A 65,508-nucleotide genomic window follows, 5' to 3' on the forward strand; every position below is an offset into this window, starting at 1 on the left:
AGGGTATATTAAGGCTCTACGGTGGGGTACATCTAATGAAAATCTGAGAAAAAAATGATTTTGGCACAGTTCGCCTTATCGCCTTCCGTACTACGCCCACATCCTTGAAGCGCGAGCCGCAGTCGACATCTCAACCTCCAGACCCGGACATCATCGTTGTCGGCGGCGGCCTCGCGGGCGTATGCGCCGCGATTGCAGCTGCCGAGAAAGGCGCCCGTGTTCTCATACTCGACCGCGCATTTGGCGGCGGAGCCAGTGCCATATCCGGCGGTGTTGTCTACATCGGCGGCGGCACCAAGTACCAGCAAGAGGCCGGGTATGAAGACACGCCGGAGAACTTCCTCGCGTACGTGCGTCAGGAGGTTGGCGACGCCGTCGACGAAGACACGCTGAAGCGCTTCTGTGAGAAGAGCGTTGAATGCCTGGAGTGGATGGAGAAACACGGTGCGCGTTTCGAGTCGTCCTTGTGCCCACACAAGACGAGCTATCCAACCGACGCATATTACCTTTATTATTCGGGGAACGAGAAGGCATATCCGTTTGCACAGATCGCAAAGCCGGCTCCAAGGGGACATCGTCAGATAGGTCGGGGCTTCTCAGGCAATGTCCTATGGAAGGCAATTTTCGACTCGGCCATCAGGCTGGGCATTGAGTTCCAGCCCGCAAGCAAAGTGGATAAGATCTTGCTGGACGAGAAAGGTGCAGCGCAGGGCGTTCAGTATCTTCAGCTCGTTTCAACGAGTTCCGCAGCTGCGAAGTATAAGCGCCTACTTACACGCGGGCAGAAGTTCCAGATGGGCATGGTCCCCGTGGCTCGCTGGTTCTATCGTCGAGCAAACGCAGTCTTTGAAAAGGGGGCCGTGGTCCAGACCGTCCATGCAAAGGCAGTGATCCTCGCCGCAGGCGGTTACTCTATGAACGAAAGCTTGACGAAGGAGCATATGCCCGAGTTCTCAAAACTTTCACCCCTTGGCACGATTGGAGACGATGGTACCGGTATTGAACTTGGCACAGAAGCCGGGGGATGCACGTCACACATGGATAGATGGTCGGCATGGTAGGCAACTTCTCGAGTTCATTTTCATCTACGGCGGTCACGCTTCGAGTACTGGGGACAAAGATCCAGCTCGGATCTAGATGGTTACCCTGAAATCTCTCTGTTACAGCTTCTGTCCTACTCTTCCACTGTCTTTGTAAGGGCATCACTAACTGCAAATTATAGGCGGATGCTCTATCCCCCGGTAGCATTCCTGGAAGGCATTATGGTATCTCAGCAGGGCGAACGTATTGCAGCTGAAGACCTTTACGGAGCAACATTCAGTGAAATATTGATTCGGCGCTTTGGTGGTACCGGCTACATGATTCTCGATGCGACGCAATGGAAGAAGATCAAGTCTCAGGTGAAAGAACAGGCAGGCGTCATGAAACCGTTGACAGACTACATTCTTTACTGGGCTCACAAGAAAGCAACATCCTTGAATGCTTTAGCCAAGAAGACTGGAATTCCATCTAATGACCTAGCCAGAACCATCGCGGCATACAACGATGCCATCGCATCCGGTCAAGAAGACCCGGTAAAGAAGAGCAATGATTATCGGTCTCCAATAGTTCAAGCACCTTTCTACTCTGTCGACTTTTCTGTCAAGGTGACAGGCGTTAGGCTGGTTCCTGCCTTCACCCTTGGCGGCTTACGTGTCGATGGAAACACCGGTTTGTTACAAAATAATGGGGGTGGTTTAATACCAGGGTTGTATGCAGCAGGTCGCAATGCCGTCGGCCTCTGCTCCAACAGCTACGTTAGTGGATTGTCTTTGGCAGACTGTGTCTTTTCGGGGAGGAGGGCTGGTGAACACGCGGCGACAAGCGTAGAGAGATCATGATTTATACAGTCCGCAAATAAACTACAACCGCCTCAAGCTTTCGTAGTTCGCATTTTATGCTAAGTCCAGAGAGATATGATAGGCGCAAACTCTTGAGTAGCGTATTTAATTCATGGCTTGGTCTCAATTTCCGATGACTCAATGCAGAAATGGAAGTTTCAACCGCTACCTTCCTTTGCAAGCCGAATTTCACTTTAGAAACTCTTTCTAATCCTGCCTGCAATTGTGATTCTGAACGAGAATGGGATTTGGTCTATCACTTGAAACCAAGCGTGATTGCACTGCTGTCGTTTATAGTGTCATCACGAACTCGAAAATATTTCGAACGACCGAGATGCATCAACTGCAAGTCTCGATTACGAGACGGCGGTCCTGACGTGTGGAACGATGATTGGTCCAGCCACTCATCCAGGCCTTGCTGCAAGCGGTCTTCAGCTGAGCCAGCATCACTCAATAAGCATTTTCTATGCGGCCATTTCATCTTGAACATTCCAATTCTGAGGAAATGGTCCTTGAGATATTAAAATACAAACCAATCTTTGCATGGTATTCCCATCACTTACATTACCACGATGCTACCGCTTGGACCGCGGTTTCCCCGACTGCCGCCTCGGGGCTGGAGGCCCCAACTGTATGAGATGCCTGTAGGTTTTACGACAGCTAATCAGATCCAAGAAAACATGTGATAATGAATCTGACCTCTGTAAAAGAATCGTTCAGACCCTGGTGCGACGACAAATCTTGCAGAAGATCAGGTCGGATTTGGGAATAAATCGGTGAGCTCGGGAGCTTAGATGAGATTGCATATCTTCAATACATCTCTTAGTTGACAAACTCATGTAGAGTTACCCCAACTTCCCTGATGTGCCACCACTACCTCCTCTCCCGCCGAGAGGATTACCTCCGCCCCCTGACTTTTATCTTCACGAACAACCTGCCATAATTGTTGATCTAAATGATCAGTTCTTCAGGGGTCCTGTGAGCCAGAAAGATCAGAAAGGAATAGCACCGTACACATCAGTGTCAATCTTGGATCCATGTATTACCATCGAGCGACATGGTGGTAGGCTTCACATTGCCGCACGCTTCAATATCGAGACGACAATTCTGCAGTATCACTCAAAGAAAAGCGATGGTAATGAGCTGTTCTTTCATGACATAGTTCTCCAATATTTGAACGACTCAGACAATGCACTGAGGGAGACCTTTGTAACCTGGCCAGAGTCTGATCCTTCAAGATCTTTTGCGGTCACCCGGAGTACAAACTCAGAGGTTTCGGGAGATATCGGCTTGTCAGGATCTGGAACTCCATCGGCCAATGTATCGTTGGGTCTATCAAGGTCCACAGAGTTGACAGTGGAATACTCAGTAGGAAGCTGGAGTGTCAGTGCCCACAGAGTTGTCAACAATGGCACATACACCCCATCACCGGCAGCTTCCGTCAAATTACCTCAGCATCAGTGGTATTGGGCAGGGACTCATGAGGAGACCAGACACTTAACGGCTGACCTGAAACACACTGTTAAACGTCATGTGGTCATTAAGCGCATCATTAATTTCTCAGACTTTCTGTCGCCAACACATATAGCGAGCCTAGAAAAAGCCAATACCAACAAGCCAGAGGTCAACTATCATCGTGAGCGAAGAAAATCCACTAGAATACCGGGACACAGAAACTCGCATTCAAAACCGGACACCAAACTGTCATATCGGCCATCTACTAGACCTGATCATGTATATGACGACACAATCGACTTAATACAAGTGACGTCGACTCTGACGCAGCCATTGCTTTCACAGGATGTCTTACATATGGCGCTGAAGCAACTTTTAACTTTCAATTTCCATGCAGAGGTATCATCATTACAAGAGCTGATCTTATCACGTGAAAAGGCTGACGTTGATCAGATTAGAGTGAAACGCCGACACGGAAGGTTCCATCGTATCGTACTACTGAGCAGCAACACAATCAAGGCGAAATTCCTTAAGCCTATCTATGAGCTTGATTTCGGGCTCATGGCATCCGATGATGTGGTGAAGGATCTAATAGTCGAGGGGTGTCAGCTAACTAGAAGCAGTATGCCTCTGTCAACACCACTGGCATCGGAACTGTCCGTCCATTCTTCATTTGATGAGAGAGATAATGAGACCCAAGCGAAAGTCAACGAGGAAGAGGTGAGATCTGAGAAGGCCACAAGGAAAACAAGCAAGAGCATCAAGCATCAAGACAATTATACTACAGAAGACGGCAAGGAAAACATTCAACCGATCTTGGAACATCAAAATTCCGATAAAAATGATGTTGAATCTTCAGATGATCAGAAAAGATCCGCCGCATATGATCAAAGGGGTACTGGCGGTGCAAGAACATCTAACGCTATCAACAAAGAACAGTCAAACATTAAGAATGGCATTCCCCGAGACCCGGAGAATGATGCTGATACAGCGTCACAAATCAGAAGGCAGCCATTTGATTTGGGAAAAGAAGTTGAAACGCTTCCAAGGCGCATGTTTGAATTTCCGCTTCAGGAAACAGTTAATCTTTCTGATATGCTAAACGAAATAAAGGAACAGGTACGAAATTACCTTTTCAATCCACTTACACAACATTTTGAATGTTTCTAACCATAGTTGGATTAAGAATCGCGGAAAATGGGACAGACTTCAAGGAAAGGACCTAAGGACGGAACTAGGGCATGCAGCAGTGGTAACATTACATCAATTGCAACAGGATAGGAAGCTTCGTGAGGCTCATATCATTCTTAGAAATCGGGAGGATGAGAAAATTAAACTGATGAAAGAGAGGGAGAGGAATGTCTCAAAAGAGCTACAAAATATTCAAAAGTATAGGGACCGAGAGCCGCCTATAAATATGTCTCGCGACATGACAAGAGGGCCGCCTATACCAACTCCAATCTGGAGGGAACCATCACTCAGGTTCCAAAGCTACGGAATGCCTCCGGAGCAGACTAGAATGATTCACCAAGATGGGCCTCAATTCCCGAGACCGAGACCAACACAGATAGAAGATGACAATGAGAGTGGTAATGGTCATGATAGTCACCACAAGAGTGGTAGTCAGGATAATAATTGAAGATTGTCAAGAAGCAATTTCCATTCTCGAATTTCATCTTGGCTGTTCATAGTGGATTTATGGAGTTGTATATGTTGCCTATCAAGTATGGGCAAATTTCCATCACCATGTAGATGAGATGGAACACTTAACCCAGTATTTTCTTTATCCTTTAGTGCATGCTACAAAATTGTTGCCGCTAGCTCCGGTATGTGTAATTAAAGCATCAAAATTGCCCTTGGAGTCAAAGATGACTCGATCTGCCCCTGGAGAGCCACCGCTGTACACAGTGTAGCTAGACAAGATCGGGAATTCATACCAAGGCGCAGCTGTTGGAAAGCTAAAACCTTCGTAGTTATTATACTGATGAGGATAGCTGCCAGACCCTGAAGTACCTGTGAGTGGACAATATTACATGAGATCCTATCAGTGGTTCTTACCAAGAGTAGACCCAGACTTATAAAGAGAATATCCTTTTGCCAGTGCCTCGTCAATGTCCTCTTGCCAATAGCAAACTGACCCACAATGATAGACACAGACAGCTCTCTTCTCCTCTACATCTGCTACATCGACAGGCGCGGCGCTCACGGTCGTTGCCGCAAGCACTGCGAAGAATAGCGTTTTGAAAAGCTGCATCTTTTTAAGTGACTGATCCTACTCATGCTAGCATGATATGGCCTTACCATCTTTGCGTCTTAGGCGATGTCACTAAAGGGATAAAAAGCGAGTTTGAGCTTAGAGGCGCTTCAGGCTGATCAGTAGGTCGAGGCACAACTGTAGAGCTTTTTGATAATTGAACAGCGGTTCAGCGAGGAATATAAATATTTGCGTCGGTTAGGAATAGAGTGAATGATCCCCTGATATTGTATACAAATGACAGGCGCAACAGGCTCCACAGCCAAAGCAACGCCAGGTCTGCCCTGAATATGCACAGCTCGATCGATTTTCTCCTGCATCCTTGACAAATGTTACCGATCTCAATCTTATCAGCATCCCACGTGAAGATCTGGGTGGTGTAAATGTTTCCTTATCGCGCACTGTCCTAGCGAAAGGCCTACTCCTGCAATCTCACCTTCTTGTTCCATCCAAGTCGACCGAAGCCAACTTCTCTTACCGGATTGGCTTACCGATGCGGCGTCGCTAGTTCAGTGGGCGTTACATACTGTTAACACGAGAAGACACTCGTCGCGGTGATTGGCAAAGCAAGTAGGTTTAGCGTCGGCAGATCTGCAGTGCATTTTGGATCGTTCCGCCTATAGCTGCACGACACTCGGCTTCTTATAGGAATGCCGACCGGCACCCCTCTTTCACCCCAGGAACTGGCGCTTGGTTTCGAGACGAGATGGCATGGAATGCAAACACTGCTTCCAATACGGTGCAACACATTGGCAGCCATGTAAGGTGCCAAGGTGAGTAGTAGTACGTTCACTAACGCATGCCTCTGTGTCTCTCGCATCAGCTTGACGTGCATGTTTAGAAACCATGCTGCTCCGTGCTACCTTCCGGATAAGGGCCAGTATGAGACCGGCACCGGCCGTTGTCGGATGGCTCACGATCGGTATCGACCGAATTACGCTTAATATTCATACTCATTGTCTTTTGATTGTTCATTACGATCTGAAATGTAGATGCGATCTCACAACACCAAACCTCGTTGAACCTTGGACGGTGCGAAGATCTTGAGTTTGCTGTCGGCGTTGAATTCTGAATTCGGCAACTCAGCAATAGCGGAAAATATTTCTATCTTGGTTCAATTGATCCCACTCGATCTGGGCAATTATGTCGCTCTGACACCCAAGCACATGCCCAATCTTCCAGCTCACCTGTCTTGCAACACCGCACTCACTGCAGAACTTTTTGCAGAAGAGCTTGATGCGTCGGTACGAGAACGTTAGGATCTATTTGTCCGGCAAATTTGGCATTCCTTAGGTCTCTTTAACCGTAATAAGCATATTTCCATCCAAGCCTGTCAAACTTCATTGTTCTGACAATCGCCTCGCAAGTTGGGAAGCAATATGTAGTCAATGGCAGGCATAGCATTAAACAAGTCTGTTAACTTCTGTGTCTTCGTTCGTGTGTCGTCCAGTGTAGCTCTCTTAGCACGACGTTAACAAAACTTTGGTTCCGAGGTCCAATGCGCGCGGGATCTTAGTGGCCCCTTGCCCCTGATCAGCCAAAACCCGCCCTTCTCTAACACAGGCCACTGCTGCCTCTTCCGTTTCCAAGAAGTTCTTGACGCAGCGCATCATGCAAGGCTTACTGGATTACGCCTTTGGGGGCCTTGTTCTTCGTCCCTTGTGTCAGTACACAGTATGATCGCCATGGATCAAAATCTTTCCATTTTGCCGTGTAATTCGTTACCAGCACATCCAACTATATAATCGACAATGACCCAACGATCCAATTGTATTTGCGGCCTCGCGCAGTATAGCATCGACTCTCCTTTCGCCTTTCTCTCGTTCTGACCGACCGGCTCGATCTTTCGATTCTCTCGTTGTCACTGGTGACCTTCTTTCTATTAAACAACTACGATTTTTAATCTATTATACCCTTTTCATCGCCAACTTCAAGATGCATTCTAAGTTGTTCATCGTTGCTGCCATTGCAGCACTCACCGAGGCGCGTTTCGGGCAGGAGGGTCTTGTTCAGAACGTCATTTCAGCTCTGAGTGACTTTGGCAACCCTGGCGCCGCTGCTACTCTGGCCGGACAGTCCCCAGGTGTTCTCCTAGCTGGAGCAAACGCCTGTGCGAAGGTAAACCTATAAACTAATACACCTCTGAGTTGATTGCTGATATCATGATAGCTCTCGCTAGCTGACGACATCGTCTCCCAACTCGGGAACGATGCTCAGGTCATTGCCGCCGCGGCCCAGCTGGTTGCTGCTGAGAAGAACTTCAACCCCTTCGCTCAGGATATCCCTACCCTCTGCAGCGACGCTACGCTCCCAGCCACTGCCGAGCTCCGCGGCATCTTGCCTCTGATTGACCCTGATGTTGTTGGTGCTGATGTTGCCAACCAGCTATCTGCTCAATCTCTCACCACGCCATTCAATGCTGACGGCCTCAGCATTGCTGATCTTTCTGATGCACAAGGCTTCAGCAACTTCACCGCCCAAGCTAACGCCTAGGTCTCTACTCTGGCACAACAAGCTTTTGGATTTTAGCGTGGCGTGAAAGGATGGCAGCATGGGCACGGCATGATTATACTATATTCTGTATCATAACCAGTGTCGTACAAAACATAAGCATTTTTTGCTATAACTGCTCCTTGACTCACTTCAGTAATGTAAGCACTATGTGAACCCTTAAAGTGTGCAACAGAGATATAAGCAGCGTTTCATTATATCAAGAGATACCATGCAATTCACCCAGTGACATTGAAGTAATTACCGGCAATAGGGCTTCCAAGCGCCGCATCTGCTGCAAATGAGACAATGTCAAATCCTAGCTTCTGTTGCACAGCCGCCCGCTGAGTTGCTGGCACGGCAAAGTTTGGCGGTTGCACATATAATAGCTCAACATAGCGGTGCGGATGTGGAGGATTTTCTGCAGGAGGCGCAGGTGCCATATATGAGGCTGGACCTGTGGCTGACGATGTCAACGTGTTCACCCCTGATTCTGTGGTCTTTCCACTAGGCTTGAAGTCCGAGATCAAGGCATGAAGGTTGGTCCTTCGAGGTCCAGAGTTCGGATTCGTGAATGACGACGGCCTATACAACCAAGTAAGTGAATGTTAACACCATTTTGTGAGCAGTGGCAAGACTTACACATCAAGGTCTATCAATTGCATCGCGAATTGTCAATTCGTAGTCCCCGTGTGAATGGACTAGCACACAATACAACTCACCAATCATAAAAAGGATATAGGTAGCGTTCAACGCTGTCGTAGTCCCAATTGTCGGTTGCGTAGCCGTATCTTAATGCTTCGTCAATCGATGCCTTGAATTTAACAAGATTTTGTGAGAAATCACGAACCTGCCTTGGTGAGCGCCGACCCGGGTGACACGATTTTACTGCCGAAAACAACGTCGAGGTGAGCCGACACGCTGGGACTAAACCCGTCGGGCGTCTGTGCAGCTACGAAAGCTGCGAAACCAAGGATATGTGACAAGATGCCGAACCGCATTGTGCAAATACTGCCTGAGGATCACTTTACCGCCTTCTTGTAGAAGAGTCTACTTTTCGAAGAGGACACGGGTCTAGCCGTTTGCTTTGTAGTCCGGATCGCCCTTCACCCCGACTTCATGATTATGTATGAACATTGCTAGGTATGCTGTATATAAAACCTCAAATATCCCTACAACCAGAACCTCGGCAGTGAGGCTAAAGGGAAAACTTGCTATATGATGCGCCTGAGATGGTTCGCCCGCTGCAAATCACCCGGCTTGAGCAATCAAAAATCCAAGTGAGAGTTTATGCACCCCGCAATTGCAACACAAATTAAATTGAGGCAGCGCATATATTTCGCGGTACCGGCAGGGGAGGGCGATGATACTTGCGAGCAATAGTCTCTCGATAGATAGAAAGCAAAGAAACTCATCAAATACCATCCGAATGTTATTCATTATGATTAAAAGTTTCTGTGACACAAGACTCCTTGGTTGTCATTTTGCAAGATCGTAGGTCAAGGTTGTAGGTGAAACAAGTAGGTAAATATCTGTTATTGATTAGATTTAGGGAGGTACATAGAGAACCTTGGAGAGCCAAGCCAGCACAAGCCGTCCAATCCAGTGTTTCCCTTTGTTTCCTGCCCTTTTTGTTATTATCTTGACCCATTTACAGCTTGCTACCTTTTATTGATTCAGGCTTCTGTTTCTGACAAATAGCTTATCTTAGCCGTGTATGTTACGATACCGAACATGACTAAACTACAAAATTGACGCAAATTTCATTCTTTGAAAGACAGCTAGATTCCAAGAGACTCATCAATTGACTTGGGTATAAGGTGAAACTTTCATAGGCATGCATATGCTGTTCTCCTCTGCGGTCATACAAGCTTAAAAGAGGCTAGGTTGAGAAGACATCATTCTTTCAGCCACTGCCTGAACCAATCCACAGCAGCATTCTTGCCTCTCACCAGGGCCTCTCGCTCTCCTTTGACATCTGGATATCCACGGGAGAAGCAACCGTGGACAACTTTGGGAAAGTGTTGGTAACTGAAGGGAATCTCCAATTCCTGCAATTTGTTGAAGGTGTGAGTTTTCAACTCCTTGGTATAGACCGTGTCTATTTCCGGCGCAAGGACTTGTACCGGCACGGCGACTTCGTCAATATCTTGTTTAGTAAGCCAAGTTGGATGTCCGGCTGTAATGCAGTCGACTAGTGGCGGTTGATGTTCTTTCGCACCGAGGCGAAAGACGGCCCAACCACCGAAGCAGTAGCCAATTGCACCGACTTTCTTATACTTCTGTCTCAAGGCTCTAGCACACTCGAAGATCTCAGGCTCCCGATTTTGGCGCGAATTAACCTTCGTAAATGTAGCAAGGTCTAATTCATGCCATCGCTCGTTGAGAATCGGTTCGAAGTCAAATCGTTGGCCTCCAAAGAAGTCAGGCAAGTAGACTGTCACGTCTGCTTCGCGGGCATAATGATCTGCAAGAAGTCGCATGTTTGGGAACTCCCAACTCAGTAGATCGTGGATGAGCAAAACCGCCGCGTCGGCATTATCACCAGCGATGTAGGCCGGATTGTTACCTAGTTTATCGATCCGTCCAGTTGGGGCCCCCTCCCACTGAAATCCTTTGAGACAACACTCAGAGATGGACATGATGTAGTTGGTAGAAGTATATATGTGGTACAAGTTCTAATGAAGGTTCGCAATTTGAAAGTTGGAGTCAACACCAAAGTTGATTGATATTGTGACGGTAGCTAAGCCAGCTAGTACTTATATATCCAGCCATGCCTCTAAAGCTTCAGTTTTTTGGTCTCGGCTAAAAATAGTTGTTCTCCGCGACGGCCTGTTCATCCATCACCGCCGCCACGTACCTGCTCGTTTGGTAAAGATCTATCCTCTTTGATCACCGAAATGGTGCTATGACTCACATCATAACTATGCACTCATGTAGGCGTACGGCACTGGCTTGGCAAATCCTGTGGCTTAACTTCGAGGGGTAAAGGAAAGGCGGAGACGCGACGCCGTCACGGCGGAAACCTATTGGTGCCGTCACGGCGGAGACTTTGATTTCTCGATAACATAGCCTAGTAAGCTCGGGATCGGTTAGCGGAGTCTCCTAGAGCAGTTTAAACAACTCTCTTCAGGTTGAGATACGAATATCCTTCAAGTAGACCGAAACATGGCTCACAGCGAAGGTGGAAGGATCTATTTTAGAGAACAAACTCTACGCTGAGACCCATTACATATATTCGAGATCTAGACGCCTAAATTTTCGAAAGGCTTCTGATCTGGCGATTTTTCACAACCATTGTCTAGATATTTGGGAAGACTGAAAAGATTAAGATGTTTTAATGAGATAGGTTGAACGGTAAGACCTTCAAAAATTGTGTATTTGGCATTGACGTCACTGGTTGGATGTGAGCTGTGGAGATCCGCCAAGCTTGACCCCAGCGGCGTATTGACAGCCGACACTTGACTCGGTCAATCTAGATGAGACGCCTGCTTTCGAAAGCTTTCAAGTAATACAGACAGCCGTTGTTGGATCAAACCGTGGCCGGAATCCGCAAGGAGAAGCTAAGACTGCTCCTCTCTATAATGTGACTGACTGGTTATGCTCTCTGACGTCATTAGAAATCGAGGGGCAATGTCTTTGTGGAAACGAATTTAAATTGATTCTCATCTATTCGTACCTCACGACTTTCGATCTTGCACATCATTTAAGTCCACGCCATTTCAAGATGACTTTCCCAACAGCTACTATTGCTGTATTTATCGCTTTGATTAGTGGCTATGCACTGTATCACTCGCAAAGCTCTATTCCGAAGCTCAAAAAGTACGAGGAGCGTGCAGAGAGGGCAGCCGAATGGAGCAAAGCTGCCGAGAAACGACTCTGGGATACGCGATACACTGTTGGCACAGGCTTCGTAGCCGTATGTGCTTTCACTCCAATGGCCTTTGAAGCCTAAAGAATAGCGATGCAGACTTGCTGACATTCCCGAAGACTCTAATCTCACTAATCAGTGCACTGGTCTACGCCTTCACCGTCCCCAAAGGCTTCAACCTCTACCGCATTGCATGGCCAGTCCTGTTAGCAGCTGGTCAGAAATACGCTGCTCGCTACATGGACAGCTTTTGGTCGGACAAGGCCAAAGTGCCTATGCTGGATGATTACAACGAAGCAATCTCGGATAGCAGGAACGTTATTGGCTTTTTGGACGTCCTGACTGTTGGCTGGGGGGTGATTGCTGTCTTAAAGGCAGTTGGTCTTTAGGAATGCAGTTTGGGCTTCGACTTGGCAGATTGAAATTATAAGCAGCAACAAGCTAGCCGTTGATTTTTTCTTTACTTCTAGAAAATTGATATTTCAGGGTTCATATGGACCTTGAGCTCTTTTCCCGCTTAACAACTCCGCGTCACCGGCCTCCTTAACGAGGTATATATCTTCATGTCGAACTCCAAATCGTCCTTCCAAGTAGATTCCAGGCTCGTTGGTAAATGTCATGCCAGGGCGTAGCAATACTTCTCGGTTCCACTTATTCAGGTAGGGAGACTCGTGTGCTATTACTGGTCAGTTGTGTCACATAAGTAGGGGATAAATGAGCCTGCCTTTGATTCCGATCCCATGTCCCAATCGATGAGTGAAACCAGCACCGTAGCCTGCCTTCTCAATCACAGACCTTGCAGCGATGTCTACACTTGCTGCACTGCTATTAGGCTTGAAGGCGGCGGCGGCGGCAGTCTGGGCATCAAGTACAATGTCCCAGACCTTGAGCTTTTCTGCATAGAGTTCCGGATTGGATAACTGCCATGATGCCTCTCGATTCCGCCCATGTTGGAGGATGTGAATAAGTGAGCTTACCGAGCCCATTCGTGGATGACATGTGGTGCTCCGGGGCGGATCTATGAAGAAACTTCGACAGATGTCCGACGAGTACCCTAGGTAGTGGGCGCCAACATCAATTACGACCATGCTCTCGTAAGTCAGTTTCTTTCCACCGGTGACGAATCCGCCATGAGGCAGCGCGCCATGTTCTTCAAAGAGAACTATATCGAAGAACAGACTAAAGCCAATTGACAGTAACGCGGCATCGAGGATATCTCTAACGTCATCCTCCGTGAGACTAGGAACAAGGCATGGTCGCATCGCGCGGACGGCAACGACGGTACCCGTGTTTACTGCCCTTAATAGTTCAACCTCAGCAGGACTCTTGATCTGCCTAACCAATTCGACCTCAGGATTCAGACCGATGGTTTTGAAGCCGGCCGAGTCGAGTCCTCGGACGATATAGTCACGAATTTCTTCATCCATCATCAAAATTGGGCGAGCTTTCCCTTCGAAGAGCCTCGAGTTCAAAAGGGTCGTGTAAGGATTCCAATGCTCCTCCCAGATAACAATATCAAGCTCGTCGTCATGAGATGGAATGCCTAGCATACGAACCCGTCCCTCTTCGAAATGTGGGGAGAGAAAGGCAGTCTTGGCTTTGACTACCCCTGATGGTGTTTGTTCGGGCATGATGAGCATGAGAAATGGGCGTTCTTCTGGCTCCCATGGTTCCCAATCTGTTTGCGAGATGTTCCCATAGTATCTAGATTAAGGTTAGAATCTTCAAGACGAGTGATTAGCGCAACGTAATCATCATACTGAAACGTGTATCCAGGCTCAAGCGCGAAGGCGTCGACGTTGGAAGCTGCAAGGGCCTTGGCTAATCGATCACGTCGTTCGATGAACTCATCGCTAGTAATTGGCTTCGCCGTATCTAGGAACGAAAGATCCGTGTGTAAATTATCGATGGCGCATTGCTGTACCTTGCTCAATGTAGTATCATATTTTGTCACCTGGCATGGAAAGCCGCCATGAGGTGTACCGGTAATTATTAAGAAGAGCACCAACGATAAAGCCAGCAAAACAAAATACCGCCGGCTTAATGCTGGGCCTGCTTTTGATGGTGAACGCTCCGTAGGCGCATACTTCCAAGCAGCCTTCTCTACCGCAGCCTCCATCTTTGCTCTTCCTCAAATGAAGTTAGCGGTATCAATGTGACGTTTTCAACAAATGTACTCATTCGAGAATATGAGATCCTGGGGCTGACAGCTTTATTGATGCGGAAGGGCAAGCGGGAAACTGCCGTTGCAGTACCGAGCGAGTTTCCCGAAACTATTGCAGGGCGAGCTGCTCTAGGGCACGATAGCGCAAGTGATCGGCGTAGTCACGGCCGACCGGCCCCTGAAACCGGTCTACGCCTCCCACTTTTCCCCACTCCAACGCGTGTAAGACATCTAGTCCGACCTGTGAAGCTTCGTATCTCACATGTTTCTCCGCAGTCATCTGCCGGTAATCCATCCCTGGCCCTGTTGCTGCGATAGATAACAGATTAGGGGGACCCATGTTACATCTTCAGTCCCAACCAAGATGCTGACTAGCAGGCGGGGGTCTCCGATACGCCCCACGAGCATGATAGTTACTAGATTGATAAAGCAGATGGTCCTCGTGTCTCTGGTAGTCTTTTAGAGAGAGCGTCCTCTTCTGTTCAATCCTATTACTGTCAAATCAGAGTAACCCCAGGACCGACATGGCGGACAGCAACATTAATACAGCATCGCCTGCAGAGGACGACAATATACAGGCTGAGAAGAAACCAAACATATCTGCACTGGCGGGTGATGACGATTTCGAGATTCACCCAGCTGATGAGGTGGAGAAAACCTACTTCAGTAAGCTATCTGTGTGGCTAATGGTATTGTTCTCCGGTCTTGCAATCGGATCTGATGGCTAGTACGTGTATCATTTCCATGCTTCTCGCAGCTTTCCTTACGAAAAACAGTCGTGCTAATCATATTCATAGCAATGCTGCTGTTATTGGAAACGTCGAATTACTACTTGCGATTATCTACCCAGATGCGCTGACGAATTCTATATATACCCGATTGAGCAATGCCTTTTTAATCGGCATGATCGTTGGGATGTTACTCTTCGGTGTGATTGTGGATCAACTGGGCCGCAAGACCGGAGCTGTTGCAACCACTGTCCTTCTTGTGCTCGGAATCGCCCTTTCAACAGCTGCAAATGGAACTTCTCCAACAGGCCTCTTCTGGATGCTGATAATAGCAAGAGGCATAGCGGGTGTTGGAGCTGGTGGCGAGTGTAAGTCATGTCTCCCGACTGATGTTTTACCTTTGGCGTAGCACTATCCCCCCGCATGCACCGCGAACTCATTACATCTTCATACACTAACCCCATCCAAATAGACCCGGTTTCTGGTGCTGGCGCTGCCGAAGCTACCGACGAGAGCGGCAAGTACCGCAAACGTAGGGGATTCATGTTTGCCATGCTTGCAGACTTGTCAAGCTCCTTAGGATATGTCTGGGGTGGCTTGGTCCCTTTGTTGCTTCTGCTCTGTGTTGGTCAAAGAGAAGACAAGTACCCAATTGTATGGAGGACTTCATTTGCTCTTGGCGCGATTCCGCCGCTCGTGATCTTCTGGTTTCGTCTTAGAATGGCAGTATCTACAGCCTACAGGAAATCAGCTCTACGGAAACAGCGCACGCCTTACGTGCTTGCTCTGAAGAGATATTGGCGCTCCCTCATAGGATGTGCGGGCACTTGGTTTCTATACAACTGGATCTCGATTCCTTTTGGCATCTTCAGCTCAACGATCATCTCACGTGTCAATGTAGGAGACAGCTTGGTGAAAACACTTGGCTGGGGAGTCGTCATAAACTGCTTCTATCTTCCAGGACCATTTATTGGTGGATATCTCTCGGACAAGATCGGCCGTCGAAAGACGATGGCATTGGGCTTCACTTTGCAAGCTATATTAGGTTTTGTGCTTGGCGGTGCTGCTGGACCTATCCAGAAAATCTTTCCACTGTTTGTAGTCCTATACGGCATCTTCCTCACGCTTGGTGAAGTTGGACCCGGGAGGTAAGTGCAGCGCGTCAATGTTTGCTTCAGGTGTATGAGCTAATGAATGCGCGCAGCACCGTCGTTCTGACTGCTTCGGAATGTTTCCCGACGTCTATCCGGGGACAGATGATGGGCTTCGTTTCAGCATGGTCAAAAGCTGGAGCAGCTATTGGAACCCAGGTTTTCACTGCCATTCTCAATGCTTATACAGATGACCCGGAGTATGGAAATCGAGTGGCATTCCTTATCGGATCAAGCTTTGCGGTTCTGGGTGCTCTTGTGGCTATCTTTGTCATACCCGAAGTGTCAAGACGTCTTGACGACGACGATGAAGCATGGAAGAAGTATCTGGCCGAACATGGATGGGAGGCAACTTGGGGTGACAATGTCACAAAAGACCCGCGTGGTGTGATGCTGGATCGAGCGGTATCGTAGATTCAGGCAAGAGTTAAGAAGTATGCAGAAGTATGCAGAAGCACAATTTGTATGTATTGACAAGTACCATTATTGGTTGCTATGGTGTTGGCTAGACATCCTTAAGTTGCTTTCTTCTTACCCCCTAGCATCAGGAAAGTTGGGCCAATGTCCGCTGTCATCCACCACTTAGATCCATCAAATTTGCCATCGCCAGGGCGGCCCCATTCGTGGAAGTAGACCAGTTCAAACCCTGCTTTCAGGACGGTGTTGACATATGTATCTACTGTCCAGTGATTCTTATCCACATCGTGTCCAAGCCAGTGGTGACGCCGGCCGCCCTCATCCCAATAGTGGTTCAACGCCCAATGGGGAGTCCCATCAAGTTGACTACACGTTTCGCGACGAACCGGCGCAGTATAAATTGGGTGCTCTGTCGAGAAGTAAAAGTGGCCACCAGGCTTCAAACTTGCATAAACCTTGGAGAATAGCCCGGGAAGGTCTTGAAGATAGTGTACTGCTAGAGAGCTGAAGGCAAAGTCATATTTGGACGTGTCGAGCTTAACACTATCCAAGTTCGCAACTTCGAACTTCATGCTGTCTGCACCAGATGCAGACTCAATAGCCTTCGTCGCTAGCTCAATTTGTGATTTTGAGAGATCAAAGCCATGGGTTGAAGAAGCGCCTTGAGTCATTGCTAGTTGACTGAACCACCCATCGCCGCATCCAAGATCGAGGACCGATGCATTGCGAAGCGAAGGTAAGATGGCGACGAGCTCCTCCGCTGTCATTGACCCACCCATAATCCCATTCTTCTCGGCACTGGCTCGCAGTTGCCTGAAGACGGCGAAGAATTCAGGGTCATCGTAGATGTTTTGCGTCATTATAGATAGGCCAGTAGTGAGTGTTGAGGTTCTTGAATGAAATCTGAGATAAGCTGGTCGATAGAGATAAGGAAACACATGTAACTAATGACAGACCTGGCGCTAATGTCAACGTGATGGGCAAGCGACCCAACCATTATATGCAGGGCGGCATCACAGTTGCATTCGCATTTGGTAGGATACTTCACAGCTATAGAGTACAGCAAATAATGGATTGTATGAGCCCTAATAACCCTCTATACTTTTCGCTGTCCTCGGCTTCCTCTCCCAAAGTAGGAATGTGGAGAGCCAAACAACCAGACTGAAATATAACATAGCTCTCATCTGAGCACGATAACCATCAGAAAACACCTGCCGAACGGCATCCCGAGTTTCATCGGGGAGCATCTTTATATTTTGGACAGAGTCAGAAATTCCTAGTCTTTCGGACGGTGATAGCAACATTGAGAGGGGCCCTGAGATAGAGTTGGTCAGGATGGTTGAGCTAGTGTAAGTTAGTTTTACAACTCAGTGTAGCAAAAATTTGAGGAGGATCCCAAGTGAGTTAAATGTTTGCTTACCTTATTGCAAGCCCAATTGTGCCTCCTAAGACTCGAATCTGAGTGATGGCACCCATTGCAACAGCTTAGCAGATGTTAATAGAAGACGAGACAACTTAGAATACCATTTAAACTTACCCATATCCTCTCGTGGGATTACGAGCGGGACGAACATCAAGAGCGTCACTAGAACTGTTCCAAAGCTAAATCCCATGATGACCTCGTAGCCGTACATCTGTTTGTCGCCGTTGATTCCCACAGAGCTTGCGAGACCCACGCCTAGAAGCTGCAACGAGGCGCCAGTGATGAGAATGTAGAAGGGTGGAACATTTAGCTTGCTTGCCAGTGAACCACATATGGCGGTCGCAAATGGTGAGCAGAGGAGCAGAGGAAGTAAATGAATTCCGGCATCAAAGGGGCTGAGCCCATTCACGGCTTGGAACCTCTGCGGCAGATTGATGATTACCGTCATAAACGGCGGCCCAGTGAAGAATCCAACTCTGGCGCAAAGTCAGCGTGCTACAATCAATATGCTATCCTGAGGTAGACTTACAAGAACATGCCGACGAAGAAACGGCTCTTCATCAGGCGTAATGGGAATATGGGCTCTTGGACGACATGCTCCCTGCCAACGAGTCTTTCCCACCCAACGAAGATGACAAACAGCGCGCCTCCTAAAGCTAGTGTCACAATGACCGCGGGACTGCTCCAAGGATACCGCGCGCCGGCCTCCTCGAAGCCAAAGACAACCAGGATGGAAGCGGCGAGAAGTATCAGGGCTCCTATGACATCCAATCGCGAGAGCGATATAGCGGAAAACTTGTCTCGGAATCTCATCGCCATTGCAGGGTTGCCTTGGTACGGAAAGCGCGTCGGAAGAACGAAAGCAATTAGAGCGGTTGCGATGACCCCAGCCGGAGCATTGAGAAGGAAGACCCATCTCCACGACCCGTGGTCGTTGATAGCGCCACCAAGGATTGGGCCAAGAACAGAACTGAGGATGAAAACCATTGACGTAATGGCCACGTACTTGCCCCATTGCGTAGGAGGGACCATCTCAGGATTGATGACCGTGACCATCGAATAGATGCCCGATGCTCCCATGCCCTGGAAAGCACGGAAGATGATGAGCTGGAGGATGTTGGATACGGAGCCGCAGACGATGGAGAAGATGGTGAAGAGCGCAATGGCGAGAAGCAGCATCGACTTGCGGCCTAGGATGTCGCTAAATTTGGCGTATATGATGAGGAAACCAGTGTAAGTCAGCAGATATGCGGTCACGATCCAGTCTCTCTGGTCGAAGCCTCCTAGGGCATCGGTGATGGAGACCAGAGACGTACTGACGATTGTAGTTTCGAGCGTCGACAGCAGTAATGAAAGGCACAGAGCAAAAGTAAGAAGATACAGCCTCCAGCCAGTGATGTACACGACCGGGGGTGTGTTACTCTGGCTTGGAGATCCGGCCTCCGGGTTTTCTATATCCATCGGCTCCATCACGGCTCCGGCGCTCGAGCCAGCCGTCGCCTCAGCGGGCTGGCTCGAGATTTCAGGCGAGTGGTCGTCATTTGGGGTACGGAGCCGAATGGCGATGCCTTCCGGACTGGATTCGGTTGCCATCCACGACAAACTTGCATTTAATGTACGATGCAAGCCGTCTAGTCGGAAAGTATGCCTTCATCGGAAGGATTGGGCTGGCCTGTAGTGATGGTGCCAGTTGACTTAGCCAGGGGGTCAAGATGAAAGCTGGCCACAGCAAACTTGTCCATTCCGACCCCGACGGCGCGCGCAGAAGCAGTACGACATTGCGGCACAGCAGACCATTTAGGTCTAGGCTCAGTGCTCTGATCACACATATGGAATATTTTCACAACAGCGGCTTGTTATGAGAGCAGTTTACCTAGTTAGTTGTAGGCTTGGATAGGACATTCGCATGCTGTTTCACGCTCCAACAGTGTTCAACTAAGGTAGATGTTCCTGGCCACCGACCGTAAGTTGCGGGCTCCGTAATGCGTACGAAACTGACCGACTAACAACAAATATGCTTGCGTGGATCTTTCCAACTGCCTCGGCGCGCGGGCCTTAGCTCTTGCACAATTTATTATCAAGTGAGAAGAGTGCTGAACTTACGAACGATTTGCAAATGATTGAAAGACGTCCAATGCCATTCCATCTGAGGAAGACGCTCTTTGGATTCTAACACTAATCAATAACATCATCTGAAATCAAGAGCGGATTAGCAGAGTAATAGAGAGGTCAAAAGATCACGTGATAAGCCTGGTCGAAAGGGAGAAGTGAAACGCTGCAGTTAGCGCGCCTCGGGTGCCGTCAGGACGGTTTCGCCGAAAGGCTCCATGTAACATGTGGGCTGAAAGCTGCGTCAATTTGCCATCGTCAAGGCTGTGCTGCAGAACCGCCCCAGGTCGATCTCGCGGCTAGTCTCTGGGCTCCAATGGTTGCTAATGGGGTCTTCAGCTGCGAAAACTCGCTGCTTCATGAGTTTAGAAGAGCCCATGGACGAGACTTTGCTTGAGAGTGATTCTCACAGCCTAATCTAGGCATGTGGATTGATGTGTAGCAACGACCACCTGTTTAGGCTTTTCTACTAGGTATTGTTGATTATGATGTCCCCTCTAGAAATGAGTAGTTGTTTGATAGTCTAGCTACGAATACTCAAAACAGGAGAAGGGGTTGCTGCTGGTCAGCATTACGATCAAACAGGATTGGCGTTACCAAACGATACGCCTGCGTGCTACCTAGGTAATGTTAGTCTGGGTTGCCTTCAAGTCTAGAATAGCGGTGGTGGTAGGCCCCGGCCTGGGCAACTTGGTGGGCGATTGCAATTGCAACGACCTATGCAGACCCCCACAAGGCAAGTCTGCCCTCTCTAGCTCTCTACTAGTAGACATCACATCTCGTATCTGCGGTGAGGGTGAGGGAGAAGTCGATACGATGTTGAATGCGGTATGTGATCAAATGTAAGTATATGAAAAGACGGAGGAGGGATGGATCGATCGATGCCGGCTGCCGATTCACCACTATGGCACTACCACGTTCAGTTTCCGGCTTACAAACACTCTTCCAGTCTCTTCCGGGATCCTGCGGCACACGACCCCGTCGCTTCCCTTTCATCGTCCACGTCCACAAATAGAAACTGTAGAAGGGTCGAGACGGTCACCGTGTGCTTGTTGGTCCCGCTGGAGCTGAGGCTGTCAGAAACTCCAATCTCTCTGATATTGAATTGTCTTGATTCAGAGCCCGTAGCGCCTCTAGCCTCCCCTCATATTTCCGGTCCAGTACAAGCCGCCCCCTTTTACGCCCCTATCCTCCCTGGTCGCTCCCTTGAACCTGGGGCAGCCGCCTGAAATAAGGGCCCGCGCATCGAGCTTAGCAGGTGTGTCAACATTGCCCCCGTCCGTTGCCCGGGTCTTCAAACAGGGCCCGTTTGCACAGATCTACAATGTTATATTGTATTTCTCGAGGAGCCAGTGCGTGGATATCGCGAGGAACAGTAGAGCAATTCTTCATGGAGCCATACGTATACAGAGGCAGGATAACCAAGATCTAAACTGAATCACCGTATCTATCAAACCTGCGGGAGTGAGCCTCAGCCGCTGCCGCCATTTTTGCGATCTACCCGTCCGTTGTTCAGGCGAACCTAACGGTCGGTCCAGTGGCCTCCACAGCCACGCCGCGCCGCTCCCCTCCCCCCAGGCGTCCCCGTCGTGTGGTACCGTAAAAGAGTGGGCTTGGATTTTAAGTGGGAACCTTAACTAAAGTAACCCGACCCAGGTGTGCTCCCCCCCTCCCCCCCTCAGCGCCTGCGCTACCTACGTCTTCTGCCGCTGTTGCCAGCGCTATTACGAACCTCTCTCACGCCTACACCGACCCGTCGCCAACTAACGTTACTGCAACCAACAAATCGTCCCCTCGGCCAACTTGGACTCTCGACTCTCCGTCGACATCATCGCTCTCCAATTCCCTCACGACTCCCCACGACCCTGACCAACGCAGCGATTTTGTCACGACTTTCCAGAGACCGTATCAAGGCGATCCTTTTGCACTTTCCCTTTTTTCTTCTTCTTCTCTTCTCTCTCCTTTCTCCCAGTCCGGCGCCTGATGACAATGTCTTGGAAACTCACAAAGAGTAAAGTCCCCTAGTCCCGCCGCCCGCCTCAGGAAGCGGGGGAGACGACATCAGGATGGACCATAACCATATCCTGAAGCTCAACTCCGCCCTCCTGCTCTGTCCTGGCTTCTCGGTCCGCTATGGAACAATTTAGACGTGGATTGCTGACTGCTCTGCCAACAGAATTAAAGGAGACCCATTTGGGCCCTCTGACGAGCACCTTCTCACGATCGCCTTCGACCTCGACCATCACACCAGACAAGGATGAGAAGGCGCCGAGTATCTCGGGGACCTCTACTCCCACGACTGACAACAACATTGGTAGGCATCTCCTTGATTTTCTCCCTCATTAGCTGTAGCTGACTCCCGTAGCCTCTTCAGAAGCCCTCACCCAAGCCCCGGTGGTCAAGACACCAAAGCCTGGCATCCTCGTCGTAACCCTCCACGAAGGCCAAGGCTTCTCCCTCCCCGAGCAGCACCGCAATTCGTTCAACCCCCAACATCCACAGAGCTCACTGTCCACTGGCAATGCCTTGAACATGGCCGGCTCCATGCGACCCAACTCCTCCCAACGATCGTCTGCCCCCTTCATGAACGGCGGGGCTCGACCACAGACCTCGGGAGGCGGCTTCAACGGAATCCCCACTAATCACGGCCGTATTTCTGGCAAGTACATGCCGTATGCTTTGTTGGATTTCGATAAGGTGCAGGTGTTTGTGAACTCCGTGGAAGGCAATCCCGAGAATCCGCTGTGGGCTGGCTCAAATACGCAGTACAAGTTCGATGTGTCCCGCGTCACCGAGCTGGCTGTTCACCTTTACATCCGAAATCCGAGTGCCCCGCCAGGATCTGGCCGGAGCCAGGATATTTTCCTTGGTGTCGTACGGATCAATCCTCGATTTGAGGAGAAACACGCCTTTGTGGAGGACCCGAAGGCGAATAAGAAGGAGAGAGAGAAGGCAGCTGCTGAGTTTGCCAGCCGGGAGCGAGCACTGGGACACAGTGGAGTTGAGTGGGCAGACGTACAGTACGGTACTGGAAAGCTCAAGATTGGCGTTGAATACGTGGAGAACAGGGCGGGCAAGCTGAAAATCGAAGACTTCGAACTGCTCAAGGTTGTCGGCAAAGGCAGCTTCGGCAAGGTCATGCAAGTTCGCAAGAAGGATACCAGCCGAATCTACGCCCTCAAGACGATCCGAAAGGCTCACATCATCTCCCGCTCTGAAGTCGCCCATACACTGGCCGAGCGATCTGTCTTGGCCCAAATCAACAATCCCTTTATTGTACCTCTGAAGTTCACCTTTCAATCCCCGGAGAAGCTCTACTTTGTGCTAGCCTTCGTCAACGGTGGCGAGCTATTCCACCACCTGCAAAAGGAACAGCGCTTCGACGTTAATAGGTCGAGGTTCTACACTGCAGAACTGCTGTGCGCGCTCGAGTGCCTACACGGTTTCAATGTCATCTATCGAGACTTGAAGCCAGAGAACATCCTGCTGGATTACCAAGGGCACATTGCTCTCTGCGATTTCGGCCTCTGCAAGCTTGACATGAAGGATGAGGATAGGACGAACACGTTTTGCGGCACCCCCGAGTACCTAGCACCCGAACTCTTGATGGGACAGGGATACAACAAGACGGTGGATTGGTGGACTCTAGGTGTTTTGCTCTATGAGATGCTTACGGGCTTGCCGCCGTTCTACGACGAGAACACGAACGAGATGTACAGAAAGATCCTGTCCGAGCCGTTGCACTTCCCTGGCCATGATGTGGTTCCTCCTGCAGCCAAGGATCTTCTCACGAAGCTGCTGAACCGCAACCCGGCAGAACGACTGGGTGCGAATGGATCGGCTGAGATCAAGGCTCACCCGTTCTTCCATGCCATTGATTGGCGAAAGCTACTCCAGCGCAAGTACGAGCCGGCTTTCAAGCCCAGTGTAGTAAGTATTTCTCTTCATTACATATCCATCATAATACAATTCACTGACATCCCACTCTTTCAGGTTGATGCCCTCGATACAGCCAATTTCGACCCCGAATTCACCTCCGAAGCGCCTCAAGATTCCTACGTCGAGGGCCCTGTTCTATCGCAGACCATGCAGAATCAGTTCCAGGGTTTTAGCTACAACAGGCCCATTGCGGGACTGAACGATGCAGGCGGTAGTGTGAAGGATCCTTCCTTTGTGGGCAGCATTCAAGACAGATAAACAAGTTGGCATACACAGGAGTTGAAAAGTGCGGCATGACCAAACTTGAGTCAACGCAAACTAGGAAGCATGACAAGAATGCGAGGCCATAGTCAAGATCTAGCATAGCACTCTTGCCTTGCCTTGGGCAAGAGATGTATATGCTCATGCAAGGACGGCCAAGTACCTGGCAATATGAGAGGAGAGAAGATGGCCTTTGATATCGGGCCTTTGAAGCCAGGAGATCTTGTGACGACAGAGAGAAGACATTTTGCTCCATCTTTTGATGGTACCACCTTTTGCACTTCAGAATTGGAGTCCGGCTATAGGCAAATGCAGGAGGGTGTTTTTGTTTCTTGACATTTGGTGATTTGATTTTTTCTTTCTCTCCAGCCAAAACAGATGTAGACACAGTCAACCACAGGTTAGAGACAAACAGGCAATAAACATGCCAATTGCAGCTTTCTGGCTCAGTGAGGTACAATAAAAGAAGTAACCTACCTCCTCGCCTATGTAGCTACCTGAAATGTGCATGATACTTGAGCCATCGGCCCTTCCTACTCCATCACGCCACCCAAGATCCGCCATCATGACGAGGCAGTGTCTGGAAAATCCATTGCGAAGATTCTGCAAAAAGTGGTATGCCATGGCTAGAAGACCTGGGTGCGTTATTGCTGTAGTCATCCGACGTAACATCACAGCAATGCGCAGTATAGCACTCGGGAATGTGGTGGTGTTAGATAATGCCTACGCCTGTTCGGAGATAACTCCTTGGTGGCCTTCATATGGTAGAGGCGGCAGACTGGTCCGGTGATGCGAGCTGGGGTTAAGACATATACGGCATTGGGATTCCATGCTGTTGATGCCTTACTCAGCGTCTACCAATCTGGAGAGATAAGCTGCCTCAGTCATACCTGCGAGCAAAGAAGACTTGCAGCAAGGAGGCTAGCCCTGCGAATGGCAGTCTCACGAGCGGTTTTACGATGGGGTCTTGAAGGGTTTCGACGGTGGGGCAACGCAGAGTGACGAAAGACCTGTTGCTGCTCCCGCCCGTTTCCTCCCCTACTAACACCTGAGCTCCTTAGTTCCTCCTGGTCGCCTGGGAGCCAGTCCAATAGGCGGGGGTTGGCGGCACCACCGGATTCGTTAGATCGCCATCACCAGATTTCTGCCATTAGTGAGAGACCACCTCACCTGCACCTTGGCTTCCATTCCCCCCAGCGACCGGCCGTTAACATTTAGTTGATTAGCTCCTTACTCAGGAAATCTTAAAACCCCTCAATTCATTTATCAACTGTGCTTTCCCATTCCGTGAGCTGTGACACCCTCTTTCCTTCCTCTTTCCAGGTTCTGCACAATCCGCCCCTTCCAAAAAGGTACGTAAACTCAGGCTCGTCGCTTCCCTCATTTCCACCCCTCCCCCACCAGGTGAAGTGTCTTAGGGAAAAAGGAAGGTGGGGCAATGACCAAGGCATGATGCGACCCCGCCCATACCTGTCACAGAGCTTCCTAGCATCGGCCAGGAAATTCAAATTTGAGCTTTCAATGCCAAACACAACGACAGACACTGATCTCTTGAGAATTGCAGGCTTTGATAGCTTCATTGGCCCTCACGCGATCTATGTAAGTCACCCTCATTCTACCTCGGCCCTCTTCAGCATGGCTGCTGTGATTACTGGCATCATAATACCCCACCAGCCCACCTTCATGAAGGTAGCTCTTGCCGGTTGCGACAGCATTCCAAGTCTGCCATAACACACAAGACGGGATCAGAACAGCCCTCGTCAGTTGTGTTTTCCCACTTGCACCGAGACTAATACGCTCTCTTGAATAGTCCTCTCCCCGCGAATCCCAAACCTAGAATCAAATCGATAATACCCTACTGCCATAATGCCGCAAGCAAGCTCTCTTCCCGCCTGGAGCGAGCTCCAGAGCCACCGCGACAGCGTTGGCAAGTCCTTCGTCCTCAAGGAGGCCTTTGCTTCCGATCCTAAGCGTTTCGAGAAGTTCACTCGGACCTTCACCCTGCCCGACACCGTTTCTTCGTGTCCCGGCAGCACCGATATCCTCTTCGACTTCTCCAAGAACTTCCTAACCGATGAGACGCTCGACCTCCTAGTCAAGCTTGCTGAGCAGGCCGGCCTCGAGAAGAAGCGCGAGGCTATGTTCAAGGGAGAGAAGATCAACTTCACCGAAGACCGAGCTGTGTACCACACTGCCCTTCGTAATGTCGGCCTCAGTGGCGCTCCGTGGGAGATGCAGGTCGACGGCGTCGATGTCATGGGCACCAGCGGTGGTGTCAACGAGGTGCTGGCGCACATGAAGGAGTTCAGCGAGCAGGTCCGCAGTGGAGAATGGAAAGGTTTCACTGGCAAGAAGCTCACTACCATTATCAATGTTGGTATTGGTGGCTCCGATCTGTAAGCAACCCAAGACAGCTTCTTGGATGGAGGCATATCAGTTGAACACAGACTCACATCCTTACAGCGGCCCCGTTATGGTCACCGAAGCCCTGAAGCACTACGGTGCCAGGGACACAACTCTTCACTTCGTCTCCAACATCGATGGCACTCATATGGCTGAGGCTCTAGCCGCCTCTGACCCAGAGACTACACTCTTCCTCATTGCCTCCAAGACTTTCACCACTGCTGAGACCACAACAAATGCCAACACCGCCAAGAGCTGGTTCCTCGAGAAGACTGATGGCAAGGGTGATATCGCCAAGCACTTCGTTGCTCTATCTACCAACGAGTCTGAGGTCACAAAGTTCGGCATTGACGCTAAGAACATGTTCGGCTTTGAGAGCTGGGTTGGCGGCCGCTACTCCGTCTGGAGTGCCATTGGCCTCTCCGTGGCTCTCTACATCGGCTATGAGAATTTTGAGAAGTTCTTGGCTGGCGCCCATGAGATGGACAAGCACTTTCGAACCGCTCCTCTCAAGGAGAACATCCCGGCAATTGCAGGTCTTTTGAGCGTCTGGTACTCAGACTTCTATAATGCACAGACTCACCTTGTTGCTCCGTAAGTCTACTTATACTAGTGTTAATATGATAGGCTAACCTCAGGGAAACCAGTTTCGATCAGTACCTCCACAGGTTCCCTGCTTACCTCCAGCAGCTTTCCATGGAGTCCAACGGAAAGACCATCACTTCTGATGGTTCACCAGCCAAGTACACGACCGGTGCCATCCTCTTCGGCGAACCCTGCACAAACGCCCAGCACTCTTTCTTCCAGCTCGTTCATCAAGGCACAAAGCTGATTCCCACTGATTTCATCCTGGCTGCGAAGAGCCACAACCCCATCTCGGGTGGCCTGCACCAGAAGATGCTGGCTTCAAACTACCTGGCGCAAGCTGAGGCTCTGATGGTTGGCAAGACTGCTGACCAGGTGAAGTCTGAGGGAACCGCCGAGAACCTGGTGCCTCACAAGGTCTTCTTGGGTAACAGACCTACCACCAGCATTCTCGTTGGCGGACACATCGGCCCTGCTGAACTAGGAGCCTTGATCGTCTACTATGAGCACCTCACATTCACCGAGGGAGCTGTCTGGGACATCAACTCATTCGACCAGTGGGGTGTCGAGCTTGGCAAGGTTCTTGCCAAGAAGATTCTGAAGTAAGAACAATTTTAATGATGCAGTTAGACTATCACTAACAACGAATAGGGAGCTTGACGAGCCTGGCGAGGGCGCTGGTCACGACGCCTCCACTGGCGGTCTTATTGCCGCTTTCAAGAAGTACACTAATCTGTAGGGCGAGAAGCACCCTCTGGCCCGTTTATAACCTGTCTGCCCGAGGAGATCTGTAGTATTGAGTACTAAGTCTCTGGCTCGGTCATTATTGTCGGTTCATGGGTCCACATAAAACGGTCGGTGGCAAGGACATGGTAGCGCTTGTATGAGCTTATGAACTGAAATAGAATTCACTTCTTGGGAGCCTCTCTCATTCAATTTGTTTCTTTGGCCAAGAAAAGTTACAATACTCTCTTGATAGTGATCAGTGTCCAGTACGTGACGGTTGTAGCTTCTCTTGCCCCCTTCAAAAATCTTGCCACGCCAGACAAGCCAAGAGAGTAGGGTAAGTCGTTCTCTCTGTAGAGAATTCCTGCCTTCTTTTGGACGCGTATCTGTTCTCCTCGTTTATATATCCCCGCTACGAACTTGAGTTACTTTTCAATTATTAGCTATTTGTTAGCAAAACCATTTCAGAGCTCATCGATGACTAGTTGATCGTCCTCATCTGGCTTCAAAAGCTCGATATCTTCCCCGTCTTCTTCTACAACGAACCAATCCTTCACAACGGCAGTGCCATTCTTCACTTTCTCCCAGACATCTGGTACGCAAGTCCCTGGTCTCAAGATATAGCATCGGGGCGTCGGCATCTCAGGAGGTACGTTCTTTATCTTCCACGTGTCCTTCGGACCGAGCGTGGACAATTCGTCTGTGACGGGAATTAGGCCAGTTGCAACATCTCGGTTGAAAGTTGCGCGCATAAAGATCTCATAGGCGGCTATCGGCTGGTATGAGGGGACTTCGTGCCCGGCCTGGTAGACCCGTGTGAAGCTAAAGTTACCCAATTGGCGAGTCATCCCGCTGAATCCATCCGGGGTGATCAGGGGGCTGTAGCCGGCATTGGCGAAATCTTCTTTGCGGCTGTATGGTATTGCCAGGCTGGCTCGCTCGCCGCCGATCCAGTTGCAGGCATAATCTCGGTCTCCGTACCTGAATATTATTCTTAGAGCCCTGGTTGAAATTCAAAACAACTTTGCTGGATTATTCTCTTACATCATGTGGACTTTAACACCACTGTCCAGCAAGTAGGCCACGGACTCCAAAAAGCCACCGTGAATCATGTCGTACGTGGCATGAAAATCCTCTCCAACAGCCATCGACGACTCGGAGAAGTTCACTGGGACTCCAAGAGCAGCGAGAGCGGACTCCTGTGTTAGATAACCGAGCATGTGTGGTGCAGGGAAGGGGTCGTGCTTCGGGTGAGAAATGTCGAACCACCCGCGAGCTCCGGTGATACCTTGATATATATTGATGACAGAATCTGTGCACTCGTCTGCGATGTCGCCGCAGATCTCCGTCAAGTTCTTCTCTGATCGACGCACAAACACCGGATCGCGTCCTTTTAGTGCATCTTGACATTTGGTAACGCGTTCTTTGCACCCGCCGGGCTTGGTCCAGTTGGACATGAGCTCGTCATATAGCGATTGGTTGAACACTTGGATCCCATATGTGTTGTTATAGGGGTACTCGATATATGTCTCGCCCTGGATGACCATGTCCAGGTAGCCGTTGATAATTCCCAGAGTATCAAGGTGGAGATATCTGGCCCCATCCTCGCCCGTCCCGTTGGCAATCTTCTCGTTCTGCTTTTGAAAGAAACTGAAAAATCCCGGGCCATAATGCCCGCCGTAGCTCTCGGCCCAGAGGCTGATACGGTCATCCAGCGGCTTGTAATGCGGGAACTCGAAGAACCACGTCTGGGCAAAATGCCACAGAGCATGGGCCGCATGAGCGGTCGAGTTGGCAGTCTGGGCCCTGTCCTGGCTGGAGAAGGTCCCGACGCGATAGGTGTAGTTTGTCTCTGGGACGCCTTCACTGAAATTCGTGGGATACGTGTTGAAAAAGCCCCATTCGTTGTCCGGCTTCTGCGTGCCGTTGGTCGGGACATCATATGAGAAGCCGACCTGGGTGGGCTGATCCAGAAACAGCATATTCACCTCGTTGTTCCAGCTCCATGGGTTCAGGATGCTGGTCTTTGAGTCGGGCCCGATAAAGCATGGTCCTAGCTCTTCTAGCAAGCCCATCATTGACGAACCACCTGGGCCGCCGTTGAGCCAGATGGCGAGGGGCGCGTTCTCGGGAGCCTTGCGGGCTTCGAAGAACCAGAAGAAGCTTTGCCAAGTTAGCGGCGCTTGGAGAATTGAGTTACGCAACACAACGTACGTATTCATGGGATAGTTCTGCGTCTCTCCGCCGACGCCATCGTCCAATGTGCCTGGCGGAAGATGGACATAGCCGGCGTAAGATTTCACTCCTGGGGTCGTCTCACAAATGCCTGGCTATCGACAAGTTAATCAATCATATCAATTGATCGGAAACGGGTCACATAATGGAGCACATGCATACCTCCTTGTATGATATTGTCACATTTTCGTGAAACTTGGACTTCAGAAGCGTAATGCCCTTTGGCTCTGGAGGGAATTGTGCATTAATAAGACGTAGAATACTACCTATCACCAGGGTGGTTGTGGTGGCGCGCATGATTGCTATCTTGCTTGGTCAACAGAACTTGGAAAGGCATGCGCTGTATTCATATGCAGAGGTTGTGATGTTTATGGATGGCCACAAGACTACCTAGTTAACTACACGCCGGTGACTCTTATGCCGCTGCTTACGCTCGCTTGATGTGAACGGTACTACTTCCTAGCCGTTTTGAGTGTGATAGGATGCGAATGCGTCCTGTCAATGCGTTTCGCATGTGTAGTCAAAAGCTCATACTTGATTTCGGAGTTCGGGACTCGGCCGATATCTCTCGACCGGATTGGAGGATTCTATTCGACCTTCCTATCCAGGCCGCGATTCACCCAGCATGATCTGCCCAACGACGTAATGCCTGTCGCGGCTGCCTGCGCTGCACTCCACGCGTCAGTGTTGATGCAATAACGCATTGTGATGAACAATTGGAAGAAGATGCTTTAGTAACTTGTAATCGAACCTTGCTTTACCTTCTCTGTGCAGAAACTGTACTTCAATTCCTTAACATGTTGCGCAGTGATTTTGCATGAGCAAATACTCGGACTGAGCACTCTCATCTCGAATTCGAACTTATTGAACTCACATCTCATCAACCTGTTTATGTGCACGAGAGTCACTAGTCATCTTACAACAAAAAATCATTGATAATCAGAAGCAATCTCAACATACTGTACGCGGTTGGGCAACTCGCAACCTGTGCCAAATTATGCAACATTCCTAGGACCAAAAAAGGCAATGTAAACACTGCGTATGGTAGGTTGCCAGAGGAGTAGTTTAATTGATTGGAATTGGGTTATTCATTACTCATATACTATGGATTTGAGAGCTGGAGAGCTCGGGTATGAATACATTTGACGGAACAGACCAGCGACTTAGGACTATGTGAAAATGATGCAGTTGTTGTATTAACGGTGTTACAGTGCCAAAAGACTAGCGCATCAACTTAACCCCTTGCCCAGATATGTTCTTGAGCTCACTTGTTCTGGTTCCCTTCGTTGCCTGTTACAACACGCATATCTTGCTGGGAAGAATGGACGCCATTGCGCACTGACTGTTCGATTGTTTTACTAACTTAGGCGGAATCTCGGTGTTTTAGTCGTTTAACCCGATTCTGATTAATGCCCTAAAATGAAGCTGCCTTGGTAATTGAACATTGTTCGAACAATGAATCTCATACTCATATGGATTGCCTTGGCTGTGCCAGGAAAGCATCGATTTAGTCTTTGTTCCGCAAAAGAATATTAGACAAAACAACGAGCTACAGTGATAAACCCTTAGATGCTTATATTCCAAGCATATCGTTCTCCTGAACAGTTAGAAGTTGAACTGTTTGCCGCTTGGTCCGAATGCTTGGACCCAAGAACAGCACATAAATCTAAGATATCTCTAATTAGATCCATTGGTGTAGCACTGGCGCCGAGAGGTCCGCCCAAATTAAAGTAGATGTGAAAGTGCAGAATATATTGGCTGTTAGGGTTGGCAGCAGTCGGCAGTTTTGAACGACGGCAAAACCACAATTCAACCGCTTGCCTCTTACAACCGGTTCAAATTATTCGATTGGCGCCGGCGCTCAAAATGGTCTCCGGCAGCGTCGATCTGTATTGGACCTATTCCTATTCTTTGATACCAGTGTTCCGGTAGTTGACCCGAAAGCAGATCATAAAAGGGCATATAACCCTTGTTACCGCATCTACGTCCCTCTAGCTTAAACGTTGTGAAACGAAGCCTTCCAACCAGGTTTGCGCAAGATTCAAATCCAGAATTCGAATTCAAAATGCATTGGACTTCTTTGGTTGCCATCGCTTTCGCGGGCGCGCCAGCTCATGCTCTCCTTCGATTCTACTGCTCGCAGTTGGTGGTGGAGCGGCTTGATCCATTAGTCAATCCGGAACAGGTTCCCTCAACTCATGTGCATCAGATCATCGGTGGTGTATGTCAACAAAAAGCCTTGGACTTGGAAGGATACTAATAGACTTAGAACTCTTTCAACGAAACGATGAAGCCCGACAAAGATATGCCAGCTGAATCGACTTGCACAACGTGCACCTTCTCTGAGGATTTCTCAAACTACTGGACAGCAGTGTTGTTCTTCAAGGCTCGCAACGGTACCTATAAGCGCGTGCCACAAAGGCCCAACGCTGGATTCGAGGGCGCGGTAGGTGGCATGACAGTGTACTATATGCAAGACGGCCTTGCAGATTATGAGCAAAAAGACAAGGTCACTGCTTTCAAACAAGTAAGAAAATCTCCGTGCTTTGTGCTGCTTCTTGCCGCAGCTGGACTAACGAAGGCAATCAGGGATTCCGCATGCTTGTCGGTGATCCGCTATTCCGCACCAAGGACGAGTCAAAAACCTACCGCCAACTTACCTACACCTGCCTTCAAGACATAGGTACTCGATATCCCGAGACCAAGAATTTCCCCACTTCACCTTGTCCTGCTGGAATTATGGCGAATGTTCGCTTCCCTACGTAAGTCTCTAGATGCATCATGTGTTCTGGGCTTGATGGTAATGAATTATAGCTGCTGGGATGGCAAGAATCTTGATAGCCCTGACCATAGAAGCCATATGTCCTATCCCGAGAGCGGTACCTTTGAGTCTCTTGGCCCATGCCCGGCATCTCATCCAGTACGAACTCCACAAGTGATGTATGAGACGATTTGGGATACGAGGCAGTTCAATGACAAGAATGAGTGGCCCGAGGATGGATCCCAGCCTTTCGTCTGGAGCTTTGGAGACCAGTAAGTCTGCTTCATATGGTGTGTTCCTGTTTTATTGAAATTTGCTCCAACGATTTGTAGGACTGGCTACGGCACGCACGGCGATTACGTCTTCGGCTGGAAGGGCGATGCTCTGCAGCGAGCAATGGATAGCGAATGCTATGTCAACTGTCCGACACTCAAGACACAATCTATTGAAACTGGCAATCAGTGCAGCCAGAAAGCTATAGTTGACGAGGACATTGACAGTTGTAAGTCCGGTCCAATTCCCAAAAGCTTATTATTTTACAAACTAACACGATGCATAGGGCTCACTGAGGTCCCTGGGATGGCTACGCCTATGTAAGAAACGAAACGCGATAGACACGTTAGAATCATCATTAGACGTCCGAAGTTGCTTCCCTATGACTTAGACAAGCTTGTATAGTGAATCCGGCCATTGCCTTTCTCTTGCTCCTGGGTTTGACCACCTGTGATGAATGAGACACGCAATGTTCTATAGATCTGCTTTTTCGGTGCAATTACAAGGCATCCAGGGGTAAATATAAGTTGCGCAATACGCAACACGTAACATCATGCGCAATGAGTACTGCACATACTGTCGTTGCCTACTAGTGACTTTTACCACTGTACTGCTGTCTGCCCCGGAATCTTTTCGGCCCCCTAAGATAATGTTAGACCGATTATGGCGTAGCGGTGTTGTACATGTACAACGTAGGCTTGGTTGGTGGCGCCCGGGTGGCGCCCGATCGGGGCAATCCCTGCTCCGGCTTTGGCTCGCGGAGCACCTGGCCAGTGAAGCGAAGCTCGCGCTTTTTTCGCGCCTTGTCGGCCGAAAATGGTACATGACTTTGGAGGCCGTTGAATATAAGAGATGCAAAGCTTGCAGCTCGAATGGCCATTCAAGGTCATTCATCCATCGTAGCAATCAATCAAGCGAATCAACATTAAAATTTAATACAAATTTTCTCTCGAGTGGTTTCTTCAAGAACCAATTTGTGGACAGTTTACGGAGTACAGAGAAGTACACAACCAGCCCACTCAACACCAGTCTCTCAAGAACGGGAGGATCCACAGCGCTTCTCAGAACCCTCGCGATGACTATCACCTTTATCGAAAATGACGGAGGCAAAGTTGCGGTAGAAGTTGAAGGAGAAGGCCCGCTTGTTGTCTGCTCACCAGGTTTGGGCGACACTCGTGAGGCATACGCTCCTCTAGCCCAGCAACTTGTAGCCGCAGGCTACCGGGTCGCCCGCATGGATCTCCGGGGCCACAACGATAGCACGCCGACATTCAGCCGCTACGGCGACGAAGCTTCTGCCGACGACATATTGAAAGTCGTCGAGACACTTGGTGGTGGTCCCGTTGTCCTGGCAGGCGCATCCATGTCCGCCGCGGCATGCACCATCGCAGCAGGCCGGCGCCCCGACCAAATCGCCGGCATCATTCTTATCGGACCTTTCCTTCGCAATGGCGCCAGTGCCATCGTCCGCTGGCTGCTGCACTTCGCCTTTTATCGGCCCCTGGGGCCCTACCTTTGGCGTTCATATGCTGCAACCCTGTGGCCCGGCCTCGGCGACAAGGCAAAGGAGCGTGCAGCGAGCACCACAGCCTTACTACAACGACCCGGGTACTGGTCAGCGTTCCACGCCTCAACTACTGTCGACCATAGCATCGTTGCGCCTTATATCAGCAAGGTCAAGGCCGCGGTGCTCGTGGTCATCGGCGATGCTGATCCAGATTGGACTGATCCGCTGGCCGAAGCGAAGTGGGTTGCTTCCAACTTCACAGACGTGGACACGGTCACAGTGCAAGGCGCCGGACATGCGCCCCAGTATGAGCGCCCCGAGATTGTTAGTCCGGCTGTCTTAGAATTCTTGCAAAAGATTCGGACGGGTACCACATTCAAGATGCCTAGTGCATGATTAGGATACCCAAGCCAGTGTCATTCGAATGACGACTAGCTGATAGAAAGGGCTTGAAGTTGGCGAATCTCTTGGGAGTTGTGGCGTAGGTAGTTTAGATCATGCATAATTCAGACTAATGGGCAACTGTTCACCTCAAAATATGTCCTCTACGCCGATTATTCATTTGACCTGTATGTACAATGCGATTCCATCATAAAGCCAATCATCAGCATTATGAAGCGGCAACCCGCCAATCTATGTTCTCCTTATTCGCTTCTCTCTTCAAATACAATTTATGTCAAGAAGCGACCTATTGACATTTGTGCATGTCCACTGAGCCACTTTTCCAGACGGCGTTGTAATGCTTATGTCTGTGGCTACAATTCGGGGGCACACCTAGGCATCAAATGTTAGCTTAGGGGATCTAATCGCGCATTTCATATCGCAATGATGCTACGAGTCATTACCGCTTCTGAGGAGCACACGAGTGTGCCGACAATGGGATCATATTTCGTCGAGGAAACTCCTCTCATGTGGTCAAACAGAATGTCCTCAATGATCATCTTAGACTGTTCACCCGCAGAATAATCAGTATACGTAGAAGACTCGCCTAATATAGCTTACTCGACGCTTACCGGATACTGGTTGCACAGGGTAAGGTTCTTTGTCCCGTAGCACTGGGTTATCTCGATGGCGTCTGCAGCATTATTAACCATAGCTCCTTAGGGGAAAGGGGTCGAACTGAGCGCATACAGTCACAGGTGTTCTCCTGCATACTCTCATAGGTGACGTTCCTGACATAGCCGGAACCTCCGCCACTGCTGGTAGGGAGACTCCCGTCGGCGTTGGGAATGGCGTCCTGGTATACTTTGATTCTGGCCGCGCTGCCACAATTTGACATGGTGACATTGTGAACCATAATGTTCTCGGCGATGTCGACCTCGCCAACGTATTGCCCTAGAGAGCCAACACTAATGCCATGGCTGCCACTGCACTAGAGGTCATGTCAACGAGGGAATTGGTATATAAACTACTTGATTTTTTCAGAGCACGCACCTGTAAGCCTTGGACGATGATGTTAGTGCTGTTTGGCTTGAAGGATACGCAGTCATCGGTATTTTGAATCACGCTGTTTTGTATCACAACAGAATCTGAGAGATAGGTATCCCAGCCATCTGAGGTCGGAAGTCAGCTCCTGTAGCCGGCCTTTGCTCACATGGTCCACTCACCAGTATTCTTGGCCGCAGTTCCATTAGACGTCACAGTCAAGTTCATATCGCTGACTAAAACATCCCGGTTCCCTGACATGAAATTGAACCAATTGGGAGGGTTAGCAAGGTGTAGGTCACTAATTGTTGAACTTGTCAAGTTGATAGAACCCCATAGGATTGGTCGCTGGAGCGTGGAGTTTGTCACCATAGCATCCCACCATGTTTGTCCATTTCCTTTGAAGCATCAGAACTCTGAAAACGTGCTACGTTGTCTTCCCCCATGGAAAGGAAAATTTTATAGAGACTCACCGTCGATTGTTCCGCCGCCGTATATATTGACATCGAACCCACCCCATTGCCAGAAGAGCGAAGAGCCCTGGAAAGCGTATTTGTACGAGTGCCCAGTCCAATAGGCAATGTCTGTAGTAAAACTAATGGTTCCAGCAATTATCACATCTACTCCTGAGAGGAAAGTTAGGTCGAGGACCTTCGCAATTGTGTACTGCGGATCTGGCAGGTAGACCGTGCCCCCTTTGTTGCACGCTTTCAGAGCTGCGAAGAGGGTCTGGCTGTCATCTTGACCGTTCCCACGCGCTCTCACGTAACAGACCTGAGATGAACGTGCGGGCGAATTGTAGTGAGGATTGGGAAGCGTATAGGGTGCAATGACGGGTGACGGACGTGGCGGAAGTGACGACTCGCAGATTGGCTCGCCCGTAGATAGCTGTGCAAAGAGACAGAAGCAAACTGAGAGAAAGATCCCGGCAGTGGAAGCGTATTTCATGATCACGGCGTACACATATGACTGTTGTGGGCAGCTATTAGGGGATAGAGAGTAGGGCTGATTCGGGATTACACGACGATTGACAGCAAGCGACTCTGTCTCTATGTTCTAGGTCCTATATTGTGTATGTACAATCTTTCATATTTTGAAGCGTCTCGCCGACCGTAGTCGTAGCGGCGCTGCTCAATCGCGGCTCGGGTGATCAGAGTGCCAGACGACAACTGCTGATAAGTTGACCTGGGAATAGCGTCGAGACTATTGGCAACAACGGATTTCGCTGGAGAGGTTAATCCACCTATGATGCATTGAAGATCAGACTCAATCCAGGTAATACTCAAGGACTCAGCTTCATCTTCGTCAGATGAGGCATGGCTTGGCAACATGGATCTTGAAGGCTTGTGCGAAATCGTATCTTCATGCCAGGGTTCATCTATTTAGCCTAAATCATTTGACATTGAACAGGGGCCAGGCCCCCCCACACAGCTACTCTGTAACTACTGCGGGGTGCGGAGTAGGTAGGTCATCTCCAAGCGGGGATGAAGAACCTTTCACAAAGCCAACTTCAAATGCTGCATCCATTGCCTTCAGGAGATGAAAACCAATGCATAACTAACCCGGTCATGTTTTGCCCGGCTGTCACTCATAAACAGCTAGCTAGCTCGCTAATTTGCCATGTTTCTGGAGGATTATTTCCCACAAATCAACAATGGCATCTTATACCGCCGCTGAGCTTTTGTAATTACTCTGATTGTCTGCCAGAAATCATTTACAACATGCCTTGCAACGATCTTATGTTAATAACCCGTGTATTGCCCTCAGGAACAAAGCCCGGCTGGGATACATGCACATATACATTTCACAGAACGAGAACCCGGCCTATGCCCTTCCCCTATGCCCTTCCCTGAGTCAACTGGGTTCTTGTGTGTAGAGCGATGAACCCTCGGTGGGCAAAACGCGTAGCAAACACCGGCCTTGGGCTATTCGCTTTGGCCTCAGCTGTTCTCGGAGCGCCGTCCCAGTATGTTGCTTGCAGGTCGCGGACCGATAACCCTCTCGATGGCTGTCCGGACGGCACTATCGTAGTATCGGCTTGCGGATGCGGCGGGGCACAGTTCAATACGATCCAGTCGGCCATTCTGTCACTGCCACATGACAACTCGTCCCAAATCCTCCTGGTCCTTCCAGGAAGCTACATCGAGCAGCTGAATATCACCCGACCCGGTCCCGTCACCCTCCTCGGGCAGACTGCACATCCCACTGTTCAAGCGGACAATGAGGTCGAAGTATTCTGGGCGGCAGCCAACGTCAATGGTGCATACACCGACAATGCTTACACGGCAGTCTTGACGGTGGCTCCGACATTAGAAGCAAGTCTGACCGGCTCGGGCAACACGGGACACGCAGTCCCTTCCGACACTCCCTTCGGAAGCATCCAATTCAGTGCGTACAATATAAACTTCAGAAATGTCTATGCCGAATACGGGATCGCCCAATCTCTCGCCGTCAGCATAAGTTATGCTAATGCGGGTTTTTATTGGTGTGGAATATACAGTTATCAAGATACGGTGAGCTTATTTATTCAGAAGACAATGCAAACCCAATACTGTTCTGAAAATTTGTACAGGTATATGTCGGAAAACTTGGGAATGCCTATTTCTACTATAATGAGATTGCGGGCCAGACCGACTTCTTCTATGGTGAGAATAATGGCAGAAACACTTTTCGCCCTGGTCCACAATGCTGACCGCGAGATATGTAGGTTTCGGAACTGCCTGGATTCAGCATTCAAATGTCCTCTTAAGAGGCTGTGGCGGAGGTATCATTGCTTGGAAGGGGACAAATACAACGTTTCCAAATAAGTATGGAGCCTACATCTCCGACTCAACAGTCGCGGCGGCAAACAGCTCTATTGCAGCTAGTATCGCGGGAAGATGTTCTCTGGGTCGCCCATGGAATGCGCAGCATCGCAGCGTGTACCTGAACACGGAGATGGACGCAAGCATAAAGCCTCAGGGATACACTACCTGGTCGGGATTACCCTATACCTCTGGGTCGAACTACAACAATTACACAATCATGGCCGAGTATAAGAGCAGCGGTCCTGGGTTCGATCTAGCTTCAAGACTGGCGGGCAACATTACCCAGGAGCTCACTGCTAGCCAAGCACGCGCGTATCGCACTCCGAAAGACGTCTTCAGTAAGTTACCTCTGAGTATCCTTTCCTCCTGTTACAGCAAAAATTTCAGTATCGGAGACAGGGATGTAGTCCAAACTCAGAAAGTTGCTCCGAGAAAATACATATTCGGATTTTCTTGCTCTTGCACTGATCCCGTGAGACAATTACTAACTCTTATCGATGAAGTGACTCCTACTGGCGGGCAGCCAAACATTGCCTGGATCGACCCGGGAACGTATACGTGGTGATATAGGAAGAAAAAGTAACTGTAATAGAGACAATGAATCAGTTTGACTTGATTGAAGTCTAATGTCCCATGTTATGCGCAAACTGACTCGTGTCTTTTGATTAAGAAATGATTATCTGGGCGACATCGCTAACACTGAGACACGCGAAAACATAAGGCAATGATAGGGGATCATTAATAACCCAGAAAGTTCGAGCAATTCATCCAATACAGCAACGAGTAATAGTATTTTAGCTACCTGTGTTAACATATCGGGCCTAATTGGCATGTGGGATTAATTGTGCTACGAGTCTATGTTTACCCGAGCTTACAAGTGGTAGTGCATTTGAGTTTAAGACTGCCTGTTGAGCCTTGTGGGGTGGGTTAGGCCACTTACATGAGGCGTTTGGGCTAGAAAGCCTCGAACTAAATTTCATAAGGCACAATTTCAAAGAGCCTCATATTGCTCCAGGATGCGTTGGCAATATTGAAAGCAGGCTCCCTTTAGCGTGTTTGAAATGCTCGTTGCCTAACCACTGCCTGCTGCTTTGCTCGGAGGAAGTCCATTCCCATGTTCGACATTCTTTCCTGTGCTGCCTCGCTTATTTCTCTTCATCTCGATTGATATTTCTCACTCATATAAAAGCCTTTCATAATTCGAGAGGGCTGAGTCGGGTTGTCGATCCGAAGTAATCGGCTTGTCGTCAAAACCTTAGTGCAGAATGGCCTCTCAGAATGGTGATGTTGACCACATGTCAATTTCGACTGACCTAATGGAAAGCACATATCTTATCGATCAGAGTGATTTAGCATCGCAGCATTCACACTCAACCATTGGAGGAAGCTCTACATTACGGGATGGGCCTAGACTCAGAGTCTACATCACTCTTGGCAACGGAGAGCGGCTTCTCGTGCCTGTACCACAACGTGCTACCGTGCAAGACCTACAATTCGCAGCTCTCCGAAGGGCAGCACGGCTGGGAATTACAGCAACTTTGGCAGATACTGTCCTTCGGACAGTGGGTCCTCATGCCGCGGTGATAGATGGGGACGACTTGGTTCAAGACTTCATTGACCTTACGCAGGACAGCACTTTCAGTCTGGAGGTGCTAAACCAAACAGCAAGTCTCACTGCTTCTGAATCCCTGTAAAACCTCTGCTGACATATAGAGCTAGATAACAGGAGCGACCCAAGTCGCTGGTTCTGCATCATCGGTGTCACTTCCGATCTTGACCGCAGCTCTTGACCAGAGGGCAGGCGATCCATCATCCGGCAGACAAAGTATCTACGTTCGCTGGATAACTACACATGAGGCCATCAATGTCTCGCGTCTCGACAAATTACCCATTGACACCGAACCATTCGATGCCAACACGAGTCTCTCAGACTTTGGGAATATTGCCGTACAACGTCTCTGCCATGGCCAATCGACCTTATCAGCGAGGCAGGCTAATAAAGTCAACCTTTGGTTAAAGGAATGTCAGTTGGCTACGAGGGAAAACACTGCTACCTTGGCAGGCCTTGGACTCAGTGGCACTATCCGTCGTCCTTTGGATATCTTCGTTCAATTCTTTGGCGATCAGGAGCTCAAGTCATTGAGTCAGGTGTCTGAGAGTGTGACACCGCAGGTCGCTTGGGGTTTCAACACAACTCTTCGCGGGTTCTCTACATTTGTGACAAGCCTTTCTATCTTATTGGAAGAGATCGAGAGAGGCAATATCGATTTGGATACTGTTCTGGATGCGTTACTCGAAGTTACGCATTTTCCTCCAGCAGTCCTCGCCTTGCAGACTGTGTACGACAAGGGATTGCAGTACGGAATTGACGCTCACGTCGAGTCACTTCTGCTTCTTGCAGACTTATTCAACTCTGTCTGCAAATCCATGGTCCCAGATTGGATTTGCAACTCGGATGAATCGAAGCTCGAGGGATCCCGTCAAATCATGTCTTGGTTTCACACGCTCTGCTTAGGTTCTAAGCAGTTAACGGCTCCGAAATGTGTGTATCGTATTCAAACCTTTCAGATACCAACTATGGATATCGAAGACCCAACGGCAGGGGCACTGTTTTCTCATACAGAGGTCATGCAACTTCCTCCATCTGTCACTGAAAGTGCAGCAGCTACAACGACATCTGGCTCTGCGTATGTAGTCAGTGTCGAAGGGCTCGGTGAACAGTTGACGCCCCGTCTGGCCTTAGCTCTGCGCTGCGATACTTCTGCCCGGGGCCGCTGGGAGTACTATTTTCACCGCACAGAGGATTGGACAGAGTTCATCGGACGACCAGCTCTTCATCGACCTGGGCCGGCAGACTTCGACAATCTTCTTACGGACGCGAACGTGTATCCCGCTTTCAAGATGATCGACCCAATGCAGCTTGGGGCTTGTCTTAGCGCTGATCTCCCAGTCATCACGCTAAGTGGCAGCGGCTTTGTCTCTCTGTATGACCAGGAAGATATTGCCTGTGGAGAGCGTGAGTTCTACATGCACAATGTCGTTGAACGCAAAGTCAAGATTGACAAGATGGACCCTGGACAATTCATATCACAAAAGCTAGAACCTGTCATTCTAGAGAGAAAGAAGCATGGTTCATGGGAAGTTGATGCATGGTCTGAGTGGTTAGAAACGGCGAATCACGGTGAACCTGACGAATCTATTGTCATTTGCATCGACACAAGCAGTTCAATGAATGCCGAGATGCATGGTGGCTGGAATCTCCGACGGGATGGTCTTGGGCAAAGTGAAAGCCGTCTACATGAGGTCAAGGAATTTTTCCAACAGTTCTCCACGAGACTATCATCATACTCTCTTTCGACAAATGTCGGTTTGGTCACATTCTCGGGGGTCGGGAAGGTGAACGTGGTACAACCCTTGACGATGCTGCAGCTAGATTTCCGTGACAAGCTTGCTGCTGTGAATGCGCGAGGTTCTACAGCAGTTTTCAACGCTCTATCACTCGCGAACTCAATGCTCATGACCCAAAAAGCATCTTTTCCGAAAACAAAATGCCGAATCATCCTACTTACAGATGGTGAAGACAACTCTTCCAACATGGCCGCATCGTTCATCGCGGACACGTTGCACAACAATGATATTGTGTTGGATGCCATCGTTATCGGATCTGACTCTACCTCCGAACTCTTCAAGATCTCGCGAAGCACAGGGGGCTACGCTTTCCACCCACAAACACAACACATCTTCTTCCAGATCTTCTTGCTTGAGACATTCATTGATATCCGCACGAGGCCCGACATCGAGAAAGTTACATCGAGTGATTGGGCCAGTTTTCAGCCCAAACCAGCAGACATGCGTGACCCCTTTAGCTTCCCACCCTGTCGACCGCACCCCAACCAGCAAGACTACTTCATTTCTCTTGGCAGTGCTCACAAGTTTCTACGCCGTAAGACGGCGAAGTCTCATGCTTACAGCTCGGCGGCATCTACTGCCAGCACGTTAAGAAGCTCTCGGACGTCGACATCTGGTGGACCACGGATCCTTCTGTCGGAAGTGAAGGCAATGATCGACAATTCGCACCCAAGGATGGATGTCTATGTCAGCCAGAGCAACATTGGTTTCTGGAAGGTTATTATGGAAGGACCGGAGGGATCACCTTACGAGACAGGAACGTTTCTCCTGTACGTCGATATTGGGAACGACTTCCCTCGGACGCCGCCAGCCGTTCGCTTCATTACACAAATACTGCACCCGAATATATCCAAGGTGAGTTCCTTATATTTTTGTGACCATGAAAGGCGATGTGCTAACTTCATACAGCATGGACGTGTCTGTCACCCAATTTTCGATCGAGAATGGAATCCTCACATGCATGTTTATGAGGTCATGCAGCACATTTTTGGAATGCTCATGTCATTGGAGGTAATATCACTTGACTACACTTCCATTTTCTTTGGACGCTAATCTGTTGAGTAATTAGTCTCGCGATGCTATTGACCCCATTTCGGCCCTCAAGTTCTACACTGACCCTGAAGAGGGTCGGCAGCAGGTAGCGGCTTACATCCGGAAGTTTGCCAGGCAGGGCCGAGAAGATCTTTCAGCGAAGATACTGAATGGTACTTATTCATCGACTGCAAGTTCGTATGGACGATCAGCAGCAGGAGAGTCAACCGCCACTTTAACGCCTGGGGCATCTGATGTTTCACATCAATCTAGTGTGCCATCATCGAGGCAGACCATCACAACAACAGGTGCCCCGAATGCACCTCCTCGAGGGGGCACGGATAATGCCGCCAGCCGAAGAAGGGAGGTTACATCTTCGACACTACCTCCATCCTTAGCTAGCAGCCAAGGCTCTCTTGCTAGCTACCTAGCGGCGAGGCGAGGGATCAATCGCGGTCATCAGTCTGTGTTATCCTCAAACCAAGGTCCTGCTCCTCCGCCGCTTCTCATCGCACAGTCAGACGAGGCAACCCAACAAAGTGTAGTGACTTCTAGCACGCACTCCTTACCACTTACGGCATCGAATTTAGCAGCCATTCCCGGATCTACTCCTCAGAAACAGGCATCTCCTAGTGGCAATCAGAATAGCGTGGGCGGTAGTGAGATTGGCTCGCGAAGGCTCAGTCGCAGGGCCAGTTTCTTTGCCAAATTACGCCGGGCCGGAAATTAGGGCCAACTACTGGGGACAATGGGAGGATGAATGGGTGACCGGGATATGTTGTCCTACTGCGGGAGAGGACAATGATGGCTGTACTGGCACATATTGGGACGGGCGCTGAACCCTCAGCTATCGTAACATTAGCGACCTGCTAAGGAGGCAGTGACGGAGTAAGGCTCTCGGGATTATTGGTTATGAAGTGCCATACGTTACGGCGCAAACCGAAGAAAGCCACATTGAACTGTTCGCGCTAGCTTTGCTGTTTAGATATGATCACCTAGAGCATTTCCCGATTTTTGAAGAGCGCATCGTCGGAAGCGATCTCTGCCGTGCGGACATCTCAGGTTCCGGCGCAGTAAACGGCGCTAAAGGGATCAGCATTCCGGGGAGAACCATCTGGTCTAGCAGCTTGTAAATTGCAAGCTTGTGATTGGTGTGTACCTAGCTCTAAACCATCGACAAACAAAGCTTATGGAATCACTAGCGTTAATATCGCCTGGCCCAACTACCCAAGCTTATTAGTGTGTCTCGAGTGTGTGAAGCATCGTCATCATCGTTACCTAAGCTCACTGCGGCAGTGGCCAGCAAGTGAGTGTTCTGGTTCACTGATACTTCCATCTATCGATAAGAATTGGAGGGACTGCCGTGGCTATGATGCCTTTCATCTAGGAACCCGGCAGCCTTTGTGGCATGCTAGCTAAGACATTGGTACCCCGGATCGTGGCTCTGGACCTGATTCAGGGGCAGGTATTTGCTACCCAAACCACGCTCCGTATCCTCAAAGAAGTCTCGTTATATCCGCAATCTCAGTCCGTTTGCGAGCTAGCCTTCGGCCCAATACATATCCGACTCTAAGGGAGGAACGATCCTCATTACTATTTGGGTTGTCGGGCGTTAGGATTGCGCCCATAATGCGTGGGTAGCGGGGATCTTGCCTAGCCTCTTGTGATGGTTGCTGTGATAAACGAGCCGGGAAATGCAGAATGCAGTAGTCATGGAAATTGCCATGCCTTGCTTGGTATCTCATTCAGATGTTACATATCCTAAGGAAGCCCCCGAGTTGCTCTAAAAAGGCTACCTGGCTTGCGTTGTCATTTGCTCGACTCTTAGCTTGACATTCACTCATTTCAACTACTATCAAGATCATAATCATCTTCGATCAAGTAGAGATGCAAATCAAGAAGACTATTGCTGCCCTCGCGGCTATCAGCACTGCAATGGCTGCAGTGCCAGATAACTCAACCGTCTGCGACTACTATACGACTGCTCTTCTCAAAAACAATACGGCTGAGAATCAATATACACTATTGACTCTTCTTGTCAATACAGCTGTCATTGGAAATTGTGAGCGATCATGATGAATTTGTCGAGAGTTGGACGCGTAGAGCTAACCCTACCTATCCAGACACGCAGCCTAACGTCGGAGTCGAGGTACCTGGCATTCTCGCGAAAGGGACGTATAACGGCACCGAGGTCAACCTTTTACCTTATTTCAACGGAGACCTCGCATCATCTAATAGGGGAGGAAGCATGGGAGTATCCGTCAACTTTCGTAAGTTTTCTGAACATCATTGAACAAGTGTGCTTGTTGTCGTGAGTTGATATATGCTGATATTGTGTCCCTGACAGTGGATGGTGGAGGAGCGGATCCTTTGAAAAACAATAAGCCAGCTGATGATGAATCATCGAATCAATAGTAAGTACTACAATCCTTATCTAAGGCAACAACTTTGGCTCACTGTCATGTTCGCTAGTTTTTTGCTCACCCATTTGTACTCATTCTTCGGCGCACTCCTTGGCTGTTCCATGTATGGAAAGGGTGCATTCCCGTCTTATATGGGTCATGCTTCGATGTACAAGGTCCATTCGTTCATGGACCTCGATGCCGCTCAGGTTGGCTATTTCATTGAGCAAGTCGGCCTATCTGGTGCGTCTTTTGGCGTGGCGGAAGATGACTTGAAGGCTGTCGGAATGGCGCTCAACGGCCTGTTTGGCTACCGCTGTGAGCCTGAGATGACTGCGATTCCCGAGCAGGGACCTCAGCTACAAAGCATTTGTATCGCCGGCGACTGCCCCTTGGCAGAGGATGCCGTTTGCAGCGCATATAATGCGACAACGATGCCATCCAACGCCACCTCTTCCTCCATGTCTGGAACAATGACCGGAACCATGACTATGGCATCCTCCACTGGAGCCATGGGCTCCTCTACTGGTTCTGCGACCTCGTCACCATCATCTATCAGCACAGCTGGTGCTACTACAACTGGGATAAGTATCATGGCACTTGCTGCGGGCTTGGGTGCAATGCTTTTGTAATTGCAATACATGACGGTCTCTGTAATTCTCGCTCAAGAGAACGCTCAAGTTTGGTACACATGATTATACCCCAATGCGATGGATTTTCCTTTCAGGATAACAGGAATTCAAAAATCTTTTTTGGTACTCCCATACAAGGCAGCTGGCCAGATTTAATGTGCTAATCATGCAAACGTCCGCTCCAAGGCGACAGTGCATGAAAGTCTGCTTTTCTTGACGATACGTTCTTGGCCTCCTTCCTCAGTCATCCTCTAGCGGCTTCTATTCATATCCAACACGAAAGACCTTGTTTGTGATGCCTTTCCCGCTATCTTTGCATAACCGCGCAATGATTTGTCCAATCTCATCCAATCTCGGCTCGTGTGACTGTCTTCGACTCATATCTATGAACGCATTCATCCACAGTTGTTTGCTGTCTTCGAGAGACATCGCATCCTTGCCTGGAGCTTGGGCATGCGCTATTATGTTGACGGTCGCCCCGCGCGTCCCCAGCTGTAACACAGTGTGTTAGTCTTCATGACGTTATATAGTTATGACGAAGAAACCGAGAGCTTAGGAGCATGGATGAGGGATAGCTTGTGACATACTCGTAGTGTCCAGTTCTGTGCAAGCAGCTGCATGGCGCCTGATGTGCTGCCCTCGTGACAGGGACTTGGCATCGGAATTTGCCCAGCATAGCTTTCGAAGTAGATAATGCGCCCATTTTCTGCTAGACATGACCATGCTGCTTGTGTCATGTGAGCCGCTGCTAGCAAGTTGCCTTCGAAATCATCCAGCAGTCTCTTAGGTATATTGACCAAGGTCATCGGTCTCGGTAATGCGATGTTCCATCCAGCATTGTTGACTTGAGGGTGTTGTTAGTCTTTAATGAGATCAAAAGTCACCAATGTGAACGCAACTTACCAATAATGTCGATATGTCGGACGCCGAAATGGATCATGACGGATCTAACAAGTGCTTGAGCTGCAGCAAGATCGAACGGCGACGACCTAATGACAAATGCGAGCCCGCCAACATTGCGGACCTCTTCCCCAATTTCCATTGCAGCGGCGCGTTGTTGATCGGATGGGTAGGTATAAGCTACCCATGCCCCAAGCTGACCCAGGGTCACTGCGACTGTTCGAGAAACCCCATCTTTACGGCCAGAATCGATGACGATAGCAATTTTGCAATGAAGCGGCGGCCCCCCTTTCTTTGTCGGACTACCAAAAACGCGGGCCTGGTCAATTTTGTCAACAGTAGGCGACTTAGGCTTCCGAGGAAGTCTGTTCCTTTTGTTTGTCGAGTGAAACTTCGGAGTTGAGTCTCCCCTGGTCGACATAGCGACGACTGAACTGAAGCGATTGCTTTCACTTCTCGAAAGATGAAGAAGAAAGTCACCGCGTGGTTGGCGGGTTGCTACGCGGTCGGTCTCAGTAACTCGCGCCGCTGCCTTGACAACCTTTCGTGGTTGCAGATATCGGATTTTCATCCGATAATCCGAACAACACAGGCCCCAAATATGAAAAAGCCAGAGGAATGGGAATTGCAGGATGAAAGGTTTGAGGCTTCTCGGTCATTTTTGAGCTTATGATAGCAAAGTAAGGGTTGCCCACCTCTATTTTACTGTAACTTGACTGATTTTCTCAACGAACCTCGGTAAGGAACATCGGGTTTGCTCTCGTCTTGCAGGCAAACGAAATTCAGCCTTGCAGCTGCTCGAGTGTTTATTGCTCCCCGCCCGAGCTTAGTTCTGTAAGGCGCGTACTTTCCCCTTATGGTCAGACGAATCACTCGGTTGTATAGAGGGATGTTTGTATTTCAGGTATTTTGACGTTCATTCGAATCACCGCCTCAGGCCCCAATATCACCACTACCACTCTGGCTATCCGCTCCGTTAGCCATTCTCTGTGTTGCTTACCATAAAGCAGGTGATCCGGTGCTGTCATCATAGTGAAGCAATTTTTCCAGAATTTTACTTTTCATTGAACATCATGTGAAATGCAGGCTCGACTGTAGCTAAAAAATGAGCCTGTGCTTTTGTATCAAGCAAGTCTCTCTCTTTCTAACTCCAGCAACATATCAGACAGTTTCCGGTAAGTAGTACCGATGATTTCTAAGACAATTGTTTCTATATCGAGATATGCTATAACACAAAGTGCGCCTATAAGATCCTATGGGCTTAACTGAAGCATTAAAAATTATTGATGGTTCTCTGATAAAATCTCGACAATAATAGTGAGGCTCCTCTCTCTAGTTGTAGACATCTTAAGCGCCACAACTACCAGAGATTAGATGGCAGCATATGTAATTTATCCATTAGCCTCATACAATGTGTCAAAACTAATTCATTCCCAATCATTTATGTATTAGCGGACCTTTCAGTTTCCTTTTCCAATGCCTCATTGAAAGAGTTCCAATTCGGGGAAGGCTTCTGCAACCGATTGTGCCAAAGTTTGAAAAAGAATGTCAAGAGTCTATCAATACGACAGACTCACAGATAGGCCTATCTCTAGTCATTACACTCGGACTAATAGAGTGAGCTGCGTGAGCCTTACCGCTATAAGCTCACCCTAGGCTATTTCCTTAGAGTGATTGAAGTCGTCTCTAGGTGATTACCATATAACCTGTCCTATTTTATTAAAGCGACTAGAGAGTGTGATCTACTACCTAGGTAGGTAATAAGCTAAGCTATCTCTAGTCGTGGTATGATGTTGGTATCGTTATAATGCCTGAAACTTAGATTACCTAGCCTCTCTTTTTTTTGGTGTTTTTTTTGGTGCTTGATAGGCTTTTATAAAACTAGATTATAGAATTATAGAATATGTATATTACTTGTATGTTGGTGATGCTTTCACTAGCATATTAGTAAGTTCATTACTTTCTTATAATATTAAAGTGATGACTATGTTGTCTGATATCTTATCTATATGTGACTTGTTTCCTATTTCATGTTTGTCTAACCTCTGTCTTCTCTTACAAGCAACTGAAGCATAGTTCGTCGATATAGTCATGAATATCCTATCTACTATTTACCCGTTCTCCTAATACATGCCTACTTTGCCCTCCCTCCATGGCAAGCCAGTCCCTAGGCGTGCGTGCGAGTGTGCGAGATGTATCCTACATCAAAGATGTCATGCTGTGACGCCGTATCATCAGCAAGCCGCAGAAGATTCTAATCTACCTCTGGGCTGTAACCACGTCATTCAATATCCCATGCCTCAATAGCAACAAGCAGCGGCAATATTAGCTTTCAATGCAAGTCAATAGGTTAAGATGAACACGCAGGCCAAATGCTAGACTGGAATACCTCCCTTAACCATCAATCGCTGAAGACTTGCAATTTTGACTAAGCGACAGGCCCTCGCTACAGCATCGTGGTTCGAAGTATTAAAATTGCCATTTAGTATATAGAAGTAGCACTATACTTCTCAGTATCTAGATAGATCTATTAGCTACTGTTGTAATTCCGTTCTTTTCCACAACCATCAATTCGTGATTTCACAAGAAGCTACTCTGTTGCGTTGGGAATGGTAATAACGTATGAACCGTGGCTAGCTGGAGACACCAAAGCGTGCTGGTCGTAGTGGAACCTCTTGCCGTCGTAGTGGAAAGGCTGCGTCCGATTGGTTTTGGCACCAGCTCTCACCCGCTGAGTTGTGATACCAAGACTAAAGCCATTAGCCCACTGTTACCTGTGCTTTTGGCATTGGTGTTGGGCTCAGGGAAACAATTGATTGAACCAAAGGGGTCGTAATCAGGACTAGTCTGATCACATTGCGAAGCGCCACTCTCATTAAAGTCAACCGCTACACATGTATCTTTGTATGTTGTCGTGCATACGTTGACGCAGTCCGCAAGGGTGGCAGCACAAACATTGGCCAATTGATTCGTCGAGTACCAGACCCCACACTGCAGCTGAAAATCTTCGCCGTTGGACGAACAGTAGCCGTTATCGTTGTCTGGGCAGCTGAACGTGGAACAGTCTGGGTATGACTGGACAGAGGTAGAAGTAGCTGGTGCACTAGATGTAAGGGTCGTAGAGCTACTTGTGCTAAACGTGGTTGAAGGCACCGTCGAGGTTATTTCTGTCGAAGTATACAGGCTTGACGAAACCAAGCTGGTAGTGTCAGACGAAGTTTGCTGATCTGGGAGTGTGCTTGAAGACGATGTCCTGACTTCTGTTGTAGTAGAAACCGTTGACGAAATGGTTGATAAAATAGCTGATGTTGACGCAGTGCTTAGAACGCTAGACGAGAAGATTGAAGATACGCTGGACAGTGTGGACAGCGAGCTCTCTAATACTGATGACTGGGATCTCGGCTTGCATAGAGATGCTGCACCAATGTTGACATGACTGAGTAAGAAAACAAGTGCCTGAGCACTGCCGATGCCAAAATGCATTTTGTCCACCTTATGGTCCTCCTACGAATGGCTCGAACTGAAAAAGATTAACGAACTTAGGGTTGTGTTGCCATTCTTATCATTCTTTATAATGGGTTCAATGAATTCAGCTTCGTAGTTCATTCAGGACTAGTCCAAGAAGGCTAAGTTTGTTTCCCAAGACTGGAATTCCTACTACACCCCATAAAAGTTCTCTAGGCCAATCCGACATACGCGCAAATGCCTACAGAATGCCTGCAGAATGTCAACACTTGTCAAACGCGACACTAGCGCCTAGGGTCCTTCGCGAAAGAGGAGCCCGATCGCCAACAAGTCTACTGATAGCCTACCCTATTTTAGTATCAGCGAAGAGCTTTAGATATACTAATGAAGCAAAGGAAATAAGATTTCCTTCCTACAGAGATCAATAGGTTAGCGAGACTGGAACCATTCCAATGCCAAACAAGCACCGTGCTACGGCAGTTCCGATCACGACTACCACGAAACGCGGCACGCGCTGCTCGGAGTCGACTCAATTATTGTGTATCTACGCTCACCTACGAGCATCACGGAAAACAATATGCGCTGTTCCCAGATGCAAATCAATCATCATGCTTTTGCCCTTGCTCGTTATGTAATCTTTTGATAAGAGTGAAGCCGATTAAGAAAGCCTTGAGGGCTCTCAGTTCAACTCCACCGGTGTTGTCAACACTCCTTAGGCATAATAAAATTTACCAATCTAGACATCAAATCAGTCCCAAGTTCATGAAAGATCGACCATGACTATACTCGAAAGAATTGGAATTCAACTCAAAAACATTCTATATCGCTACCATTCACCGAAGCGAGATATGGCGCTTCAAACAAGGGTCTGTCTTGAGACTGGCTACTACTATCTCAGGCATGGCTCGCTCCACTTTAGCGTGCAAATGCCAGTATCTCATACCCAGCTGCCTCAACCTAGCCATCGTAGAGACTCATACATGCGTCAGCTCAATTCTAGACAAGCCAGCTGTAAATGAATAACTCTTGTTGTATGGTCTAGTATTTTAGGTTTGGTCTAAAGAATGGACGAACATGAAAACAAGTGGGCTTGCAATCTCTTGCTCGGGAGACGCGTCCAGATCGCACTGACTCTTGAGATCTTCGCTTAGACGACTTCAGATACATCAATAACATTTGCACCGAGTTCGTTCTGCCATCAAGTCAATCGTTCATGTTATCTTGGGTTATTTCAGAACCGACCTCCTCTTAGCTCGGCTTAGTCCTTGTGATTTTTTGCAAAACGGTACAATGATGCCTGTTTCTCGCGCTCTACTCCTGGCCACTGGCCTAGCATATCCTTCTATGATTGAAGCTGCGAAAACATTGCTTTGGCCATCAAGCTTCTCGGGATTCGAGTATGAAGTTGCTAAGAGTATCTATAATTGTAAGTTGAGAAATTGACTAGGGATGCCTTGTGTTCTTGAGACAACAGAGATTGATTTTTGGCTGCAATAGTAACTCTAGTTGACGAGTCAGAGTGGGCAAAGATGACCACAATAGACTTTGCGGCATATGATGCTATAGCTATTCCAGATACTGGTTCTTGTGATGTGAATGACATATCTTTCGCTATCAGCAACAACCAAATCTGGTCAGCTGCTATTGAAGGAAACATTTTGGTCATCGGGACTAGTCTTGAGCAAAATCGTGATGATTGCCGCTCCACCACTGTGCTGGAAACGGCTTTGGATTTTGTTACAGGGGGTAATACCACGGGTCTTTACGCTTCGTTGGGTTGCTACTACAGGAATCAGTGGTCGTCAGGCGTTTCTATCGACCTTCTCACATATTTTGGAACTTTTTATGCTGAAAACTCTTTCGAAGGCAACTCAGCCTCCATCTGCTCAGCTAACGCCCACGTCATGAGTTCAGCTATTGCTCTAGCCGGACTCACTGATGATGACGTTGCAGGTTACGATGAGTGTAGTGTTGCTGAAGTTTTCTCGGTCTGGCCCTTCAATAGCGCAGGATGGACTGCTGAGGCTATTGCCACGGATGCTACTGAATCTGACAAAACCTACGACATGAGCGGCACAATCTCCGGTGTTCCTTACATCCTGTCCCGAACGGCTCTTTCAGCTAGCTGCGGTAATGGCATATACGAACCGAATAATGGAGAGGAATGCGATGCTGGGTCATATGGCAACGCAACTTGCTCAAGTAACTGCATTTGTGTCTATGGAGTAACTGAGGAGTTGAGCTGTAGTCCTGTACCTGGTAGCGGACTTACTTCCTCATCCTCTGGATCTATGGCTAGCTCGATCACTACGATGCACACTGCTGTAGCCTCATCCCAGCTTCTCACTTCAACTCCATCCACATTGCCATCGTCGAGTCTTACAGCTACGCAAAACTCAATTTCCAGTAGCCAGACCTTGACTTCTGGAGTACCTGCATCATCTGGGCCATCTACGACTAGCAGCTCTGCCTCGGCTAGCTTCGTTCCTGAGGCCGATCCCTTACCTCCAGTCATTGGTAGCTACAGCCTCCTTGGTTGTTCTGACTCAGAAGAGGACTACCCCTCATTCAGTCTACAGACAACAAGCGATGAGATGGACCTGGAAATGTGCACGGCTGCTTGTTCAGGTCAAGTTTATGCAGGTGCCTACATACGGTGAGTCGAAGAACCTTCACCGCAAATCTTATACTCATTCTGTTCAGTGACTGCTATTGCGCAGACGACTTGGGTAATATCACTACTGTGACAAATACCCTTTGTAATGTCCCTTGTCCTGGGAATCCTAATGAACATTGCGGTGGTTCCCGGAATGATCCTCGACTGGCCCGACGCCAAGCCGCTGTTCCAGTCAATGCCCTTTTAGCCATCTATGTCAACCCTACGCTCCTCCAGACAACTTCCACGACTTTGCAACCAGCGAATACAGCAACTGCTTCAAACTCGAATACTATAGGAACCCCCGGTCTTTTGACTGCAACAGCTATTGCCACCAAAACATTAATCACAGTCGCACCTGTCAGCACGGTCAGTAGTATAATGGATGACTGTGTGAGTGGGTATTGCAACCCTCATGGTTACATCTTTGAACCTTGCACTACTGCCCCGGTGGTTGGCGAGACGGTTTTTGTGATAGAGGCCTGCGGATGCGATGGCGGCCGTAAATACGTCCCGGCCAACTGCACTTGGGAAGCTTGTCTCGGATTAACAACTTATATGTGCGTGCCCGTCAATGGTTCTGCTGGTAGGGATATTATATACAAGCCTGAAACATGCGACGACTGCTCCGGCGGCGTCGCCTTTGTACCTTCGACATCGGCCGATGCCCAGTCTACCACGGTTTCTTTAATTAACCCTACTTTCATGTCGTCGAGTACTTCGACAGCTGTTTCAAATACATCCTCTTCGACAATTGTTGCGGCTGGCGCTGGCAGACCTGTGGTGTGCTCCAGTATCATCTTAGTGTTTGGCAGCTTCGTTCTCTTATCTTTAGTATAGAGACTGGAAGACCGAGAAATTTGTACTAGAAAATTAACGATATAATTTAATCAAGTTTTGAGCCATCCATTGAGCTGCGTTACAAGTGACCGAACATCAAAACCACATGCCCGCCGGGATTAGAACCAAGAAACAGAAAACTCTTGATTGAACCCAGTGTTGAATGTGGTATGCGAGGCACCTGCTAATTTCCTCCAAGACTGATGTGGATCCAAGGCGAGAATCAAGCCGAGCTCATTCCGCCATAGAAGGACATTTTGCGACTTTTATGATAACCGCTGGGCATTTCATTTCTTGAATGTATGGGCCTAGTTTTTCACACCAGCGTAGTTAGGATTGTTAAAGAATATAACCTTTCTATCCCCTTAATAAGTAAAGCGATCTAAAGACCTAGAGCATGTTCTACATTCAAAGATTCTCATAGGAACATATTCTATCACAATTCTCTGTAAACTCGGTGTGCCACTGCACTATATGCGTCCGTCACTTCCTTTGTCTGCAGATATCGGAAGACCCAAGTTGCCGATTTCAATACTGCTATCTTGTATTCAACCGGCGCTGGCGTAGGAAGGACATTTCTCTAAAATTTCGATTCCCAAAGTGGATGACCGTTCATCATCTAGTTGCGAGTCAGACACCTTAAAAATTATTTGATGTGAGTAATTATTAAGCTTCTTACTGAAACCTGCCTCGAGAATGAAAAACTACTCATTCCGATCGGAGGGATACTGTAGGGATCACCAGGACAGCGCCAAATGAGACTATCAATTTGTGACAAGCTGTAGAGCGCGTACGAGCATATAAATGGGTAATGGAAAGTTCATTGAACTATATAGATCATACAAATGAGAATTGGGGTGCTCGCACACCTATATATATGCTGTGTAGACCCCTGTCTGGGCTTGGGGAGCTTACTACTTACTTAGCGGGGCTCCCATTTTGTCACACAATTGGCCTCCCAAACTATTACGACAGTTTTGCAGTCAGGCTTACCTCGGGTCACTATGCTCTAACCAATAGGATGAGCTGGATGAGCCTCGCTGCTATAAGCTTACCCCGGGCTGTTTTCTCGGGGTGACTGAGGCGATCTCTAGGTGATTACTGTGTAATTTGTCTGGATTTATAAAAGTGACTGGGGAGTGTGGTTTACTAGCTGTCGAGCTGGTCTATCTCCTTCAGTAATATGATGTCTATAATATTACTCTGGTAATGTCTTGAACTTAGGTTTATTAGCTCTTTCTATTACTTGATAGGGTTATGATAGCTGGTAAAAAGGTACTGCTAGCTGTTTGCTTAGCTTAGTTGCACCCGTCCCATATCTCATGATGATTGATCATGAAATTGCACTCTTTAGGCTAGATAGTAGCCAATTTTCCATGAGCTTAGCGAATTTATCTTGTCTGCGATCCTAGTCCACCTATCCAGAAATAGTTCCTCCACTTACAGTAACGACTTCGTCAAATGATACTTGTAGAACGCCTTATGGGCAATCTAAGTTTTGGGTGCCCCATTTAATCATGCGAAAGACCGTACAGCTGATCCAGTATCCTGTAGAGGGAGTCTACGTTAATTCGTTTCCAAAATACGGCCACGATCAAACTAAAACATGTCTTGAAAGCTTCAAGAAAACCAAGAAGAGAAATAACGTATTGCCTCACGATTATCTTCATATCTACCTTCACGCGACAGAGCGGTCACATCTTAATCCAATATGCTTCAAAACTTCTCGACTGGCAGATTGCCACTGCTGGTTATCTTATCTCTATCAAAAGCATAGTCTCACTCATTCTCCTGCTCTCCCTGGCAGCAGTCTCACAATATATTGGTAAATATGATGAGGATGCATCTATGCGCCTGCATAGAAGTGTTGTCCTTCTTAGCCTGAGCGCCCTCGGGTTGGGGTCCACCTTTCTAGGTCTGAGCAAAAATGCAGCAACCTTCATAATCGGTGTGTCATATTAACATAGCCTCTGGAAAGGGTTCTATGAATAACACTTATTAATAGGCGCCAGACTCGATTCGGCTGGATACGGTATCTCTCAAGCTCGTCAGAGTATCCTGGCATCATATGCAGACGAGACGTCTACGGGGGAGCTGTTTGGTAGCTTGGCTTTGGTCGAATTACTTGCGGGGCTATCGGAAAACTTTGAATTTGCTGGTTTCTTTGACTTAGGGTTGAATTTGAGGTGTGATTGGGGAATTAGATTACCATATTTGATCGTCGCAGTATGTCCTTTCGTTGCGATGCCTCCATCCAGTTGCATGAAGTAAATATATCAAATGCTAGGTGCTCTATGTTATAAGTATCTTGATCTCCTGGTCTCTTCCTTCAACGCGTTAAGACATAAGAGAAGTTTCTATAGGGATGAGGCCATTTAAGCCATTCTCCAAACCGCTTTCGCGGGAAAAGTGTCCTGCGCGAAAGCCTTGTCCATTGCAGCATAATCCAGGAAATCAATTAATTGAAAAAGAATCACTGTGGGTTTGTCCATACACTGCATATATATATCAGATGGCGAAACATGTCTCGGTCCGTTGCACCCCAGGAGACAATATATATGTCACGGGAAAACACCAATTGCAGTGGGAGCTTCGCATACTGCTACCTTGTGATCGTCACAATATATAAGTATCGGAGAACAATAGATACTTATCAACTAATAATCATTTTGATTAAAATCGCTTTCGCAGATAAGGTATAGCCAGCCATATATTTGGCTTAGCAGATACATAACCGCTTTATCGAAAATTTGACTAAGAGCCAAGAGAAGATTGCTTATGTTCGTGATAGAAGAACTCGCCATAAACTCTCTCAAGGGTACCCCTTGAAGACGTAAATGCTGAAATGGAAGGCTTTTGCCCAGAAGTGAAAGGTTGTAACCGCGCTGGGGTGCAACAATCGTTGAACCTAGAACTCATAAAGCTTGTTGTCAACAGGCCGACTTGCAGTAAGAACTATGGTGTCCACAGAGCCTAGGTACATTCGAGCCGGACTATTCCTTACGGGCGGCGCAAACACTACATCCAATACAAAGAAGTCTCTTCGACCGACCGATAATACCTGCATCAGGGCTAAACTGCCAAGATGCAACTGCAGGCTCCTTTTTGGCTACCTTGAGCATTGCCTCGGATACGGTGAACATGACATTGGATCGGCCGAAAGTCTTTTCTAGCTTGATGATATCGGGCTGCTTAGACTCAGTCTTCAGCGTCGAACCTAGTAGATCCGCAAGGCCTTCCGCCTCGAGGAGCGCATTAAACTCGGCATAGAAGGCTGCCTTGTCCGGGAGGTTCTTGCAGACTGTCGGAGAGCTTTTCTCATTGAAGCCATATTCGCGCGCGCAGGACTCGCATGCTTTCGGACAATTTATACCTAATTGATGTTAGCCTGTCACCTTCTCTGTGGAGTGCCTTCCATCCTCGCTCGCACAATTTCGCCCCTATCACACCCGAGGTTTACAATAGGTTAGAAAGTACCGGTGTTGCCGCTGCTCGGTACGAAGGCTTCACGAAAGTTGCGAGATAATATTGTCGACAAAATGATCATGAATATTAGTGTGAAACTCATCGTTCACGGTGAGCATTCACGTAGTGTTAGGATAAGCAGGGTGGAATGTAGCTTAACTCGGTATAACAGTGAATACGCGACGAACCTAAATTACATCGACCAAGCACTTCAGGAATGACGCATAATTGGCCTGTGTCCTACATGGATTAGTCTTTTGTATCATATCAAATCACATCACAACGAGGAAGATCTGTAAATCGATGTTCGGAGGGGAAATATGTTGAACATGTTGCAGGGATATGTATGTGCTGTTTGGCCGCGTTAGTTCTGTAGCGCATTGAATGGGCCGCATGCTTGATCCTTCTGACTTTTGGCCGCCTCTCAAAGATGACTTGGTCATTGATGCCTTGGAACAGAACTACCAAAGGTGAACAGGAGGCGCCAAAGCCCACAGCATAGCTTTCGTCTATCGCTAGGCCATTAGAGCTTTACCATAGCCGCTGTTCGACACTGCGATGTCACAGGGGACATCCGCGAAGAGTGGGGGTGCGCCTTCGCCCGAGAAATTCGCGACCGAGACGCCTGTTCCTGCTCCTACGCCGGCTTCTGTGCCGACACCTGCATCGGCCGCGCCTAAGTTGCGCAGCTGTGTGGTATGTCGCAGCCGTAAGGTTCGCTGTGACAAATTGTCGCCCTGCACAAATTGCCGTCGGGCCAATATCCAATGTGTTGTTCCCTCAAACGACCGACCTCCAAGGTGGGCTCGCCGCCTGGAACGCATCACCAACAATGCCGCGTCAGTTGCAACTCCATCCCAGGCTGCTGATCCAGGGGCGGAGCAAGTCATGGATAGACTGCGCAATCTTGAGAGCCTTGTCAAGGAACTGAGTGCCCAGCTTGAGCAGGCCAATGCAGCAGCTCAAGCGTCGAGCAAACCCGGCTCGTCAGGGACCACCTCATCTGGGATGTCTCCCGAAGAGCAGGGTGCCAACCATCAAACAAATTCCTCATCGTCCAATAGCACAGTAAACATCCAAAAGCATTTTGGGCGACTGGTCCTGCAAGACGAAAGTGGGAGCCGCTATGTAAGTAGCGGGTTCTGGTCAAGAGTTAGCGACGAGGTATGTAGAGGTATCAATCACCAATCAAGTCTACTTGCGGAGTTGACTATGTTATAGCTTGATGGATTGAAAATGGATACTAGAGGCCTGACAAACAACGATTCGGATACTTCGGACGATGAAGGCTCTCCAGATAGATCGGCATCTACACAGGAACTCGACCGCCCGACTTCGGAACGTAACTCTTTCTTGTTCCGACATAACCTTGATGCTTCAGCGTCTGAGCTTCACAAATATCGCCCTCTGCCATCCCAGATACCTTTTCTGGTGAACACATTCGAAGAGAACGTAAACTTTTTCTATCGCATAGTCCACATACCAACTATTACGAAACTCATTCGCGAAAAGCGTGGAATCGATACAACGCCTTCGAATGAGGCGCTGTTATTCTCAATCTACTACGCAGCCATTACTTCTATGGAAGAAGATGATGTGAGTTACCATATTAATACTTTATGTACAGCAGGATACGCCTTGAGATGAGAACTAAAACACGACGTTGGTATAGGTTGCTGCCAACTTTGGCTCGACGAAAGCAGATTTGAATCTCAAATATCGGATCGGCTTCGAGTATGCAATGGCTAGAGCCGACTTTCTTAATACTCCCGACTTTGTACTGGTACAAGCTTTCACAGTCTTTCTCTTTCTGGCTCGACGCCATGACAGCCCCAGATTCGTTTGGATGATGACCGGGCTTGTGATCAGAATGGCTCACGCTATCGGTCTTCAACGTGACGGCTCCAACTTCAAACACTTGTCGCCCTACGAGGTAGAAATGCGCAGAAGGGTATGGAAGGCGCTCTGCACGTTGGACATACGGTCGTCAGAGGATCAGGGCTCGGACCTACTGATCACGAGCAGTAACTCTGACACAAGGCTTCCTCTGAACATCAATGATGCAGACATCGAAATCAATACGAAGGAGACACCTTTAGAACGCGAAGGACTCACCGATATGTCGATAGCTCTTGTCTCATTTGAGATATGCGAAGTCGTCAAGCAGTTGATGTCTGGTGGTTTAACATTGGAAAAGCAAAGTCAATTGCTTGGCACTGTTTATGATGGACTTGAAAGGCGCTATCTACAATACTCAACTGAGTCTGGAAACATCGCATACTGGGTAGGGGTCATCGCCACTCGTCTTGTCATTTCCAAGATGACGCTTCTGATTTACCTCCCGGTGCTGTTTGCCAACCCAGACGAGCACTTCTCCGAGGAGATACGAAACAAACTACTAGTTGCCGCGATAGAAGTCGCAGAGTACAATCATGCCCTCAACGCCGAAGAAGCATGTCGACAATGGCGTTGGATCTATCAAACTTACACTCATTGGCATGCTGTTGTCTATCCCTTGATCGAGACTTCTCGTCGCTTGTGGTCACCTACCGTCGAAAGAGCTTGGATAGCTCTCCATAGCAGGTGGTTAATTCCATTTCAATCTAAGATCAACAAGAACTTACGAGTTTGGATCCCTCTAAAGAAGCTTATGGCCAAGGCTCGACAGCATCGCCAGGTAGAGCTAGAGCGAATACGAGGTGATCCGGTTGCAATCGCACAACTCGAGGTTGAAGACCGCAAGATTGCTGTGCCAGCCAGTGCGGGTCCCTTCCCTGGTGGCAAGAGTGAAGATTTACTGGTCAAACACTGGCGAAGTCTTGTCAACGACTCAGCAAAGGCTGATAATCGGGACATGCTAGCCTCTCGGGGTGCCTTATCGCAAGAACTTATCTCCGGCACGCTGCAGCACGGTTTGACAGGTGGTAGTGGATTTGGACAACAGAATGTCTGGCCCAACGCCAGCTTTGAGCCTGCTGGCGACCTGGGCTCAACCAACACAGCACCGAGCGCGGATTTAAGGATGCAGCCCTTCATGGGGCTATCTCCCGAACAGATTGAGGACTCATCCGGCTCCCCTTTTACAGTTCCAGCTGATTGGTCAGGGGGCCAACCGATAGGTGCTGGTTTCGCACCTTGGTTATGGGCTGACACGGATCCAAAATCCGTTATCTTCGCTGAGGTAGATATGAACATGGATGTAGATCCGGATATGAATTGGGGTAATTGGCTGCAATCTGCCGCAGGTATGGACCTGAACTTCGGGCAAAGAGGAACAGAAGGAGGTGATAATTGGCCTGCAATATGAGGATAACCCTACCTAGTTATCTACAAACGCTTCGATCTATCGCCAAAATTTTCCGCCACAATTTTTTTGAATACGTCTATCATTTGATTTCGTGCTATCAAGGTGTTCTCGATAATCCTTGTCTGATATATCTCAACTAGGGTCTATGTGGAGGCTGCTGATATAAGACCGATGAATTGGGGCATTCCATTGAAATGCTTCGTGGTCATCTTCCTCAGTCCCGCCGATTGATAGAATAGGAGGCTCCGGAGCTGCTATAACGAGAGCCCCTAGCAGTAAAATGGTTCCTAGTTCTAGGAGAAAAAACGCCATGAGAGAAGCTCAGGACGCCAGCGATGCTGGAAACTATCATTAGTTGACTTTGCGGTCATGCTTAGGAAATCATATAGAGACGGGCACTTACTAGTAGAGCTTCAGTATTTTGCGCCAAAATGAAGGGGTTTGTTTTTTCGGAGCTTTTGTATTGAGGGACATAAATAAGTTCCACTGACCATGATTTATATGTTCATATACGCAGGATCTCCTAGCCCCTGAATCAGCAAGTCCAAAAGTTGTAAGCTGACGGGCTTCCGCTAAAAATAATAGTGACAAGGCGGAGTAGTTGCCAGGGGCCTATCACTGACATGACATTTGGTGATTAAGATACTGCCCATGAGTTGGTGCAGCTTGCTGACGTATTCTCTTACCTGTCAGAACCTACATCCTAAACAAGATATGCCCCCGAATTGGGATTAGACGATCCCACAGTCGTCCTAATTGGGGAGGATTAAGGCAACCATCGAGTTTTCCGAGTGGAGATGTGTTCTGAAAGCCATCTCAAGTCAGGGAAGGCTCATGGAAATCTGTGATGCATTACATGCACCAGTTATGGAGGTTCTCAAGATATCAATAAACTACAGAGCACGCTAATCCAGTCGAACAGGCCATTGCATTGGTGTGGAGGCGCTATTTGAATTCGGCATCTTCGCTTCCGGCATATGGGATATCTCATAGGAACCCGAACATAAAAGCTAATATTAACTGACTCAAACCTCTGTCTGCGTAACATAACTTTTAGTGAAATTGAAAAGGGGAGAGTGTCACTTTCACCTCAAGCGTATGGCTGAAGATAACTCTTTATGCGGCAATTTGGTCAAAATACAGAACACTGATTCTGGTTGTGGCATCGGGCCATCTTTTTTGGTCTAATTTGGAATCGGAGGTCCAGTCGGTCCCGAGATATCTGGCCAGATTCTGCTTATTATCCCCTGAATTGTTCCAAGCTAGAAATCTTGTGTAGTCCTCGTAGGGTCAAACACTAGCTATTTCCTATCGTTCAGTCCTAACCATAGCTCACACATCCAATAGCATTCTCTCTATCTATCTTCGGGGCCGAAACGGTCTGTGGCGTATCGGTTAGAAGCACGTTGTCCATTACGTCTAAGTCTGGGGTTTTCAGCACCCCTTCTGCAGGTTATCGGACACGGACGGCACGTAGTCGGGTCTATTTCCTGATTGGATCTTGGGTTGCATCCACTTAAGGTAAATGTTTGCGGGCTGAGACGGACCCTCTAAAGCTCACAATGCACTGGCGGCAGCAACTCCAGGGGATCATGCAAGTACAGCAGCTTCCACGCGGTCAAGCGATGCTGCGCAACTCTGGACCTGCATCGCAGCCCTGACGGTCTGCAATCGAGGGAAAGTGGATAGAGCGTACCTCCGCAACTGTACCAATACTACCACAAGTTACCAGCTAAACGCAGGGGATAATGAGATTGCGTATGCTTTCATACTTCGAGCTTCAAAGGTTTCAAAAGAGAGTTGCCCGAGCGCTTGACTTTACAGCCGACTTGCTATAACATGACTTCGGTATCTTGAGTGAACAAGGCTCTATCAGAGATGCGTCTGACGTTCATGTGTGCACGCTGCTTTACTGAGGTTTATAGCTCTGCGCAACCATCCATGGAAATGGCTTCCCATATTGAAAATGTGTCGGCTAGCAAAGAAGTGTATAGGGCCATATGCTTTAGACCTCTATCCCGTCTTTCGGTAGGGTTTCCGTCGTATTTCAAAAAAACATGGTTCAAGTGGCTGGCAAAAGTGTGGAGTGAGCCGTGTCTTGTGCTGATAGAAGACAAATCATGAATAGCTGGCTGGTGGTAGCGCGCACAGATACACCCGTGACGAATCAGAGCTTTTACCAATGCAATAACCCAATTCGAGCCGTGCCAATAGCGTTATTTTATAATTAGCACCCTTCCACTCGGGAATCGCGGATGCACCTAAGATTGAAGGCCACGCCTCGGAAGAATACGCGATACATACCTATGCTGTGGTCAGGGCCTCTGTTGAGTGGAGTGAGAAGAGGTGGACCCCGTAGTTGCCGCCGTCGCATCCCCGAGTGTGGAGCTCGCATGCCCCGGCTTTGCCCACGGCATCCGGACTCCAGAAACGGCACATAGGTGGGAGGGCAGGCAGCTAGGTAGGCTTGGTAGAAAGGATCACGACACTGGATGCCAGCGAATCAATGCAGTCATCATGAATACGATTGAAGTGAAAAGGGGGGAGGGTATGCAATTTACGCACTCGCCCCTCAGGACAGGGTAGCCACGCGGGACACGGTCCTTGCGAATATCTACCAGTCGGCGGTTTTTGTTTGATCCATGAGCCTCCGCTTACGTGTTGCACAGCAGCGAACCGAGATTCCACCTCAGAAAGGATGCAATACTCTGCCGTTCTCGCGCCCGGCCCAGTCCGCCCACCTCCAGCATGCTCGGCCGCGGTCGAGCAATTAAATCTGGTTCTCGTACCGGGGATGGAGCACTCTCTGCCGTTATGTCTTCATCATTCCATATCGGAGCGGCTGAAGCGGCCAAGCGGCAAATGACTAGGCTGACTGACTTTGTGTGAGTCGTCTGATGCAGCTTACATGAGTCCGATATGTGTTTGCTTACGCCGCACCGTTGTTCACCTCTGGTTCTGTGTGGTTTCACACACGAAAAGCGCGGCTCCTTTAATTAAACACATACCGGTAGGGCAAAGCGAAGCGCAAACGAGCCCTAAGGTGCTGCCTTTGCAGGCGTCGTGTTAACCTCTGAGCCACTGACAGCTGATAAGGCTGGGAGGAATAGGCAAGTAAAAGGGTTAATGCCTAGTATGTGCTCTGCGGCCATGTGGCCGTACAGTTCAGCTCTTACATGTCGGTTCTGTCTCAAGATCTCAGTTGAGGGCTTGGATGTTAGCGCTAGGATATGCAAGACAGGGCAGCTGCTCTTCTCAGATTTGTGGGCATGAAAACCGACTCGTGATGCCCCTATTCTGTTCCGATTTTCTCTTGCTCGAATCAGCCACTTTGCGGACGGGATATTGTGCAGAATGGTGTGCAGGAGTCCCTATAGTCATAGACCTTGTCGAGGTTTTCGCCATGTTCGTACTGTTTTTGAGCGTTGTACTCAAGCTTCTCTCAGACCACCCTATCCTGCAGCCTCCTTGAACTATTGATTCAAGATATCCCTCTATTCTTGTCTCTAAGTGGAGATCTTGCTCTGGTCCACAACCCTTTCATTTTCAAGAGGTTCAATAGTCTGGTGCTGATGGGGGGACGGCATCGCTGTCCAGGTTTTCTAGAGTTTCCTCAGCCGCTCTTCCTCCTCGAAGATGCCTACATGTGTGCCTTAGCTCTTGCCAGAATGGGAAGTTGCATCTCCTTGATGTCGGTGAAGGGGCACAGACTACCGAGGATTGACAGCTTACTAGAGTTTTGTCAGGAAGCTGAGCGTATCCTCAAAAGGGGTCGCTAATAGTATACGCTTGCTAACAGTTAGAGTCTTGACAAGTATAAGATGAGGCTCATTCTCAACAACTCGAGGCTTTTCAGAGATCAAGACAAACTTTGTGGGTACCCTGTCTGCTTCTTGTTCTCTTATATCCCCTCATTCGAGATTCAAACGCAATGATGCACATATTTTCCTCCTTGTCGTTGCTTGTTGGGAGTCTGATATCGTCAACTCTTGTTCAAGCTGCTCCACCATCCCTCGATTCACGAACTTCGACATGCAATACGCCTTCTAATCGTGCCTGTTGGACTTCGACTTTTAACATCAATACGGATTATGAAACCAGTATTCCTCTCACTGGGATCACGAGACCTGTAGGCCTCACACATATACCTAGATTATTGACCATAACTAATAGTCTGATATTTAAGTACACCTTGGTCATCACTGAGGTTGACAGTTGGCTTGGCCCTGATGGCGTTGTCAAAGAGAAGGTAATGCTTATAAATAGTAAGATTTAACCCAGGAAGGAAAGTTTAGCAATGACACTGACTTCTATGTAGATACAATTTTGGGTATGGCCAGAACAGCAGTCTTTATATGCGGACGGTGCTAAGTAGGTGGACTAGGTCCGACTCTCTACGCAGATTGGGGCGATAGAATTAACGTGACTGTGATCAACAACCTGCGTACTAATGGGTAAGTTTATGTCTACCCAGATGTTAGCTCTTATGACCATCGACTAAACCCTAGCTATAGTACAAGCATTCACTGGCGTGAGT

General features: G+C 48.6%; 11 protein-coding genes across 11 annotated transcripts in view; 8 read left to right on the plus strand and 3 right to left on the minus strand.

Moving 5' to 3' along the window:
• Window positions 1–1,900, plus strand: part of UCRPA7_6986 (putative succinate dehydrogenase fumarate reductase flavoprotein subunit protein) — a gene marked incomplete at both ends in the record, with an annotated part of 2,067 nt that extends 167 nt beyond the window's left edge. The window contains 3 exons of the mRNA XM_007919521.1: window positions 142–1,057; window positions 1,223–1,710; window positions 1,890–1,900. Coding sequence (XP_007917712.1) covers window positions 142–1,057; window positions 1,223–1,710; window positions 1,890–1,900 — 1,415 coding nt within the window. The remainder of the gene's footprint in view (window positions 1–141; window positions 1,058–1,222; window positions 1,711–1,889) is intronic.
• Window positions 1,901–7,524: 5,624 nt separating this feature from the next.
• UCRPA7_6987 (hypothetical protein) lies at window positions 7,525–8,082 on the plus strand (the record flags this gene model as incomplete). The annotated part of the gene is made up of 2 exons (XM_007919522.1): window positions 7,525–7,707; window positions 7,759–8,082. The coding sequence occupies 2 exons, from the start codon at window positions 7,525–7,527 to the stop codon at window positions 8,080–8,082; spliced, it is 507 nt and encodes a 168-aa protein (XP_007917713.1).
• Window positions 8,083–11,806: 3,724 nt separating this feature from the next.
• On the plus strand, window positions 11,807–12,339 carry UCRPA7_6988 (hypothetical protein; the record flags this gene model as incomplete). The annotated part of the gene is made up of 2 exons (XM_007919523.1): window positions 11,807–11,998; window positions 12,070–12,339. The coding sequence occupies 2 exons, from the start codon at window positions 11,807–11,809 to the stop codon at window positions 12,337–12,339; spliced, it is 462 nt and encodes a 153-aa protein (XP_007917714.1).
• Window positions 12,340–15,161: 2,822 nt separating this feature from the next.
• Window positions 15,162–16,407, plus strand: UCRPA7_6989 (putative metabolite transporter protein; the record flags this gene model as incomplete). The annotated part of the gene is made up of 4 exons (XM_007919524.1): window positions 15,162–15,210; window positions 15,315–15,374; window positions 15,804–15,990; window positions 16,047–16,407. 4 exons carry the CDS (start codon window positions 15,162–15,164, stop codon window positions 16,405–16,407), a joined length of 657 nt encoding a protein of 218 aa, XP_007917715.1.
• A 1,269-nt stretch (window positions 16,408–17,676) lies between these two features.
• On the minus strand, window positions 17,677–19,974 carry UCRPA7_6990 (putative mfs multidrug transporter protein; the record flags this gene model as incomplete). The annotated part of the gene is made up of 5 exons (XM_007919525.1): window positions 17,677–17,725; window positions 17,831–17,894; window positions 17,948–18,309; window positions 18,363–19,409; window positions 19,937–19,974. 5 exons carry the CDS (start codon window positions 19,972–19,974, stop codon window positions 17,677–17,679), a joined length of 1,560 nt encoding a protein of 519 aa, XP_007917716.1.
• A 2,101-nt stretch (window positions 19,975–22,075) lies between these two features.
• On the plus strand, window positions 22,076–24,139 carry UCRPA7_6991 (putative serine threonine-protein kinase gad8 protein; the record flags this gene model as incomplete). Its single annotated transcript, XM_007919526.1, has 3 exons — window positions 22,076–22,256; window positions 22,317–23,872; window positions 23,936–24,139. 3 exons carry the CDS (start codon window positions 22,076–22,078, stop codon window positions 24,137–24,139), a joined length of 1,941 nt encoding a protein of 646 aa, XP_007917717.1.
• Window positions 24,140–26,008: 1,869 nt separating this feature from the next.
• On the plus strand, window positions 26,009–27,869 carry UCRPA7_6992 (putative glucose-6-phosphate isomerase protein; the record flags this gene model as incomplete). Its single annotated transcript, XM_007919527.1, has 4 exons — window positions 26,009–26,538; window positions 26,606–27,139; window positions 27,193–27,732; window positions 27,782–27,869. 4 exons carry the CDS (start codon window positions 26,009–26,011, stop codon window positions 27,867–27,869), a joined length of 1,692 nt encoding a protein of 563 aa, XP_007917718.1.
• A 451-nt stretch (window positions 27,870–28,320) lies between these two features.
• UCRPA7_6993 (putative lysosomal protective protein) lies at window positions 28,321–30,388 on the minus strand (the record flags this gene model as incomplete). Its single annotated transcript, XM_007919528.1, has 4 exons — window positions 28,321–28,837; window positions 28,901–30,019; window positions 30,071–30,186; window positions 30,254–30,388. 4 exons carry the CDS (start codon window positions 30,386–30,388, stop codon window positions 28,321–28,323), a joined length of 1,887 nt encoding a protein of 628 aa, XP_007917719.1.
• Window positions 30,389–32,396: 2,008 nt separating this feature from the next.
• On the plus strand, window positions 32,397–33,449 carry UCRPA7_6994 (hypothetical protein; the record flags this gene model as incomplete). The annotated part of the gene is made up of 5 exons (XM_007919529.1): window positions 32,397–32,618; window positions 32,681–32,853; window positions 32,906–33,124; window positions 33,185–33,354; window positions 33,412–33,449. 5 exons carry the CDS (start codon window positions 32,397–32,399, stop codon window positions 33,447–33,449), a joined length of 822 nt encoding a protein of 273 aa, XP_007917720.1.
• Window positions 33,450–34,200: 751 nt separating this feature from the next.
• UCRPA7_6995 (putative alpha beta hydrolase fold protein) lies at window positions 34,201–35,028 on the plus strand (the record flags this gene model as incomplete). The annotated part of the gene is made up of 1 exon (XM_007919530.1): window positions 34,201–35,028. The coding sequence occupies one exon, from the start codon at window positions 34,201–34,203 to the stop codon at window positions 35,026–35,028; it is 828 nt and encodes a 275-aa protein (XP_007917721.1).
• A 602-nt stretch (window positions 35,029–35,630) lies between these two features.
• UCRPA7_6996 (putative polygalacturonase protein) lies at window positions 35,631–36,285 on the minus strand (the record flags this gene model as incomplete). Its single annotated transcript, XM_007919531.1, has 4 exons — window positions 35,631–35,707; window positions 35,764–36,004; window positions 36,067–36,185; window positions 36,240–36,285. The coding sequence occupies 4 exons, from the start codon at window positions 36,283–36,285 to the stop codon at window positions 35,631–35,633; spliced, it is 483 nt and encodes a 160-aa protein (XP_007917722.1).
• Between the last annotated feature and the right edge of the window lie 29,223 nt (window positions 36,286–65,508).

The sequence above is a fragment of the Phaeoacremonium minimum genome (assembly GCF_000392275.1).
Source record: "Phaeoacremonium minimum UCRPA7 unplaced genomic scaffold PA7_03_scaffold_496, whole genome shotgun sequence".
NCBI lineage: Eukaryota > Fungi > Ascomycota > Sordariomycetes > Togniniales > Togniniaceae > Phaeoacremonium > Phaeoacremonium minimum.